The sequence below is a fragment of the Ruditapes philippinarum genome, unplaced genomic scaffold (assembly GCF_026571515.1).
Source record: "Ruditapes philippinarum isolate M1 unplaced genomic scaffold, ASM2657151v2 ctg464_1_1_1_1, whole genome shotgun sequence".
In the NCBI taxonomy this organism is placed as follows: Eukaryota; Metazoa; Mollusca; class Bivalvia; order Venerida; family Veneridae; genus Ruditapes; species Ruditapes philippinarum.
The window spans coordinates 838-59,615 of record NW_026867304.1 but is presented as its reverse complement, the minus strand read 5'-3'; the positions used below and the strand labels follow the sequence as shown (position 1 = coordinate 59,615).

Here is a 58,778-nt window from a genome sequence, read left to right as displayed (position 1 = left end):
TGCTGCGACCAAATTTAACAGAATAATGGACCTTTGTTGATTTTTTTTCACTATATGCTATGTAGAAATTTTGTGAATGCAACTCCTCTTAAACCGGATGGGAGATTTTGCTTAAACTTCCAGGGATGAACAACCTTAATGTGTAGATGGCAGTATAGGGGAGAATTTTTGCTGCGACCAAATTTAACAGAATTATGGCCCTTTGTTGATTTTTTTCAGTATATACTATGTAGAAATTTTGTGAACGCAGCTCCTCTTAAACCGGATGGCAGATTTTGCTTAAACTTCCAGGGATGAACAGCCTTAATGTGTAGATGGCAGTAAAGGAAGGAATTTTTGCTGTGACCAAATTTAACAGAATTATGGATTTTTGTTGATTTTTTTCACTATATACTATGTAGAAATTTTGTGAACGCAGCTCCTCTTAAACCGGATGGCAGATTTTGCTTAAACTTCCAGGAATGAACAACCTTAATGTGTAGATGGCAGTTAAGGAAGGAATTTTTGCTGCGACCAAATTTAACAGAATTATGGCCCTTTGTTGATTGTTTCACTATATACTATGTAGAAATTTTGTGAACGCAACTCCTCTTAAACCGGATGACAGATTTTGCTTAAACTTCCAGGGATGAACAACCTTAATGTGTAGATGGCAGTAAAGAAAGGAATTTTTGCTGCGACCAAATTTAATAGAATTATGGCCCTTTGTTGACTTTTCACTATATACTATGTAGAAATTTTGTGAACGCAACTCCTCTTAAACCGGATGGCAGATTTTGCTTAAACTTCCAGGGATGAACAACCTTAACGTGTAGATAGCAGTAAAGAAAGGAATTTTTGCTGCGACCAAATTTAACAGAATTATGGCCCTTTGTTGAAGTTTAGTTTTCAACTTGTTGCACATGTAGTCCAAAAACTATTTGATCTAGAGTCATAAAATTGACAGAACTGTTGCGTGTGGGGGCATCCGTGTCCTATGGACATATTTCTAGTTTTTTTTATAGAACAATACGAAATGGCACCACGCTTCCGTAAATGTGTATTTAAAGTCTGATTGTTTTTTTCGTTTCGTTTTTTCTTTCTTTCTTTTTATCGGTTATTGAGATCAGCTCAGTTTTCATATATACAAATACAAGAGCAAAACCTTATATAAATGGAACCTACAAAGTATTTGTATATATGCAAACTGAGGTGGTCTTAATAAACGAGAAAAAAAACGTGTTTGATAAAACGTCTCCCCGTGTAAGTGGTGAATCAAACCGACATAATATTATAATTACTTGATAAATAATTTATGGCTCATCGCATGCCTTGTTTTAACTAAATTTATTTAATACACCCTATTTAAATATGCTTTTTTATCTTATGCTCTAAATGCACACAGACTCGCAGACAGACAGACAGACAAACAGACAGTCAGACATACATTTGTTTCAATAAAAGATGGCTTATAAAGTCCTTGATGACACGGTGATAGCATATTAAATATATTCTTTATTTGAGTTTCATCCATACATAACAACATAAAACAATTCAATTAAATAATTTTACAAAACAAAAGTTATTTATGTACGGCCATTCTTATCAGAATAGAAAAGGAAGGGAGGCAACTATGCAAGAATTTCCAATATATCTTACAGAGTTACCTCTCTTCTTATTCCATATTCATACGCATATTACAACTTAATATTGCTTAAATTAGAAACTATTGCTTTTGCATATTACAAGGCAATGGACAGTGTACATGTCGACATACAAAACAATTAAACGGATTACCAAACATAACATGACAATATCGATGAAGGTCTTAGTGACTGTCTGAGCGGGCACTATTGCGTTTTTGTCAGACTGCTAAAATTGTGCATTACCCACAACGAATATTAAAGGCAAACAAGACAATGCTCAATCGGTTAGAGAGCGCGAGACTTGTAATCTCGACATTTTAGGTTCGATTCCCGGGCTGGCCAACTAAAATTACTAATCAGTCTTTCGGATGAGACTTTAAATCGTGTATGAGTGCTAAAAACACTTGGCACGTTAAAGAACCAGGGGAAGCTTCTGGAATTGGGGCATCTATCTGTATCTGACTCCAAAAATATAAAATGACTAATACTCTTCTGGAGGACTCGCCCATATGAGCAATCGTTGGCGAGTAAACTCAAATACACACACATTTGCGAGATGGTTCTGTACAGCGATAACTGTAAGTAATGTACGTACCAGAAGCTGAGTTCTTTTTACAATCCACGTCACCAAATTTACTTTATGTCTGAATTAGATATTTTTTATTCTTTTGGAAAACATGTTAACCTATTGGTGAAACTACACGCTTAAAGTGTAAATACTTGACATGTAGCATTGTCTTGTTTGCCGGCTCTATACAAAGCTGGTAACATCATGCCCTTTGTGCCATTTGGGTGATATAGTACTGTATGAGTAAACATATTTCAGTATTATTTTGTGAAAATTGAGTGCCTAGAGTTAAAACTCTCACTGCGTGTACCATTATTAACCTTTTTCATGTTGGCTATAAACATTGTACAATATTATTATATGTTTAATGCCTAATAAAATTCAGGTTACGACTCGTATATGTTATGTTATCATTACTAGCGTTCGATGTTATACTAGCTGACAGCCGTTTGTAGCTAGTAGGTCATAAAGTTTGTTAAACAACTTTTGCAATAAAAATTATAGAGAACTTTTTTTCATATCTTACACTAGGTTCAAAATTTGAATTATTGCTACTTGTTACAGGTTTTCTATGATGGAAATAGATTTTAATCAGAGTTTTTTGTTGTTATTGTTTTTTTTCTTCTTCATTCCTAAATTTGTTCCGTCTTCAAGGTATTTACTGACAAAAAAATCAATATGAGGGAAACAATTCCCGGAAGTTGAACTTTATAAACTTTGACAGTCAATAACGATTTCAAGTCATATTAATTATTAAAAATCGCCTCAAGATATCAGGTTGACAATTGAACATTTTATTTGTGTAAATGTTTAACTTGTGTCGAAACGTAATGGCTATTCAAAGTTAGAAAATCAGGATATTATTATTAATTATTATCGTATGGTAGGTTTTATCGATACTATTACTATATGTAATTTATGGCAGAAAACTTACTTACACTAGCTTAAAGCATATTCTATACATATTTGAAGTAATCAATTCTCTACAAGATAATTTTTGAGTCGATTTACAAATTATAAGAAATACCACGGAATGTAATATAAATCCGTGGAAATACTGACTAATTGATATGATACGCTAATTTACCGACAATAACAAAAATAATTAAATACCATTAAACATGTTAAATAACATATAACAAATCTAAAAAGTAAAATACATTTAGTACATGAATAAAAAACAATAAGATTTAAGAAAAACATGCAATAAGATGACAACTAAAACAAAATATAGTGACATGTGCAGTACCTATTGTAGGGGGGCTATAACAGCTTATGTAATAAAATACTATAGCATAAAATGAGCTGAAAATTTAATTATATATTATATACATGTTCTCTTAGGTTGTAAGACACTGCAGTAGGTTATATTTAAAGATATACTTTGCTCAAATTTTATAATAGAAAATATTGATAATAATTGCTACACAGTCTCTTTGTAAATATAAAATGAACATGTTTTGATTTCAGACAAAGTAGATATGCTATATGTTATATTTAAAGGCACACTATGCCTCAGAAATGAATAAATTTCAACTTCTTCATAAAAGGCAAATATTAATTTTATAACGATTAAATAATGGTTTAAGAGCATGTTAGATTCTTATAAATTGAAAGACATAGCGCTAAATGAGAAATTATATTTGTCATTAACCTACCAAAATGTAAACAAAGTAGTATTTTGACTTCCATATAAACTACTTAAATCACCGTAACTGCACTATCTGCCAAAACTTTCACATAGGCAACATATGGTTCAGGTAAATTGCCAATCAGTAACCTTTATAGAAACTAAAACAGTAGATCATGTATTAAAAGCCTTTGAGAAATAAAATAATAATGCATTTCTGGGGCATAATTGGCCTTTAAAATTTTGTACACTATTTACATGTAGGTAATCACGAGTTATTGAGCTTTTAGTGGCATGTGGAGAGCTCGTTCTTCTCTTCTTCAATTAAACAGCCAAAAGTGGGCACATCTGTAGATCCACCGACATTTCTGTAAGTTTGTCGAGTGTCGTTATTATAGGTGAAGTGAATGCTGATACGTTAGAGCAAATCATGTAAAATTGTTGTTTCCTTTGGCATACTAATCTAGCTTGAATTCGTCCTCAAACTTTGTATTCTTATATATACAGTACTACATGTATAGATACACTCTGGGTCATGCGTAATCTTGTGTAATTCATGATACACAATTATATTTATGTCTATATGTCTATAAAAGTTAAATAGGGCCTATACAGTACATGTATTATAAAAAAGCAAAGAATAGAACATCAATATGCTCTGAGAATATCAGCAAATGTCCTCATTAAAATCACAATATAACGTTATATAATTGATTAAACGAATAATTGTATACCCCATTCTCATGAGCAAATAGCAAACATTACGTCGCAGACAGATAGATCTTATACAACGGCAGTCGGCAGCAAAGACTGATTGGAATAGAGCAGTGGTTTATATACAAAATAGTATAGCTCTGTTATATATATAAAATAGAAAATGAAAGACCTTGCATGATAATAATTTTAAACTCTACTGTACTCAGTCTGTATAGCTAGATCTATAGCATAGCCACATGTAACCTACATTAAAATTGACATTTACAAAGTAAAATGTGGTAAAATATGATTATAGATATTGAACGCCAAAAACTCTTTTTATTCATTTTTTTTTTTTTAATTCGATACAGAACTTTTGCCAACACTATAAAGTGTTGAGAATTGAATACCGCTCAGGCCGGTGCTAGGGGGCGTGAGGGATGTTGCACTTAATCATTATCCCTCATGTACAGACTCAATCAAACCGAGTCTGCAATTCTTATGTTATTTTGTTGCGATTAATGCTTCCGAGGGATCACTTTGTTTCCAGAATTTTATTGATCTGTAGAATGACGATAACGATAACGATACACTACATTACATACATTAGTCATGACCTAGAAAGTTGCCAACACAGATAACGAATTGAGAATAACTATTTTATAAGGAAGGTAATGTAAATATTTAAATTATTTTGATAGATTGTTATTAATTCTAGATTTTATTTTCCGATGCAGTAGGAAGGTTTTTGTTGCGAAGCGTGTCAATAATGTACTAGCGATTATGATAACTACCCTGTGTTCGGATAAATAGATTTCGGATAGTATAAGTAATGCGAAGTATAATTAAAGTCCATGCTTTCAAATCTTTTAAATTTAAATAATTTTAGTGTTAACTTCAGCTATATCCGTGAATATACCCCAGAGCCTTAACAATGAGTATATATAAGGTTCATTCTGTTTTATTAAGTGTATTATCCTAGAGTCATTAGTTTTGACGCCCTTAAGCTGTTTAACTAGCGCATTTTTTTACATTGAACTTGATCATTAAATAATATACAATATAAAGTTACTATGGGATGTTGTTTATCACTGCAAACCATTTTTATGTTTGTTAAAAATCAAAATCAGTTAACTTTTATACATAAGTAAACAGATCGTGGAGGCATCCATTGTTGTTTACAGTCATATGAAATGACGCCTTTTCATTGGGTGGATATTTTAAAAGGATATTTCACTGTAATGTAATATGAACAGCAAAAGAAGTTTTTAAATGAGCAAACCTTCAATGTAACAACATCGTGAAAACTTAAAATTATAATTTATTTCATATAAAACTATCCATTATTTAGGAATGCCATATTCCCTGGCAGTGGTCTTAATAGGTGCACCTGTCTCTTTAACCTTGAATGTATTTACCATTAATCTTGATGAATAGCATCTGTATTTGGCATACAGGGCTGAAAAATATATCTAAAATGAATGATGTTGTAAAGATATGAAAATGTTGATTTGAAAAATGATATTTTTCTTTCTTTTTTAAACTTTATATACAATAATTAACCCATTATGAATTTTACTCAGTATCAATTAAAAACCAATTAACATTTTCAAACAATATAAGCTGTACACCCTATGCTACAGTGAATATTAAGGACACTTTGCAAAGTTTTGATCAAATGACACTCATTAGACATCTTAAAATGGAGGATAGAAACAGAAAAGGGCAGGTCAAGATTTTTCAAAGGCCATATTTGCAAAATTATGGCTTGCATAAACATCGATTGAATTTGCATTAGTAAAAAGATGAAAAAATACAGTACATATGATAAAGGTGAAGTATTTTCAGTGAAATGTCTCTGTCTTTCCACATATTTTAGTTATACGTTGAAAATACATGCTTGCAGTGCAGTCAGCAAATTATGACATCATACGAGGTCGTTTTCGTCATTTGTTAGGTCAGAACAAAAATGGCGTCAAAATAGATGAGCGTCAAAACACATGACCCGACGATATATACAAGTTTTACTTCTGAAATATGCATCGGTGTCGGGTATGACTAAATATGGAATATAAATCCATGTTCACAAATATGAAGAGAATACCGAATATGAATATTATTATTTTCGTAAAATGTTGGCATAGGGACAAATATTTACTACAATTAAGATTTACCTTAGTGAATATTTGTTACTTGAAAAAATAAAGTATGAATAGTTTTTTATAAGCAGACAAATGAAATGGGCCAAACCTGGATTTTCAGCTGGATTTTGAGGCTCAAAACTGGATTTTTTTATCGACTCAAATTTTTATGCTTGTTTGGCACATTTGGTTTAAAGAATCTATATTGTCCTAAAAATCATTAAATTATCATATTTTTTTTAATGATTTTTTTGTTGATCAATATTAATTTATTTCACCAAAAAATAAATAAATAGATGTAGTAATATAGGCTATTTCTAAAACAGTCACATTTTCACATTTCATTATTTTCAGTTTGAATAATTATATCTGTCTTTTCAGTCATACAATAATTGGCTAATAATTTAAAACACAGCTATTTGAAGAATCAGGGTCAGCTCGTCCCTAAAAGGTACTCGGCCCTCGAGTCAGCTCAGCCCTATTCCAACTCGGCATGAGTCAACTCGGCCCATAATTATATATTACTGGTAATGATTACTTTTATTACTTTTGATATGTTTTGATCATAACTTTCATGGTTTAACATTTTCACACTAACAGACCTCACAAGGATATTGAAAAGTTTTATTGATGAAAGTACAAATTTGTATGTGAATTTGTAGAGAAAGAAAGAATTTACAATTTATACGCATGTTTTGCTACTCCAGATTTAAAAAAAAAAATATCGTTAAAAAAGCATTGGTGGTGTTAAAGAACAAACAGTATTAAATACAATTACATTTATTGTCACAAAAAGATCAATCTAAAAACTCTATTTATTGATCAATAATTAACATATATTGTCTTGATATATCTTCTTATAACAAAGATAATTTCAAAAAACACATACAGGTACAATGCCAACTTTTTCAATTTCTGTTTGTAAGTGATCATATTTCTGAAAAACTTTATAGTAATTTTCTCCGTGCCGAGTTGGTATAGGGCAGAGTTGACCCTTTACCCTATTTCAAAACGTGCAACAACTATTCATGAACATAAGACTCTGACAGTTAAATAACGTAACTCAAGAAGAAGACTGAAAATAAACGCAAGAATCGTTTCGTTAATTAAATCCATTTTTTTGCCTCGATGATTGTGTAATTCCTTAACAAAACAAAAAAAATTACCCACTCACTTAAAATAGGTTAATTAGACATGGTTTTGCCGCATCTCAAACAGGTTTTTGAATGATTCATTTTAAATGATTCTGCCCACCTTTAATCTTTATCAGTGCGGCACTAATCAAAGAAAATCAAAGGTTGAGCCGAATTCATACATGTAAATTAACAGGGTTGTTTTAATGACATAGCATGTAATACCTACTGCCAAATTATAAAAGAGGTCTATTGACTGACACACGAATAACTGGGTGATGGAACTGTTTATTATGTCACCTTGCTATCAATTAGTGACTTAACATTTAATCCGCTATAATTTAGGATATGGACAGATAACAATTAATGCCCGGAGGCACGGTTTACATTTTAGAAACAGGTGCTGTGTTTGATTTTTTTATGATTATTTTTTTTATATATATATATCGGGAATTAAAGCTGTAATATCGGGATTCGGGATCAGTGTCAAATATCGGGATTTTTTTAAATCCCGCCAGGATATCACATGTATGTTATATACATGTACAGTACAGGTCACTGCGGACACTTTTAACGGCGAACAGAAAATTGCAGGGGACATACTATGGTCAGTCACAGTGGAAAATCACCGCAGACTGGTTAAAAAAATCCCTGCAATCCCTGGTGGAAAGTCACAGAGATTCGCCATTATAAATATCGCATATAAATGTTCATGTACAATGTAGTCTGCAGTAAATGTGTCATCATCAAACTTACAATTTCTAAATCATTTCTATATTGGTTGGAAAGCTTAAATTTTCATCACTGATATTTCCATCCATTGTCAGCCATATTGAAACTATACATGTTGGTGTAATACAATTTATGCATCAGCATTAGAAGAAATGTTTTTCCCCTATGTAATAAATATATATTTATACCTAATACAAATATGTTGATAAGATGCATTAGCAATTTAGATTAAAAGAATCATTTTTATTCAAGAAGAACAAAATATATGGGTATCATTAATCAAAATAAAACTTAAGTAAAAAATCTGTTTAAATTTGATTTTACTAATCTACTGTAACTGTATCGCAATTGGATATGCTTGGTGAATATTGCACGGCCAATGTCTCCTAGTTGGATTACATGGCAGTGGTGACATTTAAATGGACATATCTGATGTGTTAAAGATGTTTTTCTTTGTTCTAGGCAGTTACTATTAGCAACAATTAAAGATGAAGAAGTATATGGCAGCATGGGGTGCTATGTTCTTTTGTGTGATTTGTCTATCTTTATACTTGATGCTTGAGACATTAAATACATCTCCAAACAGATATAATGATGTTGACTCCGTAAGTTACTTCTTTATACTTCATTATTTTGAGAAGAACTTTTAAAGCACAATACTTGTAAACCTGAGATTGTTGTTTTTAATTCCATTAGTGCTGACTAATTGACGTATATAGAAAATTAAGTTAAAATTTAAACACTTTTAGTGGGGAAAAACTGATATACATGTTGATGTACAACAAGGATTGCTGATAAGCTGGTTCAAGCCTATGTTTCCTAGACCAAGAAACTTTAAAGCTGCACGCCTCCAGACGAGACAAAATATTTCAATAAAATCAAACTTGAGAAATATGTACTACAATTTTAGGAAAAATAAAATGATTCAAGATTCAAGTAATATTTTACATGTTATGTGCGGTTAATGACTGATTTTTCAGTATTTTTACAACTATATTTCTATTGTGTTACCAAATTACTGCGTTACTATTTATGCATATTTTGACCACTTTTTGGCAATTTTGGTGGATTTTAAGTGCCATTGATAATGTGTAAATTGCTTCCTTTTGGTTATTTCACAAAATTGTACATTCAAATATATTGAAAAATTTTCATGAAAATTAGCATGAATCTGGAGGCGTGCTGCTTTAAACTCATTGCTCAGTATTGGTTTGTTCCGTAAATTAATTTGAGAGTGTATTTGATAAACTTATAGTTTCCAACAAAATAAAAATTTATATATATGAAAACATGTAGTTTATTTATTATCTTTTTTTTGTTGTACAGGAATCGTTGTTAAACTTTGAGAAGAAGATAAATGGTATAGAACAAGACATCAAGAAGAATCAAGAAGTTATAGACCAGATAAAAGCTGCAGTAAAAGATGTATCCAATGGCAAACAGGAGAGCATTGATAAACTTCAGGTAATTTATATATCATAAACACCGATTTTTTGCATAGGATATAGACCTAATATATGCCTCTTTCCAATTCACAAAACTGTTGGAAGTATCGGTCAGTTAGCTCAAATGGTAGAGAGTGGGATTGTGACTTCGGTTACTCAAGTTCGATTTCCGCATGGTGCAGGTCACTTTCGTTGTGATTGATCATGAAGTCCATTGTTTCTGTTAGCAAGAAACTTTACACTCATTGCTTAGTACTGGATGGTGCCAGGAATGGATTCAGGGGTGTTTCAATAAGCTTATAGTTTCTAACACAATGAAACTAAAATAAATTTTAGTAACTAGACTTAATCCTTTTTATACAGTCATTTAATTTTGCTCTGGTATGTACAGTAATAATATCAGTTCCTAGGGAAGGCATCTAGTACTGGTACACTGCTTGAAGTCTGCCCAGGAATGAGATTACTGAACTTTACTCAGGTAAAATTAAAATGGCTTACCCAGTGTTGCATCTAGAATTTCAAAATTATGGGGGATTGTCCCCCACTCAATTGAAAAATGTGGGGGATTTGAAAAAGATGTGGGGGACATACATTGACCTTACAATATGACATACCGAATAGAGTTCATTTATTTTACATTCAGGCGTTTTTGACAGCTAACGTCCGCTCAAAAAGGGAAGTAGAAAAAATAAAATATTGACGAATACTACATTTCACACGTGAGATGACACGGCTGCTACACGTGATTTAGTACGTATTTTAGTCATAACCATGAGTGAAAACAAACATGGCTGAAGCGTTTAAGATACGATGAAGATAAACTGAATTAAGTTGAAAAGATTGTCAGATGCGCGACTTGGCGCGCACTGACTTCAATAAAATGCGCGATCTGCATAAAAAATGCGCAAATCGCGCAATCGCGCGGCCTACATGCAACACTTCTTACCGTAAACATTTTAAAAATGGTCCCTAAAAATGAATGGTCTTATCAAGATGAACATGTCCAGTTGATTAAGGTGAAATTTATTTACCAACTTGTCTTTGCAGAAAGTTTTGAATTCTCAAAATGTAAGACTGAAAGAAAACAAGGACAAACTACAACAATTACAACAAGTTGGTAAAGACAAAGAGAATGTAGTAGTGATGGAAAAACCAAAGATCCCCAAAGCTTCAAACACAGGAGAGAAGTTTGATAAGAGTTCATGGCAAGGTAGTTTTGCTCCGTTAAGGGCGGCGGTGTCGGTATCGGAGAATATGTGCTCATGGACGGATGCTCCCACGAAACTTCCAGACATCCAGGTACTCTTATAAATATATTATGTACAATGTTTCATATCAAATCCATATTGTACTCCATAAAGTCTCATTTTCATTTTCACAAAATCCATATCAAATCCTGATTGTAAATGAAGTAACAAAGTTCTGTAAAAATTAAAACAAAAATCTTGGTGTGAATAAAGAGGTCAATAAACGTGGGTTGAGATCAATACTGAGTCTATTGGACTCCTGCACAGCCTCAAAATCTATGACATTTAGTGCATACCGCCTCTGTAGTCAAGGGGTTAGAGTAGATGACTTCTAATCCAGTTACCTCTCTGGCGTGTGTCCCCGGGAGATGTTTTGGTAGTTTAGCGCGGAGGAAGGTAGTCTAGTACTGGTGTAACACTCCAGGAACGATGGTTAGGAAACTATCCACCTATATGACTGAAATACTGTTGGGGAAAAGGCGTAAAATGAAACAAACAAACAAAAAAAACTAGGGCCTTGTCCAATAGAGGTTTGACAGCTGTGTACTTGTCAAATAGAATTAAGTATTGTATTCAGCAATGTAATGGTATTATAATTAATGATGATCATAATCTTGTATTTGTTTTAAGATGGAGGAGATAATAAAACAGTTACCGTTTGACAATCCTGATGGAGGTGCCTGGAAACAAGGCTGGAAAGTGGAATATGCGGCTAACCATTGGAATGCTGGGAATAAACTCAATGTGTTTGTTGTACCCCATTCTCATAATGATCCAGGTTTGTGGAAAAAAATTTAAAAAATTCAAACTTTTATGGTCAAAATTGGGTGTTTTCAGTTTCAGTTTATTTCTAATGTGATGCTTATATGAAATCAGATAATTTCTCCAGTCCAAACTTTGGAGAAATCAAAAATTTTGAAGGAAACAAATTAGGACCCCCGTCTTATAGCTGAGTAAATATGGTGAATATTGGCAAATTCTTACTTTTAGTTCTGTAAAATCTATATGATACTTAGATTCTTAGATAGTTACATTTTATGTTTATTTTTAATTTGGAAAGTTAGTGAAATTTAGTCCTTTTAGGCAATTCTCAGATTTCACAGTATTATCATAGAAATAAATAAAATAAACTGTGAAAACAGGAAATAATGTACAGTCAGTAAACAAACATTCAACCGACTAAAGTGCCTCCAAGTTAAATATGACTTTATGCTTAAGGTTTTAAATGGGAAACTTGGGTTATTAAATTGGTGAATGTAAGCAAGAACTATTTTCTTTGTGATTTCTTATTGTATAATAAAGGCTGGGTAAAGTGTAATATTGTATAATAAAGGCTGGATAAAATGTAATATTGTATAATATAGGCTGGGTAAAGTGTAATATTATATAATACAGGCTGGGTTAAGTGTAATATTGTATAATAAAGGCTGGGTAAAGTGTAATATTATATAATAAAGGCTGGATAAAATGTAATATTGTATAATATAGGCTGGGTAAAGTGTAATATTGTGTAATACAGGCTGGGTAAAGTGTAATATTATATAATAAAGGCTGGGTAAAGTGTAATATTGTATAATATAGACTGGGTAAAGTGTAATATTCTATGATATAGACTGAGATAAGTGTAATATTGTATAATACAGGCTGGGTGAAGACATATGAGAGGTATTATCAGGACCAGACAAAACACATATTTGATAACATGCTGGCCAAACTGGAACAATACCCCAACATGAAGTTCATGTATGCTGAAATATCATTCTTTCATATGTGGTGGAATGAAATAAACCTAGATAAAAAGAAAAGAGTGAAAAAGTAAGTTGGAAATATTAATAAGTAAGTATTTCGGTTCCTGTCACTTTTGTTTGCTGACTCTATGACTTAACTTCTGTATGAAAAAGTTAGATGGATTTATATGAAAATCTTGGTATCTATAACTAAGTGGTTTAAGTGGCGCATTTAGTAGGTTTGAATCCCACCATGGACTTTGGATCAATTTGTGTGAGTATGCTATAACAATTAAGCTGGTATAAGGAAGGTTGGTGGTTTGTCCAAGTGCTTCTTGTACATTTTCAGTTTTCCAATATTAGAAAATCAAAATTTAGAACCAAAGTGTCAAAGTTCTCATTGACAGACTCTGTATCCATCATGTCTTTAAAAAAAACAAACTTGCTTTGTTTGGCAATAAAAATGTTTTAGAGGCATTGACTATTTGTAGGTAGGTGGGTAGGGGGACAGGAAACAAATGATGGCAATATTTTATTTTATACACTAAAGGATGTCTAAGGTTATCCTTTACTAGTAAAGCTGATAAATGGCAATATGAACATTACAGTGTTTAGTATGAGTTTAATGCACAATAAAAATACAATGTACAATGTACATACACTTAAGTGACAGCATGGCTTAGTGGTTAACACTTTAGACAAGTAATCTATGGATCGCAAGCCGTGATGGTTTAAAACCCTGTCAGAGACAAGCTGTTGTTTCCTTTTGCAAGAAACTTTACACATTGTTCAGTACTGGTTGGTTCCAGGAATGGACTTGAAAGTGTGTCTATAAGTTTATAGTTTCCTACACAATCAAACTAAAATAAATTCTGTACAAACCATAATAATAAACAAGATTACTGTTTACAATATGTTCTAAATATAGAATATTGAATGAGTGTAAGTTTAATACTGAATTTATTGAAAGAGTTGAATAAAATTTAGTGTGAGAGCTTCTGTCAAACATTATATTATATTATTCAAATAGAGTTCTATAAATTTATTTGTCACAGGGTCAAATATTTCTTGTAGAAAGAAACAAACTCTGGGCGTAGGTTCGATGTTTTAATGATTCCAAATAAAAATGGTCTAAAAATATAATAAAATAATTATACATCTTACAAATACAATACATAGAAAAACAAAATACAATGAAATAACAATATATACACAATCGACGCGGAATAAGAAAATACATAAGAAATACAATTAATATTCTAATATTAATACTATTCTTACCACAGCGTCTGTAATTAAACTATTTCAATATAAATTGAAATAGGTAAAGTAAATGTAGATCTATGTATAAATGTTAAGTTTTTACTATGTCTGACTCATAAGAGATGACTGTAAAGAGTGAGTGGGACAGGATAAGCAAACAGTGCGCAGAAGTAAAAACTATTTAAAAGAACCAATGGATATCTCTCTCACATAGAATCATACATAACAAACACAACAATTGGATAAGTTACAAGAAAGAAAGAGTGACCAGTGTTCACGATATTGCACGGGTGAGATCGACAATGTACATCATTGACGGAAATTGTCGATTTTCACCGATTCAATACCGGAAGTTAAACTTATACGATAAAAACTAAACGAAACCGAATAAAAACGCGCGTGCACGATGTTTCCGCTTAAATAAAACTATGGAAAGCCACGGCTGCCATTACCATATAATTTCAATCTGTGACATTCTCCCCTGGTAGGAGAAAATGGCTCCTGACATTTTCCTACATTAATTAATTTACAGAATCTATCAACAAGTTAAAATACATTTAAATTAATACTACCTAACCTATTTAAGTAAATTCAAGTAAATTTCAGCAATATTTATTTAATAATTAAACTGAAATTAATTTTAAATTTTAAGGCAAAATTTTCCAAAACAATTACTGAAGTTAAGATTCTGAACATCTGAAAAGTTTCTAATCAATAAACAATTGCGAAAATAATACATCTGCTGAAAATTAAAATATCAACAATCATTTGCTGAAAATGAAAATATCAACAATCATTTTCCATTTTGCATCAACCTATAATAAAACACATTTAGAAACATACTCTATCTCATTAATGTATACTGAAATAGATATATACATGACTCCAAGAGTAATGGTACATTAAAGGCACATATTGACATTTAGCATGTTAAAGGTACAACACTAAATTTGTCAACATTAAAGGTACTGCACCATATTTTCTGAAAAGATAAATATAACATTTTCAGACACAAAATTCAGATAAGATATCAAAAAGAAATGCATTCAATATGAATAATTAAAACAAAGGCATTTCCTTAAACATTTCGAAATACAATATACATATTTCATTTGTAAACTTGTACTCTCTCCAAAATCTGAAATGTAAATTGCACACACAGAAATAATAATTATTTCTGATATAGATTTCATGTTTAAACCTGAAACTTTATAACTATTCTGTAATGTAAAACACAGAAATTAAGTTCAGTAAACAAAACACATATAAATCAAAACTGAAATACAATATTTCAATTATTTATATGGAAAATCAAAAGTCATATCTATTATGTGACATTCTCCCCTGATCTGCAAAAGATTGAGGATACAAAATGTCATGATTTTGAAAATCAACATTTGCTGTGATGGGGTCTAACCCACTCACCATACCTATCTGGTGGTTTTCTAACCCTTGATGACCTTCTAACAATACTGGGGTCATCTGTAACAAGATAAAAATTGTTACCATTAGAAACATTAGTATTTTAAATTACTACATGTATTTGATGAAATATTATTATGGGAACTACTAGATTGGTTACCATCTGAAATAACAGAATTTAGATTATCAACAGAATAATTATCTCTAAAATGTGTAAATTGGAGAAACATGTTGAGACTCTAAATTCTGTGAAAATGATGACATCTCTCCACCAGTAGATGACAACTGATCCTCACAAACAACATGTGTATAATTGGTTGGCTGCATCGGTCTTAGTACACGGGGCTTGGATGCTGGTCTTCTATGTGGAGGAATGTATCTAGGAGTTTCACTTCCTGTGCTGCAGTCTGAGTCTGACTCTTGCTCTGGTACAACTCCTATAGTCTGTTCCCTTCTGTCCTTAAACTCCATCCTCTTCTTCAACTTGTCAACATAGGACTCTCTGGACTTCGACTTTCTGTTGATGCTCCGATGCCCAAGAATGCATCAATGGCTAGGCGTGGGTGCCATCCAAACATCAAATAATGCGGAGAGTAGCCAGTAGACTCATGTTTGGTTGCATTACAGGCATGAACAAAAGGCTTGACAAAGTCCTTCCAATTGCTCTTACCCTCCGAGTCCAGAGTACCAAGCATACCGAGTAACGTCGAGTTAAAACGCTCGGTTCGTCCATTACCCATAGCATGATAGGGTGTTGTTCGAGACTTCTCCACCCCTGCAATCCTACACAGCTCCTGTATAACCTTACTTTCAAAGTTACGGCCCTGATCACTGTGTAGTCTTGCCGGAAAAGAGTAGTGACAGAAGAAGTTCTCAAACAACACTCTTGCTGTTGTGTGGGCTGTTTGGTTTCTGGTCGGTATGGCCTGGGCGTACCTAGTAAAATGGTCAGTAGTAACTAGGATATTTTCATATCCACCACTAGATTTCTCTAATGATAGATAATCAATACAGACAATCTCCATAGGATATGAACTCTGTATAGGTACCATAATTATGGGCACACTGGCCACCAATAAAAACGACTGAAAACGAATAAAAACGCGCGTGCACGATGTTTGCGCTTAAATAAAACTATGGAAAGCCACGGCTGCCATTACCATATAATTTCAATCTGTGACATATTATTAAACTTACACATAGTTTATATTCTATTTATCACATACCAAAAATAAAGACAATTTGAAGTGGAATGGAACCATTTTTTTCATTGACACGCCTATAGTATAATCTTAACGCTCTGTTTGTATAACAAAAATGATGTCACATCAAAATTTATGCATGTCACATCAAAATATATGCACAACCATTTTAATACCATTTTTACGGAGTCGTAAAAGTGGCACGGGTGTGTGGTAAACAAATTAATTAGGTAACTGTTTACAATATGTGATAAACACACTAATGAGATAACTGTTTGTTATACAGGTTGATAGACGATGGTAGGCTAGAGATTATTACAGGAGGCTGGGTCATGAACGATGAGGCCAATACACATTACTTTGCGATGCTCGATCAACTCTTAGAAGGTCATCAGTGGCTTGACGGCACTTTGGGTATGTTCTTTTTAATAAGATTTACATTTAGATTTGATTCTGATTGACTGCTAGCTAGTAAAATACATGGCTGTACAGTTTAAAGGAACTCCACTGAGGTCAAAAAGCCTGAAAATATAAAATTTGAATTTCTCACATAGATAAACCAAAGCACTTTAAATAGAAAGATAATTATGCAACTAATAAATTGTAAACCATATTTTTGTGCTATTCTTAGCTTAATTTGAATGTTTCAATTTTGGGTTTTTTTCACAGTAAGAATATTTATTCTGGAAAAATGGAGTGAGCGATTAATTTAAAATTTTGCACACAAGTTATTGTTCTAGACCTACATCAAATGGAACATTAATCTCGAAAAAATTATTGCCAGTCTTGTCGTGTCAAAAGAACAATCAGTGGAGTCCCTTTAAGTAATGATGTAATCATTCAATGATATTGTACTGTATCAAATATCCTTGTTTAAAGTTATGATTGAAATAGCCTTTTGATTGATTTTATTTTAAAGAATGATAATATTTTAAAGATTTGCTATGTTTAATTTGACATTTGAAAATATTAATAATTCAAATTGGTACATTTGAATATATTAATAATTGGTACATTTGAATATAATAATAATTGGTACATTTGAATATATTAATAATTGGTACATTTGAAAATATTGATACTTGGTACACAATCTTTTTTTTTTTATAAATATAACATAAACATGATTTGACTTCACACAAAGTAGATATATAATGTTTTAAATACTACACTGTATGTGAACACACTAAGAATGTATAGTGCCATTAAAAAACTGGCAGTTTTTTAAAGAAAGGAACAGCTTCACTTGACCTGTAATATGGTAAATAGTTTGTACATTCTTTTAGTTAGATAAGACATGTTCAATTAGAATTTTATAGATTTCAATAAACTTCTGCAATAAAAATATTTAACTCAAAGATGAGCATAGTATATCTTTAGTTTAAATAAACTCTTAAATGAACATTGATTTTATTCATTAATTTTACAATATTTAAAACAAAATCGTTTTCAGTGTGTTGAACAATAGATATAATCAATTCAATAAAATAAACATTTTCCGTAGCTTTCAACATATTTTTTTTTTCAGAAAAAAATTTGAATTTTATAAATTTACAAATGACACAAAGTCTGATTATCTATATGGTGACGATAAAAATAAAAGGAAAATAAAAAGTTTGTGTGTTAGATACCTATACATTATTGCAATGTCAGGACACATGTGATCGTCCAATGAAAATTGACGTTACAAACATTCAGTATTGTATATATTTTAGGGGTGAAGCCGTCAGCGGGCTGGGCTATCGATCCGTTTGGACACACACCGACGATGGCGTACTTGTTACGGAGGTCCGGTCTAAATAATATGCTTATACAGAGGGTACACTATGCTGTCAAAAAATATCTCGCCAAAAATAAAAACCTTGAGTTCATGTGGAGACAAACATGGGGTAGGGATAACCTTTACTTATCTGTTGTTGTTTATTTAAAAACAAGAGAAACAGTCCCTTCTTTTCCTGATAGTCTGTGAATTTATAGCTTAAATGTAGGTTTCTGTAGAAAAATTCAACAATTTATTGGTCAGTTACAGATAAATTGGTTAGTAACATAGGTTTCTGTAGAGATGTTTCTACAATTTAGTCAGTCACTTGCAGAAATATTCGTTAGTTATCCAGGAAAATGACAGGGCCATTTGAGAGATGAAAATGGAGAAATTGTTAAAAGCAGTCCATTTTAATCATTAAACAACAGTAATACCCTGTTTGTCTCAGTCTGCATTTAAATGATTCCAAAAAAAAAAAAAATTAGATTCTATTTGTAATAGGGGATAAATATATGCTTTTTGGAAAGGAAAATTTCGGGAGTCAGTGGAGTTTTTATCCATTAAAACGTGTAAGCTACAGAAGGTCAAGTGTCATCTTGTGCTTGCAGTAATGAATGAAGAGGTAGGGGTCTGTGGCTGAGGTCGTCAAACCACTTGCATTTTACTGCTGTAAGTTAGAGTGGTGCAAGTGTCTTCAGATTCTACATGTGAGGAAGTTATCCAGCTAGTTCACAGAACATTTGTGGTTCTACTAAGGTGCTTGCTTGTGCCTGAAGTAAAGTACAGAGGGGCACCTGAGGTCTTCCTCCACATGCAAAGCTATAAAGTTGCCATATGAACTGAATTGTGTTGGGGCGACGTTCAACCCAACAAAAAAAGAAAAAGAACTCTAAAAAAGAATGTAGAGGGATAAAGTCTTCCTTCACCTGTGTAAAAGCTGGAGAGTTGCAATACCGGTATGACCTCAGCATTGTTGATATAACTTAAAATTTAAACATTAGATTATATAATTGATTGTAAAAATATTACAATATATATATCTTATACTGTTGTGTGACTTATGTTTTATTTGACCGTATGCTTTGTTAATTTCACAGATCACCATGGAAACACGGACATGTTGTGTCACATGATGCCATTCTACTCGTACGACGTTCCCCACACTTGCGGTCCCGAGCCTGCCATTTGCTGCCAGTTTGATTTCCGACGGCTACCTGGTAGTTCCTATTCCTGTCCCTGGAAAATTCCGCCACAAGAAATTAGCAATGTAAATGTTGCTGAAAGGTATGTTAGTTTATTCTGCAAAATAAAAGTTATATTATTCCTGACTTGAACTGTTCTATCTTTACTTAAAGGGATTCCACCGAGGTTTAAAAGCCTAAAAACATAACATTTGAATTTCTTACATAAATGAGCTGGGGCACTTTAAACAGAAATATATGCAAAGATTGTTAAGAAATATTTTTTGAAATGAATTAAAAATCATATTTTTATGCTTTTCTTAGCCCGATTTGAGTGAAAAACGTTGAAAAGCTTTTCATTTTAGGTTATTTTTTACAATTTGAATAATTATTCTGGAGAAAATGAAGTTTGCAAATGATCTGAAATTTCTCCCAAAGATTAGTAGTCTAAACCTACATCAAAATGTATATTTATTAGGATTTTTTTTATCCAGTCCCATCATGTCAAAATACTTCAGGTGAGTCCCTTTAATGTACCTTAGAAATCAGTATTTTAAGAATTTTTTCGAAATGTTAAACATGTGTTTAATAGTGTTTGAATCATGGATTAAGGGCATGTTAGATGTTAAAGAACTGAAAAAAGAAGCGCTGATTGTAGCAAAATGTACACAAAGTAGTATTTTGACTTCCATGCAAAATACTGATTCATTATAATCATACAGAGTGTCAACAGAGCTTTAGTTATAAAAGCTAGTCCATCTATATCTCAAATGAGTATTATTTTGAAAACTGTAACATAATATCAAAAATTAAAAGTTTTTGAAAAATAAAATTGGTAATATTTCTGAGGCATTTCAGCAGGTGTTACTGGGCATGAGATATGTTTCACATTTCTTTATCTCTCATTGACAGACTCATACAAACCGAGTCTGCAATTTCCATCTTGATGCCATGAACAGACTCAATCAAATCAAACCAAGTCTGCAATTTACATCTTGATGCCATGAATAGACTCAATCAAATCAAACCAAGTCTGCAATTTCCATCTTGATGCCATGAACAGACTCAATCAAATCAAACCAAGTCTGCAATTTACATCTTCATGCCATGAACAGACTCAATCAAATCAAACAGAGTCTGCAACTTCCATATTGATGCCATGAACAGACTTGATCAAATCAAACCGAGTCTGCAACTATTAATTCTATTCCTCCTAGAGATCTTCTTTTTTCGAGATTTTTATTTTAAATTTTCATCAATTATGACTTTAACTGTTTATTTTTACGTTATTTATGTATAATAGAGCCAAGACGATTATTGACCAATGGAAGAAGAAGGCAACATTGTACCGCAGTAACTCGGTGTTTGCACCATTAGGAGATGATTTCAGGTACGACAAACCGGATGAATGGGATCTCCAGTACAACAACTACGAGAAACTGTTTGAATATATCAATTCCCACCCTGAGCTTGGAGTACAGGTAAGGTTACATAAAGGTTATTCCCCCTCGTGGCTGAGGGATTGCCATAAAGGTTGAAGGCATCAGCATTGCAGTCCACTCCCCTTGAGGCTGAGGGTTTGTTTTAAAGGGTTGAGGCATTATCAAAATTTCAGCCACCATTTATACCTGCATGATCGTAAGAGGGGACTATGTAGGTTTGAATTTCTGGAGTCTCTGTGTTTCTTAGCTCCAGCAGGTGATATTGTTTTATCACAACTTAAATATGTTACTTTATATTTATCTTATTGGCTTCACACCTTCCTTCTCTTGTGGTTTTATTATTCTTGGAGAAAAAAATTTGGAAAAAAAAATATTGTATTGTATTACAGGCTCAGTTTGGTACCCTGTCCGATTACTTTAATTCAATATACAAGGAATTTGATGTGAAGCCGGGAGAAAAACCAGGTCCGATGAAAACTTTGTCGGGAGATTTTTATACGTATGCTGACAAGGATGATCACTATTGGAGCGGATATTTCACGTCACGACCATTCCAGAAAAACCTTGACAGAGTTATGGAAAGCAATATAAGGTATATATAGCTCATTGGATTTTCCCAATCTAAAAATAGATTTTCCAGAAAAACCTCAACAGAGTTATGGAAAGCAATATAAGGTATATATAGCTCATTGGATTTTCCCAATCTAAAAATAGATTTTCCAGAAAAACCTCGACAGAGTTATGGAAAGCAATATAAGGTATATAGAGCTCATTGGATTTTCCCAGTCTAAAAATAGATTTTCCAGAAAATCCTAGACAGAGTTATGGAAAGCAATATTAGCTGCAATCTCATAGGTCTAAACAGTAATCAAACAGAACTGTTTATAAAATCATGTTCACTGGGTGTAGTATCATATTCACTTGCTGAATAGGATTTTCCAAATTTAAAAATATTCAGTGACCATACATAATAGATTATTAAAGATTTTATAACACAATTTTTTATGGTTTATGAATTTGATGCTCAGATTAAGGTTTATCAATTTTGTAAGTTCCAAAAAGCATTATTTATAAATATGTTACCTAATTTTACTATAATAAATAGATTATTATGCCCCCACTTCGAAGAAGAGGGGGTATATTGCTTTGCACTTGTCGGTCCATCGGTCCGTAGACCAAATGGTTTCCTAGTGATGATTAAACAACCCTTAGGCCTAGGAACTTCAAACTTGGTATGGTGATTGGTCATGATCAGTAGATGACCCCTATTGATTTTGGGGTAAAGTGGTCAAAGGTGAAGGTCACATTGACCTTGTAAGCAAAAATGGTTTCCGATCAATAACTAAAGAACCCTTAAGCCTAGGAACTTCAAACTTGGTATGGTGATTGGTCATGATCAGTAGATGACCCCTATTGATTTTGGGGTCAATGGGTCAAAGGCCAAGGTCACATTGACCTTGTTGGAAAAAACGGTTTCCGATCAATTAACTAAAAACGCTTAGGCCTAGGAACTTGTAACTTTGTATGATGATTGGTCGTGACCAGCAGATGACCCCTATTGATTTTGGGGTCAAGGGGTCATAGGTCAAGGTCACATTGACCTTGAAGGTAAAAACGGTTTCTGATCAATAACTAAAGAACCCTTAGACCAAGGAACTTCAAACTTGGTATGGTGATTGGTCATGACCAGTAGATGACCCCTATTGATTTTGGGGTCAAGGGATCAGTGTCAAATTGACCTTGTACTTTAAGATGGTTTCTGGCCAATTACTCAACAAGTCAAGTTGCCTTGGTTGATATTTTTATATTAAACTAAAAATGCTTTTGGTAAACACATTTGAAGGTCTTATGTAATATAACAACTTGGCTGTCATTAATGAGGCCTACATGATTCATGAAATCTATGCATATTTTATTTGGTAAGATTTGTAATAACTTAAATTGCTGCACACAACCTATAGTGTCACAATAATTATTACCTTGTGACTAGTCATGACCAGTAGATAACCCTTATTAATTTTTTGTTCACTGGGTCGGAAGTCATGCATAACAACCTGATCACATGACTAATTGGCTGCCGATAGGGGGCATACATATTTTACAAACATACCTTGTTTACATATTCTTTGATGTTTGAAAACTGTTTATAAACATAATTATATACATTTACATAATTTCACTAAAGTGTGGTATACAACTTCATTTACAACATACAGGATCTTTATATGGATCTTAATAAAAAACTTGTGTTTTGTTCTTTATGTCATATTGCTCGATTAAAATATCATTACTTTACTATAATAGAATAGAAGTTTCACCGTAATGATGAGTATAAACTTTGTATAACTTCTGTTTGCTCAGCCATTGGCCATTGAATATCACATCATATGGGCAAGTCGTTCTTTCCTTGAGCAAGAAACTTTACACTCATTGCTCAGGACTGGTTGGTTCCAGGAACAGATTTGAAGGTGTGTCTATAAGCTTATAGCTTCCTACACAATTAAACTAAAATAAATTCTGTATAAACCAAATAAAAAGGTATTTTTAGCTCGACTATTCGCAGGATAATCAAGCTAATGCAGTCACCCATTTGTCGGTGTTGGCGTCCCTGTGGTTAAGTTTTTGCATGTAAGCTGGTATATCCATAACTACTGAAGGGAATGGATTGAAACTTCACACACTTGTTCTCTGTGATTATCTAAGATGATTGGCACAAGTCCCATAACTCTGATTTGCTTTTTTACATTATTATGCCCCTTTTTCGACTTAGAAATTCTTGGTTAAGTTTTTGCTTGTAAGCTGGTATCTCCATTACTACTGAAGGGAATGAATTTAAACTCCACACACTTGTTCTCTGTGATTATCTAAGATGATTGGCACAAGTCCCATTACTCTAATTTGCTTTATGCATAATTATGCCCCTTTTTCGTCTTAGAAATTCTAGGTAAATTTTTGCTTGTAAGCTGGCATCTCCATTACTACTGAAGGGTTTGTACCTTTTCGGACAATTTTATGTATTCATAAAGGTAAGGATTATTATATTTAATGAAACACCCTTGTGACAACTTTTCGAATAGTTGAGCGTTACTGTCCTCCGACAGTTCTTGTTTGTTTTTCGTTAAATAGGGTATATATTTTCACACAACATGATAAAATGCCACATACTTTCATGTTTCATGAAAATATATATACCATATTTCACTCAAATGAAAAAATATCCTCTTATTATTTTTGTATATATTCAGAGCTGCAGAGATTTTGTTTTCCATGGCAACAGCAACGGCTAGGCGTAAAAGTCACTCAAATTTTCCACAGACTGTGTTTATGGACAAGTTAATACAGGCACGTAGAAATCTTGGGTTGTTCCAGCATCATGATGGTATTACAGGCACTGCTAAAGATTTTGTTGTTGTTGATTATGGAAACAGGTATTGTATATTACAGTAATGTAATATGAGGTTTTTATGTACATGATATACGATAGGTGTATGAGATATGATATGTGAGATATGAAATGAGAAATGATATGTGAGATGATACGAGAGATGATATTACATATGATAAATTATGTGATAGATACTATGAGATATGATAAAGAATATGAAAGATGATGAAATATGATAAATGATATAAGAGAAAATATGAGCTATCATAAATGCTATGATAGATGATAAGAGATATGATAAATGATGTGAAATATGAAATGAGATATGATGAATGATATGAGATATGATAAAGGATATGTGATAATAATATGAGAAATGATATGATATGAGATATGATATGAGATATGATATATGATATACAAGTGAAATGATATGATTTGAGATATGATATGAGATGTTTTAAGAGAAATGATGAATTATATGAGATATGATAAATGAAATGATATGATAAAAAACATAACAACACATGTACAACAAAGACAACATTGTGTTATGTTATAAAACTGTTCTCTGTATTATAGATCTATGAATTATATATTTTAGATTGTTGAAGTCATTACGAGATTGTAAGCTGATAATAAAAGAATGTGCCACATACATCTCCATGGATACCAAAACTGAGTACAGTTATAACGAGAATGCTCCCTGGTTTAATGTTGTAAGTTTTACCTACTGTAACATGTAATAAAACCAGGGTGGTCTTAATTCCTGGGATGGTCTTGATTCCTGGAATGGTCTTAATTCCTGGGGTGGTCTTGATTCCCAATGTGGTCTTAATTCCCAGGATGTTCTTTCTTCTGGAGATGGCTTTTATTCCTGGAGTGGTCTTAATTACTGGGTTGGTCTTAATTCTCAGGTGGTCTTAATTCCTGGGGTGATCTTAATTCCTGGAGTGGTCTTAATTCCTGGAGTGGTCATTATTCTTGGGTTGGTCTTAATTCTTGCAGTGGTCTTAATTCCCAGTGTGATCTTAATTTCCGGGGAGGTCTTTATTCTGAGGTGGTCTTAAGACCAGTTATACTGAATTACTAATAAATTTTTAATATTTTTTTGTTATGGTTACACATTAAAGAAACTCTGTCTATAGTGAAAGGTCTGTAAGATTAAAAATAATTATGTTGATAGTATAAGGTGTTGTGCGTGACAACAAACCAAGAATTAAAGTACTGTATATAGAATCTGATGTTGTTGGTAACTGCGAGATACATAATCTATATATTTGTAGGATGAGAGCAGGGAAACACATGATGCATTACCTGTGAAATCTGTGATTGATCTAGGGGAGGAATCTGATACTTCACCAAGGTAAATATTGGAATTATTGTTGTCATTTGAAATGGTATTATAACTTCCATAGAAAATACATGTACTTTATGACTGTAACATTACTAATTGCCAAAAACACAAACGTAACAACAGTTCAAGCAGCTTTATCATTATTGTCAGTGAGTATTTTATAGACATTGTAAAAAGCTTTTCAAAAATAAAAAAATAGCATGTTTTATGGTAAATTGGCCTTTAAAAGTAACTGTTCAGTATATGATGAATCTTCAAAATATTTAATGATTTGATCATTTGTTGAATTTTAGACCCGTGATGTTCTACAATTCTTTGGCTCAGAGCCGGGAACAAGTAGTAAAGATTTACGTGAGTTGTGCCGACGTTGTTGTCATGGATACGGAGGGATCAGTTGTGCTGAGTCAGGTGGAACCATTCTGGGACGAAGCAGATAAAATATCGAAATCAAAATTCAAGGTAAATAAATCAATAATTTGAGAGATATTTAACACATTCTTTAAAATCAAAACAGGTTTTTTTTCTTCACAGGTTGGGGAAGCAGCCCCACCCCTGATTTTTGGGGAAAATTGTAAGGGAAAAAAAAAAACTAGTTGTAAATTCAATTTTTTGGGAAAACTGCATGATTTTAAAGAGTTTTTCTTTGGGGAAGCCGCCTTTAAACAGCATCTGCTATAGAAGGGAAAAAGGCCCTAAATGAAATAACAAAGTAATTAAATATTATTTGGTTTGCCTGCCACTTATATTGAAAACTACATTCTAGGAAACAGGCTGTACAAAATCAAGAGATACCAGTGTCACCATGAATAACGGGGGTCACGAGTCACGACTATAATGCCTTGTATGCCTCCAGTACTGATTAGTTCCAGGAACGTGACTTGAAACTAATTTTAAAAAGCTTCAAGCATTTTTTTTAAATTGAATCTAAATAAGTTATTTTGAACTGTAATAAAAATACTAAGAAAAAATGATACAAGTGGAACAAATAATCAACACTGGATACATTCTAAGGTTTATTTAATGATAGTAAAAATATCATAGAAATACTTAAGTAGTTTTTGTTATTTTACAAGTATTTTATTTTAACAAATTATTTAAATTTGATGTAGGTATCGTTCAGGCTCACAATACCAGCGCTTGGTATTGTAAAATATACAGTTCAGCGTGTTCCAGCCAACTCTAACCCGAAAAATGTTCCCGTTTCTGTACTTGTGTTTAACTCGGACAGTTCAACAATATTACAGTCGTACGTATATATATATTTATTTTATCATTTAAAAATGTTTTGATGCTTGAAGTTATTAGAGGTAATTACTTTAAGTCACAGGTAGTTGGTCAAACTGCTCATTCTAGCTCTTTAAATGGTTTAATATTTCCAAATTAGTATCATGACTTTGATCAAGGAAATCAGCTTTCATTACAGTATATGATTATACTTCCCTTGGCTCAAAAGGGAGAGAGGGGCGTCTGTGCCGAGTGGTTAAGGTCGTTGAGTTCAAACCACTTGCCCCTCACTGCTGTGGGTTCAAACCCCATCAGATACTTTGGATTCTTTCATGTGAGGAAACTATCCAGCTAGCTTACGGAACGTCGGTAGTTCTACTCAGGTGCCTGTTCGTGCCTGAAATAATGCACGGAAGGGCACCTGAGGTTTTCCTCCACCAGTAAAGCTGGAACGTCGCCAAATGACCTATACTGTGTCGGTGTGACGTAGAAACCTAAACAAACAAAAGGGAGAGCATCACATATTAAGTTATTCAGGGGTTGATTTTAGGGTGAGGCGGTATTTATCTATAACAGGGTATTATCTGAAGATGCAGGGGTTTAGATCTAAGGGAGTTAGTTGATACGCTGCATCAGATAAGGTGGGGGGGGGGGGGTAGTTATATTGTTAGTATAACAATAGATCAAGGACAAAGAGTCTTAATTGTCTTTTGGTGTGATTAGTAGTCGGTCACTTACAGAGAAATTGGTTATTACTGGTTAGTTATTCAGGAAGGCTGGATAGGTGGATCAGTCTCCGAGATATGACTGAAAGATATGTTAAAATCTGTGTTAAAAATAAACAAACAGAAAATTAAAGAAACTAACAGTATACATGTAAAGAGGATATTGAATGAGTGTAGGTTCAATACTGAATTTATTGAACAAGTTGAATAAAATTATATTATGCGGGCCTCTGGCTAGCATAATATTATATCATTCAAAGAGTTCAGTAAATTCAGTTATGAACCTACACAAATATAATTATTATTCTTTTTATCACATACCCAGAATAAAGACTGTTTAAAGTGAAAAAGAATCATTTTGCATTGCCCTGCTGTTAGTGTAACGCTAACATTCAGTGCGTCTTTACACTATGTTTGTATAACTCAAATGACATCACATCAAAATATATTATCAGTCATGCAATACCATTTTCAGGGAGTCACAAAAGCGATATGTGATGAAAAGTATTATTATACGAGATATTTTCCCATTGTTCTTTTCCCATTGTTTGCAGGCATCCATTTTCTATAGCTAAAGCTGTAGGTTCAGATATTACACTGGAGAATCCATACCTCAAGGCAACTTTCTCAGGATCTAACGGATTATTAAAGGTGAGTTATGATTTTTATATCAGCTTATATGAGCCGCGTCATGACAAAACCAACATAATGGGTTTGTGACCAGCATGGATCCAGACCAGCGCATTCGCGCAGTCTGATCAGGATCCATGCTGTTCGCTTACAAACCCTATAGCAAGTAGAGAAACTGATAGCGAACAGCGGATATGCAGGCTGGTCTGGATTCATGCTGGTCGCAAACCCATTATGTTGGTTTTGTCATGGCGCGGCTCATATATTGATTAAACTATGTGTTATACTATGCTCAAATTTGATCATTAGAAAATGTTTTTTTGCAACACAGTCTCTTTGTTAATATTTAATAAACATGTTTTTGACTTTATACATAGTAAATATGTTAAGTTATGTTTAAAATTCAAATCAGTATACATGTAGGTGGTCACATTCAGTAAAAAAAACCAACAAATTGGCAGGTTTTTACAAGAAAGGACCTTCTTTAATATGGAACACAGCTTCCCATACATAGTTTATTCATTCTTTTATTCAAATAAGACACTTTCAGAAAACTCTGATTTATAAAAATAAACAGAAACTCCTTGAAAAAAGAGGGGTTTAACCCGTCAAACATTAAAGATTGAAATGTTTGTGTAGCAGATAATTATTAACAATTTCCAGAATGATTTTAAAACAATTGTCTATTTTTATATTTTATCAGTCAGTTGTCACTAAGGAGAATGGTGTAGAACATAATACACGGCTAGAGTTTGTTACGTACGGAACGAAACCACACAGCGGCGATAGAAGTGGCGCCTACCTGTTCTTACCTGACGGACAGGCTAAGGTGGGTTGAAAATTTCTTTGGTTTTGTGTACAAGGCAACAGCACACCTCCAGATATTTAAAAAAAAAAGTTTTTTGGTGTTTTAAAGGTCCAATATGCCTCGGAAATGCTTTTAGTTTTATTTCTCAAAAGCTTTTAAATTTTGATGTACTTTTAAAGTATCCAAAAAGTTACGTAATCGACTATTACCTGAATAATGTTTTTCATCTGTTGCTTTTTGGCAATGATTACTGTTATAATTGATAAGTGTTTTGTATGGAAGTCCAAATACCACTTTGTTTACATTTTGCTACTTTCATGACAAATTATTTCACATTTATTGCTGCTTTCTTCCGGTAATAAGCACATACCATTCTGTAACACTATCATTTAAATATAATAAAATTCATGTTATCCCTTTCTTAAAAAGTAAAAATTTATTTGTCTCTTAGCAATAATGTGTCATTAATGTCATATAGTGAACTAGATTTTGGCTGGGCAACAACGGCTCTTATCAGGGCCTCCTAACCTTTTCATATTGTCTTTAGTAACTGTAAATTTAAGTTTTTATTGACCTTCAAAAAGTGACCTACTTCCAGCTCAAAATTCATATCCTTGGCTAAATTTGGAAAGTGCAGTGAGGTAAATTATCACCACTTTGTGTGATTCAAAATAACCCTGTTGTTGCTGAACAAATATTTATTTATTGACTTTCCTTTACGTGACATTAAAACCCCAAAAATGATTAAAAAAAAAAACCGAACATGTGTTGTAAGATATATCCTGTCTTATTCAATATATAGAGGATATTAAATGAGTGTAGTTTAATATTAAATTTATTGAACAAGTTGAATAAAATCATATTATGTGAGCCTCTGGCGAGCATAATATTGTTTTATTCAACGAGTTCAATAAATTTAGTATTGAATGTACACAAATATAATATTCTATTTATCACATATATAAAATAAGAATAGTTAACTGTTAAAATGAGTAATTTTTCAATGAAGCGCCTTTAGTGTAACGCTAACATAAGCGCACTTTAACGCTATGTTTCTATATAGCGCAAATGACGTCACATCAAAGTGTTACTACACTAGTGTAATATCGTTTTTAGCTCGACTTTTCTATGAAAAGGGGAGCTATCCTACTCGCCCCGGCGTCGGCGTCGGCGTCACACCTTGGTTAAGTTTTTCGTACCACCCCACTTTATTTCAGAAGTATTACAAGTATGGCTTTGAAACTTACCATACTTGTTCACCATCATAACCTCCATCTACAGACAAGAGTACATAACTCTGTCAAGGTTTTTGACAGAATTATGGCCCTTTTTTGACTTAGAAAGTGTATTGAGCTTGGTTAAGTTTTTTGTACCACCTCACTTTATTTCAAAACCATTGGAGGTATTGCTTTGAAACTGACCATACTTGTTTACCATCACGACCTTCATCAACAGACAAGAGGACATAACTCTGTCAAGGTTTTTGACAGAATTATGCCCCTTTTTGACTTAGAAAATACATTGAATATGGGTAAAATCCACTTATTGCCTTAACCCTTTGAGATATTGCTTTGAAACTTTTAATGCTATTTCACATCATTACCCCCATCTGTACGCAAGAGAAGGTAACTCTGTCAAGGATTTGTTTTAAAAATTAAGGCCTTTTATCGACTTAGAATCTTGGTTAAGTTTTTAGTACCAGTCCACTTTTTGACTGAACTGTTTGAGATATTAATTTGAAAGTTGGAATACTTGTTTACAATCATGATTCCCAAACATGTCCAGGAGAAGGTAATTCTGTCAAAGATTTTATTTGAATTATGGCCCTTAACTGTCAATGTTTTGTATTATAGGCAAGCACTAAAAAACTTAAAAAATCTAAAAAAATTCATTCCTATCCACTTGTTCACTTTACCATAAATTATGTCATATAAACATTGCTGTAATATTCAAGGGTATCAAACAACTAGTTCACTTTAAAAATACAGAGATTCTTGTATTGCCTTTTACTGCAAAAACTTTTTTTATTGGCAAGCAATAAAAAAGTCGAGCGCGCTGTCTTACGGACAGCTCTTGTTATTAAATGGCTTTATTATACTCTTGCGCCGCAGTTTATGTGATAAAAAGTTGTTGACTACAAACCACTTTCCTCTCACAACTGTATACTTGAGCTGCACAAGTGTTTTCAGATTCTTTCATGTGAATTAGCTGTCCAACTAGCATCAGGAACGCGGTGGTTTCCACACAGGTGCCCATTTGTGCCTGAAATATTGCACAGAGTGACACCTGAGGCTTCCCTCCATCAGTACAGAGTGGAACCTGAGGTCTCTTCCACCAGTACAGAGTGGAACCTGAGGTTTTCCTTTACCAGTACAGAGTGAAACCTGAGGTTTTCCTTAACCAGTATAGAGTGGAACCTGAGGTCTTCATCCACCAGTACAGAGTGGAACCTGAGGTCTTCCTCCACCAGTACAGAGTGGAACCTGAGGTTTTCCTTAACCAGTATAGAGTGGAACCTGAGGTCTTCCTCCACCAGTAGAGTGACACCTGAGGCTTCCCTCATCAGTACAGAGTGGAACCTGAGGTCTTCCTCCACCAGTACAGAGTGGTACCTGAAGTTTTCCTTAACCAGTACAGAGTGGAGCCTGAGGTCTTCCTCCACCAGTACAGAGTGGAACCTGAGGTCTTCCTCCACCAGTACAGAGTGGTACCTGAGGTCTTCCTCCACCAGTACAGAGTGGAGCCTGAGGTCTCCCTCACAGTACAGAGTGGAACCTGAGGTCTCCCTCACAGTACAGAGTGGAACCTGAGGTCTTCCTCCACCAGTACAGAGTGGAACCTGAGGTCTTCCTCCACCAGTAAAGCTAGAAAGTCACAAGAATTCATGGCATATACTCTACTGTGTCTGTATGTAAAACTCAAAAAAAAAAAAAAAAAAAAAATATAATTGCTACAACTTGATATTCATTAAATTGTTTTCTTTGCTTATTTTCTTACGAAAGTTGTTTTTCCTTTTCACATATTTTTTTTAATTACCAGTAAAAAGTAGTAAAATCAACATCTGTTATCTTTTTCAGACGTATTCTGGTAAAAGTCCTCCAGTTGTGAACATTATACAGGGTCCTATAGCATCAGAAGTTCGTGTTTACTTTGAGTTAGTCACTCACGTTGTACGACTTTATAACTCATCAGGTAAATGGATTTATGTTGTTGTTTTATACTCTCCACAGACAAAGTTAGGAGTCAGCTTGTCCATAGGTGTGTCCGTCCATCCTCATAGTGGTTTCCAGACAATAACTAAAGTTTGGAATGAGTGATTGTAATCAAACTTGGTATATAGTAACCTTTTTGAGGAAGCCCAGGTTGGGATTGGATAACATTTTTTAGAGCAGCATCTTTCAGCAACAAAATAAATCTTTGGCTCTCTTGATATGTTATTATCTAGGTATAGATGGAATATCATTTGATATGTTATTATCTAGGTATAGATGGAATATCATTTGATATGTTATTATCTAGGTATACATGGATAGAATATCACTTGATATGTTATTATCCATGTTTATATTACTTGATATGTTATTATCTAGGTAAATATCACTTGATATGTTATTGTCTATATATATATATGGAATATCACTTGATATGTTATTATCCAGGTAAAGATGGAGTATCACTTCACATGTTACTATCCAGGTATGGATAGAATATCACTTGATATGTTGTTATCCATGTTTATATCACTTGATATGTTATTATCCAGGCATACATAGAATATCACTTGATATGTTATTATCTAGGCATACATAGAATATCACTTGATATGTTATTATCTAGGCATAGGTGGAATATCACTTGGTATGTTATTTTGTAGGTAAATATCACTTGATAGGTTATTTTGTAGGTATAGATGTAATATCACTTGATATATTATTATGTAGGTATTGATGGAATATCACTTGATATGCAGAATATCGTGGATATAACATCAGAGCGGAATGTAGAGATAGCTGTCAGGATTCACACCGATGTACAAAACAATGATGGTGAATTCTACACTGACTTAAATGGGTTCATGGTAAGATTATCTCCTCTTTTTGTAAAAAAGATTCAAATTATTTTCCCTGTTTTTGGAAAAGAAAGAAATACAAATTATCTGCCCTATTTTTGGATAAGGAAATGCACTTTCATCCTGTTATAATGCTTGTGTTGGAATAATTAGTCAGTGTGGGTACAGTCAGATCTATATAAACATATAAATATATACCATTAGTCCACGTAAATTACCAAAAAGATGTCAATCTAAGCAAAGATAGCCCTTTTTTTGTTAGTACTGAAGTTGAAATATGGTGATAATGACTGTTAAATCACTCATTAATCGCACATACCATGTTAAGTATTAATTGAATCTTGAATCATTTTACTTTTCTTAAAATCTTTGCACATGTCTCAAGTTTGATTTTCTTGAAATATTTTGGCTTCTCTAGAGGCATGTTTGCTTTAACCACTTGGCCAAGCCACCACATTTTGATGTGACTTTAAACTAAAACAGATTGATGAAAAGGTAAAATACATGTATAGAGATTATGGAAACTCCACTGAGGTCAAAATGCCTAAAAGTCAAATTTGATTTTTGTGTCGCCTCTACGGAGTAGTGGCGACATATAGGGATCACTTCTCCGTCGTCTGTCTGTCCGTCTGTCTGTCTGTCCGTGCGTCCGTCACAAAACTTGTCCGGACTACTCCTCATAAACTACTGGTGCAATTTCATCCAAACTTTACAGGAATGATCAGTACCAAGTCTAGTTGTGCATATTGTCAGCATTTTCCGGTTCAATGATTTTTGTCAGAGTTATGGCCCTTTAATAATTTTTAATTTTAAAGTTTGTCCGGACTACTTCTCTTATACCACTTATGCAATTTCAATGAAACTTTACAGGATTGATCTGTAGCTCAAGTCCTTGCGCATATTGCACGGGTTTTCCGGTTGAATGATTTTTGGCCGAGTTATGGCCCTTTGATAAAAAGGTTTCTTTTTCTGTGTGTTGCCAGATACACAAAAGCTTGTCCGGACTACTCCTCATAAACTACTGGTGCAATTTCATCCAAACTTTACAGGAATGATCAGTACCAAGTCTAGTTGTGCATATTGTCAGCATTTTCCGGTTCAATGATTTTTGTCTGAGTTATGGCCCTTTAATAATTTTTATTTTTAAAGTTTGTCCGGACTACTTCTCTTATACCACTAATGCAATTTCAATGAAACTTTACAGAATTGATCTGTAGCTCAAGTCCTTGCGCATATTGCACGGGTTTTCCGGTTGAATGATTTTTGGCCAAGTTATGGCCCTTTGATAAAAAGGTGGTTTTTTTTGTGTGTTGCCAGATACGCAAAAGCTTGTCCGCACTACTCCTCATAAACTACTGGGGCAATTTTATCCAAACTTTACAGGAATAATCAGTACCAAGTCTAGTTGTGCACTGTCCGTCTGTCTGTCCATCTGTCACAAAATTTGTCCCAACATAAAATTGGCCATCATGAGGCGACACATGTGATTACTGATCGCTCTTGTTTACACAGATCAGCTGGGACTCTTAAAGCAGAAAAATAAACAAAAGATAATTAAGAAAGATTTTCAGAAATGAAGTGCAATTCAAATTTTTGTGCTATTCTTAGCACATTTTGAGGGAAAAGGATAACAACAATTAGAAAAATCATTCTTGAAAAACAAGCGAGCAAATGATCTGAAAATTTTGCACGCAAGTTATTGGTCTATAGACCTACATCAGATGTAATATTACTTTCGAAAAAATATTTCTAGTCCCGTAATGTCATCAAACCTCAGTGGAGTCCTTTTAATCATGTTAACATATATTAAAGGGACTCCACTGAGGTTTTTTGACATGACGGGACTGAAAATATTTTTTTTGAGATTATTACACTATTTGATGTAGATCTGTACTAATAACTTATGTGCAAAATTTCAGATCATTAGCTTGTTCCGTTTTTCCAAAATAATAATTATAATAGTGAAAAATGACACAAAATTGAAAAGCGTTTAAATGCTTTCACTCGAATCGGACAGAGAATATCACAAACATACAATTTTCAATGAATTTCCTGTATGTTTCTTAGTTATATTTTATTTATATTTCTGTTGTAATACATGTAGCTCGTGTTGATCTATGTGAAAAATTGAAATTTTATGTTTTTAGGCTTATTAACCTCAGTGGAGTCCCTTTAATCATGTTAACATATATATAATTTGTTATTTATAGATGCAGAAACATACAACATATGACAAGCTAACATTACAAGGCAATGTATATCCAATGCCAACGATGGCTTTTATTGAGGATGACAAACACAGATTTAGTATATTGTCTGCAAACTCTCTCGGTTTTTCAAATCTTAAACCAGGTATAATTTCCATACAGATTTTGTTATTCTTTTCCTTAATTACCTTGGTTTTTAAACACTAAAACTAAATTAAATATTGTCACAGATTTTGTAACTCCTTTTAGACAGGGTGAGCTTTTGTGATCGCTTTTAGTATGGCATCAGTCCGTCTGTCTGTCCGTCGTCCGTAAACTTTTACTTTAAATGACATCTCCTCATAAACCACTAAGCCAATTTCATTTCCAAACTTCACAGGAATGTTCCTTTGGTGGTCACCTTTGAAAATTGTTCAAAGAATTTAATTCCATGCAGAACTCTGGTTGCCATGGCAACCACAAGAAAAAACTTTTAAATATCTTCTTCTAAAAAACCAAAAGAGCTAGATCTTAGATATTTGGTGTGAAACATCTTCTAGTAAGTGTCTACCAAGTTTGTTCAAATAAAAGCCCTGGGGTCAAAATTTGCCCCGCCCCAGGGGGTCATTGATTTTCCCTATATGTATATAACAAAAATTTAAAAATCTTGTTTTAAAGAACCCAAAGAGCTAGAGCTAAGATATTAAGCATGAAACATCGTCTAATGTGTGTCTACCAAGTTTTTTCAAATAAAAACCCTGGGGTCAAAATTGGCCCCGCCCCAGGGGGTCATTGAAATTTTTCTATATGCATATAGTAAAAACTTAAAAATCTTCTTTTAAAGAACCCAAAGAGCTAGAGCTAAGATATTTAGCATGAAACATGTTCTAATGGATGTCTACCAAGTTTGTTCAAATAAGAGCCCTGGGGTCAAAATTGGCCCCGCCCCAGGGGGTCATTGATTTTCCCTATATGAATATAGTAAAAAACTTAAAAATCTTCCTTTAAAGAACCCAAAGAGCTAGAGCTAAGATATTTAGCATGAAACATGTTCTTATGGATGTCTACCAAGTTTGTTCAAATAAGAGCCCTGGGGTCAAAATTGGCCCCGCCCCTGGGGACATTGATTTTCATTATATGTGTATTTAAAAACTTAAAAATCTTCTTTGAAAAAACCCAAATAGCTAGAGTGTAGATATTAAGCATGAAATATCTTCTAGTTAGTGTCTACAAAGATTATTCAAATAAAAGCCCTGGGGTCAAAACTGGCCCTGCCCCAGGGGTGTCATTGTTTTTAAATATATGTGTAAAGAAAAAACTTAAAAAATCTTCTTTTAAAAAACCCAACGAGCTAGACTTTAGATGTTTAGCATGAATCATCTTCTAATGGGTGTCTACATTAAAGCCCTGGGGTTTAAACTGGCCTCGCTCCGGGTGGGGGGGGGGGGGGCTATATACAGGTGAGCGACTTCAGGGCCATCATGGCCCTCTTGTTCTCTAATTTTTGTGTTTTTATACCCCCAAAAACGAAGTTTGGGGGGGTATATAGGAGTCACCCGGTGGTCGGTCGGTCGGTCCAGCGGTCCGTTGCATTTTCCTTGTCCGGAGCATAACTTGAAGACTAATGGTTGGAATTCAATATAACTTCATACAATGGTCAAGCACATTGAGAGGAAGTGCAGTGCACAAGAACCATAACTCCATCTTGACTAATTACAGAGTTATTGCCCTTTGTTACTTTTCATTGTTCGGAGCATAACTTGAAAACTACTGGTTGAAACTCGAAACAACTTCATACAATTGTCAAGCACAATAAGGGGAAGTGTAGTGCACAAGAACCATAACTCTATCTAAGGTAATTACAAAGTTATTGCCCTTTGTTATTTTTCCATTGCTTTCTTTTGTCCGGACTATAACTTGAAGACTAATTGTTGGAATTCAATATAACTTTATACAATGGTCAAACACATTGAGAGGAAGTGCAGTGCATAAGAACCATAACTCTATTTTGACTAATTACAGAGTTACTGCCCTTTGTTACATTTCCTTGTCCAGAGCATAACTTGATAACTACTGGTTGGAATTCAAAACAACTTCATACAATGGCCAAGCACAATAAGGGGAAGTGCCATGCACAAGAACCATAACTCCATTTTGACTAATTACAGAGTTATTGCCCTTTGTTACTTTTCCTTGTCAGGAGCATAACTTGAAAACTACTGGTTGAAACTTGAAAACTACTGGTTGAAACTCGAAACAACTTCATACAATTGTCAAGCACAATAAGGGGAAGTGCAGTGCACAAGAACCATAACTCTATCTAAAGTAACTACAGAGTTATTGCCCTTTGTTATTTTTCCATTGCTTTCTTTTGTCCGAACTATAACTTGAAGACTTTAAAAGTTTGTATTCAATATAACTTTATACAATGGTCAAGCACATTGAGAGGAAGTGCAGTGCACAAGAACCATAACTCCATCTTGACTAATTACAGAGTTATTGCCCTTTGTTACATTTCCTTGTCCAGAGCATAACTTGAAAACTATTGTTTGTAATTCAATACAACTTCATACAGTTGTCAAGGACATTAAAAGGAAGTGCATTGCACAAGAACCATAACTCCATTTTGACAAAATACAGAGTTACTGCCCTTTGATACTTTTCCTTGTCCGGAGCATAACTTAAAATGTACTGGTTGGAATTCAAAACAACTTCATACAATGGTCAAGCACAATAAGAGGAAGTGCAGTGCATAAGAACTATAACTCCATCTTCAGTATTTATAGAGTTATTGCCCTTTGTTCCTTTTCCTTGTCTTTCTGGACTTATACAGAGTAATTCAATAAAACTTCATCAATGGCCAACCACATTGAAAGGAAATGCAACATACAAGAACCACAACTATCTTTAATTGCCCACAACCATAACTCTATATTTCAATTCTTTTACAAGGTATTCTGTTACTAGTAACATCCTCTTTTCCGAAGTAGTCTTGTGGGGGTATTAATCACATTTAGTGATAGTTCTAGTTTTATTTGTTTTTTTTTAACACAAAAACTAAGTACAATGTTCAGACTTTGTTATTCTTTTCTCTTATTTTTGTGGTTTATCAACACTAAAATTAAGTAAACTATTCTCATAGATTTTTTATAATCCCAAAAAAGTGAGCATATAATCGCCACTTTGTCCGTCTGTCTGTCTGTACAAACCCCAAGAGGTACTTATGTGACTCGGAGAACAAATGGTAACAGTAAATTATTTTTAATCCTATTCATTCTGATTTTAGTTATGTGTCTCACACTAAAACTTAAAAAGATATTCTCACAGATTTTGTATTTTATCTCTAATTTTCTTTTTATTTTTTTTCTAACTGTAAATTAAGTAAAAGATAATAACAGATTTTGTAATTAATTTTATGCTTTTTAAATTTTTTTTTATTTTTCAAATTTTTAACCATGTAAAATATCAACAAAGGTTTAACAAAATGTCTATGTGTACCTTTTTTTAGATTTTAATTAAAAAAAAAAAAACAACTATTTTATGTACTGAATTTTAAAGCTTCAGTGAGAATATGAGAATAATATCATAAATTCAATAGTGAAAGCGATGTATACATATTGAATCTATCATATATTTCACCCAACAGAAATTAAGAACAGTGTTCACTCAAAAGTAATATTTTTCATAGACATGCATATTCTGTAAAATTATGAGGAAAAGCTTAATGATGGATATTTACATCTCGTCCGAATTTATGCATTGTCATACCATTTTATAGACACAGTGTACAGTCTCGTTAAAATCGATCTTGTTACAAATGAACCGATCTTGTTATAAGTGAACCCATCTTGTTATAAGTGAACCCATCTTGTTATTAGTGAACAAATCTTGTTATTAGTGAACCAATCTTGTTATAAGTAAACTGATCTTGTTACAAGTGAACCAATCTTGTTATAAGTAAACAGATCTTGTTATAAATGAACAGATCTTTTACAAGTGAACAGATCTTGTTACAAGTGAACCAATTTTGTTAAAAGTGAACCGATCTTGTTATAAGTGAAGCGATCTTGTTACTAGGGAACAGATCTTGTTACAAGTGAACCAATCTTGTTACAAGTGAACAGATCTTGTTATAAGTGGAGTAGACTGTCTATATGTGTGTATATGATGGACTTATTTATATCTTTCAGGTATAATGGATGTATTTTTGGATCGTATGTTAAACCAAGATGATAGTCGAGGTCTTGGTCAGGGAGTTACAGATAGTAAACAAACTCCAAGTAGATTTAAACTTTTACTTGAGAACAGACATAAAGGCACTTATGTAAGTCTAGATTATTATACCCCCACCACAAAATGTGGGGGGGGCTATAATGGATTCGCTTTGTCGCGTCGGTCGGTCGGTCGGTCCGTCCGTCTCCATTTTCGTGTCCGCTCTATAACTCCTATTCCACTTGAAGGATTTTCTTCAAACTTGGCTCAAATGTTCACCTCAGCAAGGGGATGTGCAGAACCCATGTTGCCCATGTGTCAGCTCAAGGTCAAGGTCACAATTGAAGGTCAAATATCAAACACAATCATATATTAGACAGTATGTCGTGTCCGCTCTGTAGGTCCTACAATAATTGAAAGATTTTCTTCAAACTTGGCTAAAATGTTCACCTCAACAAGGGGATGTGCAGAACTCATGTTGCCCATGTGTCATTTTAAGGTCAAGGTCACAATTGAAGGTCAAATATCAAACAATCAAATATTAGACAATATGTCGTGTCCGCTCTGTAAGTCCTACACTAATTGAAAGATTTTCTTCAAACTTGGCTCAAATGTTCATTTCAACAATGGGATGTGCAGAACCCATGTTGCCCATGTGTCAGCTCAAAGTCAAGGTCACAATTAAAGGTCAAATATCAAACAATCAAATATTACACAGTATGTTGTGTCCGCTCTGTAAGTCCTACACTTATTGAAAGATTTTCTTCAAACTTGGCTCAAATGTTCACCTCAACAAGGCTATGTGCAAAACCCATGTCACTCTTTTGCAGGCTTAAGGTCAAGGTCACAATTGAAGGTCAAAAATTGACTTAGAAAATGTTCTTTAATTTTAACATATATCTGAATATTTCTGAATCTAGGAAAGGTATTTGCTTGAAACTTAAAATATAAATGAAGTGTCACAATTAAGATATGCTGGTCAAGTTTCATAACTCTGTATTGCATTTTAACAAAGTTATGCCCCTTTTTAATCTTCAAATTTACATACAATCGCATATTAGACAATATGTTTTGTACCGCTCTATAAATCCTATACTAATGGAAGAATTTTCTTCAAACTTTTCTCAAATGTTTCACCTAAACAAGGTTATGTGCAGAATCCATGTCACCTTTGTGCAGGCTAAAGGTCAAGGTCAGACTTGAAGGTCAAAAATTGACTTAGAAAATGTTCTTAGATTAAAACAGTTCTTGAATATTTCGGAAACTAGCATAGGTATTTGCTTGAAACTTAAAAGATATATGAGGTGTCACAATTACGATATGCAGGTCAAGTTTCATAACTCTGTATTGGATTTTTTGACAAAGTTATGCCCCTTTTTAAGTCTTTAAAATTTACATACAATCAATACTAGACAATATGTTGTGTCAGCTTATAAATTCTATACTAATGGAAGAATTTTCTTCAAACTTTACTCAAATGTTCACTCCAATTGGGCGATGTGCAGAACCCATCTTACCCTTGTGCCAGCTGAAGGTCAAGGCCACACTTGAAGGTCAAAAATTGACTTATAAAAAGTTAGTATATTGGGAAAATGAAAGGTTATTTGTAACTGTTTCGAACATGATTTGATAATAGATATTTTTACTATTACCTGTACAATTAGTCTTTTTTTCACCAGAGATAATTTCTTTTTATGTATTTGTGTCACTTAAGTTATTCCCTTAACCACCTTTCCAAGTTGTCTTCTGTCAAGGACATTGGTGGGGGTATGAATCGCATTCAGCGATTGTTCTAGTTACTTTATGTGGGTATTTTAGAAATTTGATTTTGTTCCTTTTGTATAGGGTTAATAATATCTGCCATATGTTGTGGTTCAAAGTGGCGCAACCATGAGATAAATATTAATTTTTGGTGTTCACAAGATGAAATATTTTTGATCACCCCCTAATTAATATCATAATAATTTAAACATTACAAAAGAAGGAAATACAAAAGTAAAAAAAAAAATATAATTTTTTTTTTATTTTTTATTTAATTTCAGAATAAAGAGCGAGCAACCACGTTTCCGTCGTTACTCGGTCACCAGACATCGTTACAGTTGATCCACCCGGTATTAGTGATACCAGCTCATCAGAAACGTTCCTCGTCATTCCCTAAACTCTCAAATTTCTCACCTATGCACAGCGAGCTGCCGTGTGATGTACATTTATTAAATTTACGAACTATGCAAAATCCGGACGACGGACCAGATAGGCTGGTTCCTAAGAGTACGGCAGCCATGTTTTTTCACAGACTGGGTATAGATTGTGGCTTCCCTAATAAAGGATTGATGTGTAAAGGAGCGTCAGGGGAGGTAAGTCTCGATAGTTTCATTTTGAGATTTTTTCGAGCTCTGAGCCAAGACTGAATTAATAATGATAATAATAATAAAGGCTTTATTAAACTAGGTTACATATTCCCCAAAATGATCTTCCATAAGTACTTCAAGGAATTAAACTAGAAGATAAAAGATAAGTTAAAGGTATATTTTGTTTAGTAAGTATAAAAATATTGATATCAGATCCCTCTGATGGATAGAGGTCATTCTGCCATGGCTTTAGGTGGTGCTACATATGCAAATAAGGTAATTCTGCCATGGTTTAAGGTGGTGCTAATATGCAAATAAGGTCATTTTACAATGACTGTAGGTGGTGCTACATTTGTACATATGCAAATTAGGTAATTCTGCCATGAATGAAGGTTGTGCTACATAATTATGCAAATTACGTCATTCTGAAATATATGAAGGTTGTGCTATATATGCAAATTAGATTATTTTACCAATGCCATAGGTGATACTACGGTGCTATATATGCAAATTTGTTCATTCTGGCATGGCTCTAGCTGGTGCTATATATGCAAAGTTTAGATATTCATGTTTTTATGGAAGCTGAGAGGATGTGAATACTTTATGATTATTGACATGTAAGATACATAAGATAAAGTTTTATGGTACTAAATATGTATTAAAAAAATGAAATAATATAAAGATTTTGTTTCATCTTGAACAGGTTGTACTGGCAGGGATGTTTAACGACATATTGACAAATGTCGCTCAACAGGTGTCCTTGACCTTAATGTACGAGGAACATGAGTTAGACACAACAGAGTTACTGGACTTGGAACCCATGGAAATAGCATCATATGTGGTGACTTTACAATAGTGCTCAGTTTACTTTACATGTACCATTCCAAAACAGTCACTGTGAGAAACTTGTGATGATTTAATACTGTGTTATCATGTTCTCTTCATGTAAACATGAGAGTATATGCTATTATTCTATTACAAAGGGAAAATCACTTGTGTGTAATATTATAAGGGAAATCACTATTGCATGATATCATAAGGGGAACTCACACAAGAATGATATAAGGGGAAATCAGACTTGTGTGCTTTTATAAGGGGAAATCACTCTTGTGTGGTATTATAAAGGACAGTTCTTTAAACATTCGCATGCGTCTGTATCAGACCAAGAAGGATAGTTCTAAAATTCAATTATTTAATGTGTACTACAAACTTGTTCTGAGTTTGACCAGTTTGACAACAGCGCAAATTTGATAATATTTTGACCATGAATAAATAATGTAACAATGTGGAAAACTTTAAAGAATAGTTGTTGACATAAGATATTCAATTGTTGGGAAGAGAAGCGATGCTTACTAGACCATGAAGAACGGTGTCTTAACATTTCTGATTTCATTATTCATTATACATTAAGGATAGTCTTGAACATTTTATGATTATTGATAGTTGTTTATAAAACATGAATTGATTGCTACATGTAAGCATGAGAGTATATGCTATTATTCTATTACAAGGGGAAATCACTCTTGTGTAATAATATAAGGGGAAATCACTCTTGTATCACTCTTGTGATATTATAAGGGGAAATCACTCTTGATTGTTGATTGTTGCAAACATGTGATTTTAGGGATGGCTAGTTATTTCATAGACCATGAAGGATAGTTGTGAACATTTTGATCTTGAAGGATAGTTATAAACATGTGATAATTTGGCTAGGGTGGTTGATATTGCAGCATTTTAGGAATGTTTTATGATAATCAGAGTTTATAATTTATTTATACTAATTGATAATACATGTAGTTATCTAATAGACCATGAAGGATAGTTGCAAACATTTTGATCTTGAAGGATAGTTATAAAACATGTGATAATTTGGCTTAGTTGGTTGAGTGAGGCGTAATTAATTAACAAACTGTTTGTAATTCCTGTGAGTAAACAGCGATATATAATTTATATTCCATGTACCATAGTTATACACTGGACACAGTATTGTGACATTACAGGTACTTAAATATTTTGAGGGAATTTTTCTTATTTTTCTTTTTAAAAAAAATTCTATGATTGTTTATTAATTCATTATTTAATTATTATGTTACTAATTCAGTGTTAACACTGTTACTTTGATTCCAGATTTGATAATATGTGTGTATATTATTTTTTTTGTTAAATTGTTTTATTTTGATATGATAATTAATTAATAATTAATTGATAATTTGTATAATAAATGTAGTTTTACCAGTTGTCATTGGAATTTTAAATAGAGGTGTCACGTATAAACTTGTATGGTTGGTTTTTAACAGAAAACCAGTTAGAAAAGTCAGTAACCCGTAACTGAGGTTAGTATTTGACTAAGGGGCGGAAAAGTTTGAAATTGATTCTAAATATAACTTAAGTTCTTTAATGACACGATATGACGATTGTTTGTATTTTCGTTGTACTCTTCAAAGTATTTTTTTCTAGCTGATTGACTAGAGGACAACCCTTGCGGAAAACAGCTACTCCATATTCGGATATGTATGGTTATCATTTTTGAGTACAACATAATATGAACAAAGTTAATGTTGAAAATCTACGGATTATTAGTACGGTCGGTTAAGCATTTAACAGTTATTACTTCACCGTTTGAACACTTTAAACAGTTTGCATTTTTTTCTAACCGTGACATCCCTAATTTTAAAAAAAGTTACATGATTTCTAGAATATGTTTGTATATTAACACAAGGCCAAAACTTTAAGGTTCTTTATTTTTTTTAGCTCACCTGTCACAAGGTGACAGGGTGAGCTTTTGTGATCGCTTTTCATCCGGCTTCCATCCGACATCCATCTGTCCGGCGTCCGTAAACTGTTACTTTGAATGACATCTCCTCATAAACCACTCTGTCAATTTCATCCAAACTTTACAGGAATGTTCCTTTGGTGGTCACCTTTAAAATTTGTTCAAAGAATGTAATTCCATGCAGAACTCTGGTTGCCATGGCAACTGAAAGAAAAAACTTTAGATATCTTCTTTTAAAAAACCAAAAGAGCTAGAGCTTAGATATTTGACATGAAACATCTTTTAGTAAGTGTCTACCAAGTTTGTTCAAATAAAAGAACTTGGGTCAAAATTGGCCCTGCCCCAGGGGGTCATTGATTTTCCTTATATGCATATAGTAAAAACTTAAAAAATCTTCTTTTAAGTTCTAATGGTTGTCTACCAAGTTTGTTCAAATTAGAGCCCTGGGGTCAAAATTGGTCCCGCCCCAGGGGGCATTGATTTTCCTTATATGTGTATAGCAAAAACTTAAAAAGTCTTTTTTGAAAAAACCCATTAGCTAGAGTTTAGATACTAAGCATGAAACATCTTCTAGTGAGTGTCTACAAAGTTTGTTAAAATAAAAGCCCTTGGGTCAAAATTGGCCCATCCCGGGGGACATTGATTTTCCTCATATGTGTATAGCAAATACTTAAAAATCTTCTTTGAATAAACCCAAATAGCTAGAGTTTAGATCTTAAGCATGAAACATCTTCTAGTAAGTGTCTACAAAGTTTGTTCAAATAAAAGCCCTGGGGTCAAAACTGGACCCGCCCTAGGGGTGTCATTGTTTTTAACTATATGAGTATAGTTAAAACTTAAAAAATCTTCTTTTAAAAAACCCAACGAGCTAGAGCTTAGATGTTTAGCATGAAACATCTTCTAATAGTTGTCTACCAAGATTGTTCAATTAAGAGCCCTGGGGTCAAAATTGGCCACGTGCAGGGGGACATTGATTTTCCATATATGTGTATAGCCAAAACTTAAAAATCTTCTTTTAAGAAACCTAAAGAGCTAGAGTTTAGATACTTATCATGAAACACCATTGAGCCATTGAGTGTCTACCAAGTATGTTCAATAAAAACCCTGGGGTAAAAATTGGACCTGCCGGGGGGGGGGGGGGGGGGGGTCATTGTTTTTCATTATATGTGTGTAGTTAAAACTTAACATCTTCTTTTAAAAATCTCAAAGATCTAGAGCTTAGATATGTAGCATGAAACATCTTCTAATGGGTGTCTACTAAGTTTGTACAAATAAAAGCCCTGGAATTAAAACTGGCCCTGCTCCGGGTGCCTATGTACAGGTGAGCGACTTCAGGGCCATCATGGCCCTCTTGTTTTAAATTTATGTCTCTTATTACATATTTATTTATTTATATATAAATCATTTTGAACATAATAATGTTTAATATATATCTTTTTTTATTTTTAAAGTTTAATGTTATTGTAACTGTTGAAGAATTTATTACTTTACACCATCAAGGAGTTGGCGGAAATCTGTTTCCTAAGCTACAGTTTATAATTCCTGTCACAATAATAATTGAGCACTTTTGTATGTCAATGTTATATTATATATAACATGGCTTCCATTTTATGATGAGATGACTTAAAAAGTATAATGTATGAGTAAATAAAGACCTTGTTTTGAAAATCTTTGCAAAAGGTAAGTTTATGTTTTAAGATATTGCCAAGATCATCATTTATTATATTGACAAGGTAAAGTTTAAGATTAAATATATTGCCAATGTCAAGGTTTATTTTATTGTCAAAGTCAAGTGTAAGGTTAAATAAATTCAAAGGTCAAGCATACATGTATGGTTATTCATATTTCTATAGTCAAAGCTTTATATATTGCAATGGTCAATTTAAAGGTTTTATTTATTACTAAGCTCACGTTTTATGTTTAATACATTGCAAAGATTAAATTTGAGGTTTAGTATATTGTTAAGGTCATGTTAAATGTTAAAATTTATTTTCATGGTCAAGTTCAAGGTTTACTTAGCAAATTTTTATGTTAAATATTTTCCCAAAGTCCAGCGTAAGGTTAAATACATTTCCGAGGTCATGCTTAAGGTTTAATATATTGCTAAGGTCATGTTTAAGGTTTAATTGATTGCAAAGGTCACGTTAAATGTTAAATATATTGCCAAGGTCATGCTTATGGTTAAATATATTTCCAAGGTCATGTTTAAAGTTAAATAGATCACCAAGGTAAAGTTTGACGTTTGATATATTGCAGTGGTCACATTTAATGTTAAATAGATTGCCAAGGTCATGTTTAATGTAAAATATATTGCCAAGGTCATGTTGAAGGTTAAATAGATTTCCAAGATCTTGCTTAAGGATTTATAGATTGCCAAGGTCACGTTGAAGGTTTAATAGATTTTTAAGGTCATGTTTTAGGTTAAATAGTATGCCAGAGTCATGTTTAGGTGTAATAGATTGCCAAGGTCATGTTTAAGGTTTAATAGATTACCAAGGTCATGTTAAATATATTGCCAAGGTCATGTTGAAGGTTAAATAGATTTCCAAGATCATGCTCAAGGTTTTATAGATTGCCAAGGTCACGTTTAAGGTTTAATAGCTTAGCAAGTTCATTTTTAAGGTTTAATAGATTGCCAAGGTCACGTTCAAGGTTTCATAGATTGCCAAGGTCACGCCTAAGATTTAATATATTACCAAGGTCATGTTTAAGGTTTAATAGATCGCCAAGATAACGTTTGAAGTTAAATATATTGCAATGGTCATGTTTAGGGTTTAATATATTGCCAAGGTCCTGATTAAGGTTAAATAGATTGCAAAGGTCACTTTTAAGGTTAAATAGATCACCAAGATCATGTTAAAGGTTTAAAAGATTGCCAAGGTTATGATATTGCTAAGGTCATGTTTAAGGTTAAATAGATTTTGTAGGTCAGGTTTGAGGTTAAATAAATTGCCAAGGTCATGTTTAAGGTTAAAAATATTGCAAAGGTCATGTTAAATGTTTACTAGATTGCCAAGATCACATGTCAAATTTAATAAATCAAGTTTTAAGTTAACTGTGCATGTGCAAGACTTGTTTTTTAAATAGACCATTTTAATGATAAACATTTTTTCATGCAGTCTTCCATGATAAAGTATTTTATTTTATTTACAGTAATTACTTATATAAGTTTGTATAAAATCTTGCATAAGTGAAATACTAAGTGATGCCTTGCTTTGTGTCATCAGTCTTCGAATAATTAATCAGGTTTTTCAATGTTGGGTTTTTGTCTTCAATATTTTTTTGGCAGAAATTTATACCGGCACTGATCCTTTCTTTAAGTTTGTTCACATATGGAGTATTGATTGAAAATTTTGGATTTGTTACAATTGTCTGATATTTATTTATTATTTGATATAAAAGATATTCATTTGTGTAATAAATGATTTATGGCATACCCATGCTGCTTTTTTGTGACTCTGTAAAAATTGTATTGCACGGCCATGCTTATATTTTGACATGAAGTCATTTGCCTTATACAAACATAGTGTTAAGACACGCTGAATGTAAGCGTAACATTATTGGCATGTCAATGAAAATTAAAAAGGATACAAACATAGCGTTAAGTCATGCAAAATGTAAGCGTTACATTATTGGCACGTCAATGAAAACATACTGCCTCCGTGGTCGAGGGGATAGAGTCGATGACTTCTAATCCAGTTACCTCTCTGGTGTGGGTTCCATCACCGGGAGATGCATTGGTAGTTTAGCACGGAGGAAGGTAGTCTAGTACTGGTGTCACTCTCCAGGAACGATGGTTAGGAAACTACCCGCCTATATGACTGAAATACTGTTGGAAAAAGGCGTAAAATGAAACAAACAAACAAACAAACAATGAAAACATTATTTTTTTACACTTTAAACAGTCTTTATTTTGGGTATGTGATAAATAGAATATCATATTCGTGTGGGTTCATTACTGAATTTATTAAACTTGTTGAATAAAATAATATGCTCGCCAGAGGCTGGCTTGCATAACATAATTTTTAATAAACTCATTCAATAAATTCAGTATTGAACCTACACTCATTCAGTATATCCTCTGTGTGTTGTTATATCTAACCATTATTCAAGGGCTAAATGTAAAATGGCTATATTTGATTTATAACCAGCCCTAAAAAAAAATGTTGCATTTCTTTTGTTTGATGTGTTAATTAATTTATTCTTCCCATTATTCTTGTATGACATAGTTCACCATTTTAATTCATTATATAAGCAGAGAACTTATCATAATTAATCACCTGGCCATCATTGTTTATGTAGTAACATCAGCCAAATGTGATCTTATTTTAAGTCAAATTTTTGTAAGGGGCTCCTGATTTATATTTTCTCTCCAGGTGTATAGATGCACATAAGTTACAAAGATGATACTGCCTTTTTGGATTGCAGTCACATATTTAAGCATGTTATATAAATCATTAAAGCGGTCTTCAGCTTTTTTTTTATGGAAAAAAAACAATAATGTATTGTTTCAAACTAATTATTTCAGTAATTCTATTTTTTAAAAAGTGCATTATATCACTCTAAAGACCCCTTCAAAGCTGTGTCCCGAGAGCTATTTTAGCGTGCCAATGACGTTCATTTCTATTAAAAGAAGATTGGGAAACGAATCGTCCGCTTTACTTATTTTATATATAGAGCGTGGACTGGTAGATAAGAATGGGGTCTTAAAAGAAAAGAAAACACCAAGATTTGAGTTATCGAGGGGTTTCCTTATTGTTTAATATGTATTTCATTGACGGCAATTTTCATTTCCATCTTATTTCTTATAATTTGACAATTATATCAAACCTTTAGAAAATCCGAAGGCCGCTTTAACGCACTAGTCATTACAAATGCAATATACATATGTAGACGTAATATTGTAATATTTATCATGTTATTTTACATTAAGATAGTTGTAAATATTGGGTAATATTATATAATGTTTTCATTATTATGTTATTTTGATGCATGTATAACATGCACATATACATCACGATTTGACTCTGTATTGTATAAAAATATGATCCCGAGTATGTTTCATAAATAGCATATTACAGTTAATACATATACTTAAATATACAGCGATATATTGGCATCTTTATAAAATTTGATAAGAATTAATCCATTACTACACTAAGGCGATGATATTATAATAAAGGGTTCATTGAAGAAGTATCTTGATCTATATTAATTGATATTTGGCTCTTGTGGATTTTACTAGAACTGACCAAGAACTTGTCATCCTGACGAGGCTTTCACGCCTTACAAACTCTCGGCCTGACAAGACTTGAATTTGGCTCTTGTGGATTTTACTAGAACTGACCAAGAACTTGTCATCCTGACGAAGCTTCCACGCCTTACAAACTCTCGGCCTGACAATACTTGAGGCTTCCACGTCTCACAAAATCTCGGCCTGGTAAGACTTGAGGCTTCCACCCTTTACAGAATCTCGGCCTGACAAGACTTGAGGCTTCCACGCCTTACAGAATCTAGGCCTGACAAGACTTGAGGCTTCCACGCCTTACAGAATATCGGCCTGACAAGACTTGAGGCTTCCACGCCTTACATAATCTCGGCCTGACAAGACTTGAGGCTTCCACGCCTTACAGAATCTCGGCCTGACAAGACTTGAGGCTTCCACGCCGTACAAAATCTCGGCCTGACAAGACTTGAGGCTTCCAACGCCTTACAAAATCTCGGCCTGACAAGACTTGAGGCTTCCACGCCTTACAGAATCTCGGCCTGACAAGACTTGAGGCTTCCACGCCTTACAAAATCTCGGCCTGACAAGACTTGAGGCTTCCACGCCTTACAAAATCTCGGCCTGACAAGTCTTGAGGCTTCCACGCCCCTATGAAATCTTGGCCTGACAAGACTTGAGGCTTCCACGCCCCTATGAAATCTTGGCCTGACAAGACTTGAGGCTTCCACGCCCCTATGAAATCTTGGCCTAGTAAAATACAGCCGAGTTCAATACAAGTGACAGATGGGATATTCTTAGTAAAAACTTCTCTAACTTGTGATATGATAAACAGCTATCTTACATTGAGTAAAACTTTTGAATGCATTTATTTAACAGCTATGTATATTGAACACCTTGTTCACTTTGTGTAAAAAAGAGAATCAGTTCCATCACAATTGCTATGTTATAACATTAAATGATAATAAATATTGCTAGCTTACTGAACGTTGGTGGTTCTACTCAGGTACCCATTCGTGTCTGAAATAATGCACAGAAGGGCACCTGAGGTATTTCTCCTCCAGTAAAGCTGGAACGTCGCCGAATGAACTGTACTGTGTCGGTGTGACGTAAACCCCCCCCCAACTTCCCCCAAAAAAAAATTTAAAAAAATGTTGGAGTTTCCTTTAGCAAAATATCTAAATGCATCGTCACTTATTTTTTAAAATCAGGTTTTTAACCAGGTTTTCCGAAGGAAAAAACTGGTTATTAGATTTAGGTATGTCGGCGGGCGGACGGGCGGGCGTAAACAATTTCTTCTGTGCGCAACTCCTCCTACATTTTTCAACGGATTTTGACCAAACTTTCACAGAAGCTTTGTCATCAAATGACCTGGCGCATATTGTCGGTGTTTTGTGATTGGATAATATTTGACCTAATTATGGCCCTTTGTTTTTTTCCTTATATAGAATATATAGTGAATAATTTCTTCTGTGCCCAACTGTTCCTACATTTCTCAATGGATTTTGACCAAACTTTCACAGAGGCTTTGTACTCAAGTGCCCTGGAGTATATTGTCAGGGTTTTGTGATTGGATAATATTTGACCTAATTATGGCCCTTTGTTTTTTTTCCCAATATAGGATATAGAGTGAAAAAAATTTCTGTGCACAACTCCTCCTTCATTTCTCAACGGAATTTGACCAAACTTTCACAGAGGCTTTGTCATCAAGTGCTTTGGGGCATATTGTCAGGGTTTTGTGATTGTATAATATTTGACCTAATTATGGCCCTTTGTTTTTTTCCTTATACAGATTATATAGTGAACAATTTTTACCATGCGCAACTTCTCCTACATTTCTCAACAGATTTTGACCAAACTTTCACAGCAGCTTTGTTATTAAGTGCCCAGTGGCGCACATTATTGGTGTTTTGTGATTGGATAATATTTGACCTAATTATGGCCCTTTGTTTTTTTTCCTTATACAGAATTTATAGTGAAAAAATTCTTCTGTGTTGAACACCTACATTTCTCAACGGATTTTGTTCAAACTTTAACAGTAGCTTTGTCATCCAGTGCCCTGGCGCATATTGTTGGGGTTTTGTGATTGAATAATTTTTTATTTTATTATGGCCCTTTGTTTTTTTTCCTTATACAGAATATAATTATAGTGAACACTTCCTCTGTGGCAATTCCTCTTACATTATTCATGTTTAACATTGCACATAGTTACATTGTTTGTTGCTTGTATTTGTATTTCAAATACAACATATTTATCAACAATGGTGATAATTGAAAACCTGGTTTCATGGCATTGCCATGTTTCTTGTCTAAATTATAGGATTTGTGAATGTTTGCTGAGAGAACCATAAATTAGCCGCGTCATGACAAAACCAACATAATGGGATTGCGACCAGCATGCATCCAGACCAGCCTGCGCATCCGCGCATTCTGATCAGGATCCATGCTGTTCGCTATCAGTTTCTCTATTTGTAATAGGGTTTGTAAGCAAACAGCATGGATCCTGATCAGACTGCGCGGATGTGCAGACTGGTCTTGATCCATGCTGGTCGCAAACCCACCATATTGGTTTTGTTGTGACGTGGCTAAAATGTTAGCAATCTCCTTCAAGCACAGAAACACTTCACGAGGGATATCAATCAAATTTTAATAGATTATCAAGTGCACTATATGTGGTTATGATTTAACAGAAAGTTTTCCTTCTTGTTGTAAATTATTGGCAGAAAACCTGTTTTTTCACTATTTCCTGTTTAGTTTTAGTTCATGATCATACTATTTATGATACTATGATTTTACGTGTGTGTGTAAAAACAAAATGCAATTCTTTTGAAAGGAATAAAAAACTATTATACTAGTATCTTATGAAATGTTTGCAATAAATTTACAAACAGCAGAACTGTTTTGCTTCCATAATTTTATTGTGGATTCTCGACAGAGTAGTAATGTAGAATGTCTCTGTTATTACCACACTTGAACATATTGTATGTAAACAGAATTATATGTTCTGGAACAAAAAAGTATTATGCCATTGAAAGTAGGGTTTTATCTATTCAGCAAAGATTTGGTGTAAAACTATGCACCATTGACTTTTAAGGCAATTTACTTCCTTATTTATTTCATTAAATTAGAACTTTTTTTGCAGCAGATTTTATAGCTTTATACAGTTTTAAATTATCCAAATTTTTAGTTATTTATTCTTTGTTATTTTTCAGTTTGCACCAGTTTGACCTTGTGGATTTTATACATTATAGTTATTTATTTGATTAACATATATATTATGAACTCAAGAGTAATTTGAATATTTATTTTAGTACATTTTTAAGTTATTAAATGAGAAGACAATAATATCCGTATTCCAGGTTATATATACCTCTGACACGTTATATGACCCAGAATGGCTATTATATAAATTTGTTTGAATGCGTCCTTGTATAGCGCCTGGGACCTTAAGTAATGGGCTTTTAGGTCCCAGTTAGTAAGAATGTATATTCAGATAAAAAGTAACTAACATTTAATTTCAAAACGAAGGCTTACCATCACGATTTGTAAATAAAAGATATTTTCAATTTTGAATTTCTTTATTATACTCCCACCAAAAAAGATGTGGGGGCGGGCTATAATGGATTCGCTGTGTCGCTTCAGTCGGTCTGACCGTCTCCATTGTGGTGTCCGCTCTCTTTATCCTATTCCAATTGAAGGATTTTCGTCAAACTTGGGTCAAATGTTCACCTCAACAAGGGGATGTGTATAACCCATGTTGCTCATGTGTGAGCTCAAGGTCAAAGTCACAGTTGAAGGTCAAATATCAAACAATCAAATAATTATATGACAGTATGTCATGTCTGCTCTGTAAGTCCTACCCTAATTGAAAGATTTTTTTCAATCTTGGCTCAAATGTTCACATCAACAAGGTCATGTGCAGAGCCTATGTTACCCTTTTCCCGGCTTAAAGTCAAGGTCACACTAGAAGGTCAAAAATTGACTTAGAAAAATATTCTTAAATTTTAACATGTACTTGAATATTTCTGAAACTATCACAGGTATTTACTTGAAACTTGAAAGATATTTGAGATGTCACAAGTTAAATATGCAGGTCAAGTTTCATAACTCTGTATTGCATTTTGACAAAGTTTTGCCCCTTTTTAAGTCTTTGAATTTACATACAATCAATACTAGACAGGATGCCGTGTCTGCTCTATAAATTCTATACTAATGGAAGGATTTTCTTTAAACTTGACTCAAATGTTCAATTCAACTGGGTCAAAAATTGACTTAGAAAATGTTCTTTAATTTTAACATGTTCTTGAATATTTCTTAAACTAGAACAGGTAATCATTTGAATATTCAAATATAAAGTGTTGCAAGAAAGACATGCAGGTCAAGTTTCATAACTAAAAAAGTTGGGGGGGGGGGGGGGTTACTTTGTATTGTATCTTAACAAAGTTTAGTCCATTTTTGTGTCTTTAAATTTATTTAATATAATAATTCTTACAACAGAACAGATATTTACTTGAAACTTAAAATTTATATGTATGGTCACAAGCAAGCTCAGATGACGAAAATTCTACAATTCCATTGAATAATGACACAAGTTATGCTCCATTTAGGCTTAGACACTGTTTTGATATAACCATTGATACTTAAATTTTTCTGAAACTAGAACAGATTTTCAATTGAAACTATGTAATATATGAAGGGTCAGAAGAAAGCTCAGTTTGCAAAGTTTTTCCACTCTTTATTACATTTTTTTCATAATGATGCTATTTTCTTCACTGATTTGTTTGTTTTAGTTCATTGGGAAAATGAAAGGTTATTTATAACTGTTTCGAACATGATTTGACAATATATATTTATACTATTACCTGTACAATTTGTCTTTTTTTTTGCACCAGGGATAATTTTTTTTCTATGTATATGTATTTCTACCACTAAAGTTATTCCCTTAACCATCTTTCCAAGTCGTCTTCTGTCAAGGACATTGGTGGGGGTATGATTCGCATTCAGCGATATTTCTTTTTTTATTAATTTAAGGCTAAAATGTACGGATGTCTTAATGATGTCAAATACGGTTATATAATTGTAATGAGGATTTTAACCCTTTACCTCATATATACGCGAAACAACGCACTTTCGATCCCCCTTTTAGGCCGCAAATAGTGAAAAAATGTCCTATTTTGGCCCAAAACACATGTTTTTCGTTTGAGAAATTTTTCTAAAAAATATGAGTACTTTTTCGGCGCCGCTCCCCAACCAAAAGATACATCAGGGGGTTGCCAGAAGGGGGATGTGCCCCCTTCTGTTTTGGGGGTTTGAAGGGGGCGGCAGTCCCCCTCATCGCCAAGAACATTTTGGACTTGTGAGAGGCTAAAAATGACAACAGGTCGATCATAAGGTAACGTGTAACCAACGCTGAAAAGCCTTTGACTCTATCTCAATCCTTTGAGAAGTTTCAGCACATTGAAATAAATTTTGTTGGTAAAAATCAAGGCAAAATAGTGACTTTTGGCAATTTTGAGATGTCCCCTCGTTGCCATGGTAACAGGTTAAGACTGAGCATGATAAGACAAAGGCAATGGTCCAGTCATTATTTGTGCCAAGTTTGATTAGTATTGAAGCAATTTTCATAGTTTCGTAGCATTTTGAACTTGTAACAGGAGGCTTTTCAATGAAAACGGCCATTTTTCACAATATGCTGATGGGGGAAAGGGTTAAATTAATATAGCTGCAATTAACAGTAACCCTGCCATAGTATAATGACGGGGACATAAGATTTAAGATTGTTCCTTTAAAGCAGCATACCTCTGGATTAATGCTAATTGTTGAGGAAAAATTCGAAAATGTATTTAAAAGTCAAATATTGTCAAGTCAACAAAGAAAGTACATTGTAATTGTGGCACTTACACAGGGGCAGGGGGTCATGTGACTTTGTACTGTAATACAAGCGAGTAATGGTGACTTTTGAACCTCGGTAAGTTCATTATTGTTTTATAAATTTAGCTGTGAGACGTTTCCTTAATCCAATCTAGACCTAGCCTTTCATTTGCACGATAACTTTTTTAAAATATTAATACCAAATGCAATGTCCTACGTTTTTGTGGTTTTCGAGAACATTGTTTAAATACTGTGACAATTGCACATGCAGCTTTAGTTATTCACACAAGACGGCATTATTTTGTACCAAAATTAATGAAAATTGTATTTCTTCCTTCATTGGAAACACAAAAACAAGCATATTAATATAAAATCGCCAAGATACACTTTCTCGCTCACCGGATAGACATTGATTCCGACATCAGCCAAGTATTCTCTATTTTTCCATAGGCACCTGTTTTTTTGGATTGAGGGTTGTAGAACTCGAATTTGATTGAATGTTACGATTTTTAAACGTAGATGTCTCGATTCTAAAATCTTTTTGCAGCTTTGTTGTGATTAATGCTTCCGAGGGATCACTTTGTTTCCAGATTAACAGCAGGTGTCAAGTGCTTTGTGGCAGCTGTAAAAAGTTGCTTCGTACTTAACTTCAGTGTTGTTATATTTTTCTGGTCCTTCGGGTTCATTGATGCGAGCACTTAAAGTGTTGAGAACTGAGTACCGCTCACGCCGGTGCTAGGGATGTGGCACTTATTATTATACCTCATGTACAGACTAAATCAAACCGAGTCTGCATTTTCATACAATTTTTTTGCTATTAATGCTTCCGATGGACCACTTTGTTTTTCAAATATTTTAGTTACATCGGGATAATGAAAATTTTAGAATCGAAACATCTACGCTAAAAAAATCTGCGAAGTATGATCAAAAATTTTTCGGCCCGATATACTTCTATTCATTACACTGGCATTTACACACGATACGTCGATACCGATATCTTATTGAAGATAACTGACCGAGACCGAGTTACACGCGTTTTTACACAGATTAACATAAAACACACTTTGATTAGTAGAGGCGTGTGTCATTTAGACCAAATGGAGAAAGTTGAAATCATAGCCGTCATTAGATACCTCTGTAAGGAAGGGATGTCCTCCATGGAAATCCATGAAGAATTCATGGATACATTTGGGATAAAAATTTGCTGTTGAATTTAGGAGGGACAGGAAAGCATTGGTGATGATGAGCGGCCAATAGGAGCCACACATTCAAATTTAGAAAAAGTGTTGTCCTTTGTGTCTGCAGTACAGCGGTCTGAACGTTTACAGTTGTGAAATCTAAAATAGGTTCTTTAGACATATCTTGTATAAGTAATAAGCCGGTATCGATTATTCATGTCTCGAAAATAAGCAAAAATGTTCTATCAGTCAAATCAAATGTCATATTATAGTGTTTTTAACTGGCATTTAACTATCCGAGATATGTTTGCAAAGGAAGCCCCATCATCGCTTTGTCTTTTTTTCTGTAAAAATATGATCTATTAACAAGATAATGTATTAGATTCTTTATAATGAGTACACGTTACAAGTCAAATTGCGTGTGCAGAACGTGAATATCTCCAGTAATAAAGGGGAATAAATGGTGGGGGCATATAAGAGATTCAAGCTTTTCCTCAATTAACCCTTATTAACCTTGGGGTATAACATATTGTGAAAAAGGGCCGTTTTCATTGAAAAGCCTCTTGTTACAAACAAGTTCAAACTGCTATGAAACTATGAAAAATGCTTCAATACTTTGGACCATACCCAATATAACAGCATGCTCAGTCCGGAGGAACGTCTCAATATTGCCAAAAACATGTCCATTGTTTTTTTTCCCAACAAAACTGATTTCTAAGTGCTGCAATTTCACAATGGATTGAGATGGAGTAAAAAGCTTTTCAGTGTTGGTTACACGTTACCTTACGATCGACCTGAGGCCATTTGTTAGCCTGTCACATGTTCAATATTTTCTTGGCGATAAGTGGGACTGCCGCCCCCTTCAAACCCCCAAACAGAAGGGGGCAGATCCCCGTTCTGGCAACCCTTTGATGTATCTTTTTGATGGGGGGGGGGGGGCGGCGCCGAAAAGGTTATCACTTTTTTAACAACATTTCGCAACGACAAATAGTGTTTGGGGCCTAAATAGGGTAGTTTTTCATTGTTTGAGGCCTAAAAATGGGGGGTCGAAAAGCCGTCAAGTAATTTCCATAACACGATCAGCTCGTTCTCCTTATTATAACTAGGTTCTTTTATAATAGGGCAAACTTGTTTGTCCTCATTGTAATATTTAGTTACATGTAGTTCATAATGTGACAGGCTAATTGTGGTTGTTATATCTAGATCCTTTCATTAACCTGCCGGTTTTGTGTTTTGGTTGTTTAATTAAGGGGCTTTCATAATGCAGCCACTTGTAATGATTCTTATTTCCGGGGTCTATCATAATGCAACGCACGTTTGTGTTCTAGTTGTTACATTGTTCTCACCGCCGATCAGATCAACTCGATCGTCCCGATCACATTATTTCCCCGATGAAGCCCGACCAAACTGGATTAAATGCACATTCACGACTCCTACACGACATCGAGTCGACCCTACACGATGTTTTACGACTTCTTCTCGACGACAACCCGATCAACATACCGACTTCTTCTCGATCACACAGACCTATTCGCGAGTCATACACGATCTCAACTAGACTAACTGGGCTTC

At 33.6% G+C, this 58,778-nt stretch overlaps 1 protein-coding gene and 1 long non-coding RNA gene across 2 annotated transcripts; both read left to right on the top strand.

The window, feature by feature from the left end:
- The first annotated feature begins 5,100 nt into the window (after positions 1-5,100).
- Positions 5,101-44,234, top strand: LOC132735624 (alpha-mannosidase 2x-like). Its single transcript, XM_060722599.1, has 24 exons — positions 5,101-5,190; positions 8,988-9,130; positions 9,852-9,989; positions 11,018-11,269; positions 11,848-11,995; positions 12,861-13,032; positions 17,118-17,245; positions 18,547-18,720; positions 19,691-19,877; positions 21,078-21,255; positions 21,606-21,808; positions 24,462-24,644; positions 25,206-25,320; positions 25,888-25,967; positions 26,252-26,417; positions 27,068-27,204; positions 28,462-28,558; positions 29,241-29,366; positions 32,423-32,537; positions 33,287-33,423; positions 35,625-35,766; positions 39,791-39,924; positions 41,855-42,166; positions 42,864-44,234. The coding sequence occupies exons 2-24, from the start codon at positions 9,014-9,016 to the stop codon at positions 43,014-43,016; spliced, it is 3,594 nt and encodes a 1,197-aa protein (XP_060578582.1). The 5' UTR covers positions 5,101-5,190; positions 8,988-9,013; the 3' UTR covers positions 43,017-44,234.
- A 45-nt stretch (positions 44,235-44,279) lies between these two features.
- Positions 44,280-50,132, top strand: LOC132735623 (uncharacterized). The gene is made up of 2 exons (XR_009626479.1): positions 44,280-47,400; positions 47,454-50,132. It is a non-coding gene; the product is annotated as an uncharacterized LOC132735623 (long non-coding RNA).
- The last annotated feature ends 8,646 nt before the right edge of the window (positions 50,133-58,778 follow it).

Bases quoted from the DNA above. Each gene is read 5' to 3' on its own strand.
- LOC132735624 (XM_060722599.1), top strand. From the start codon at position 9,014: ATGAAGAAGTATATGGCAGCATGGGGTGCTATGTTCTTTTGTGTGATT. The intron at 33,424-35,624 runs GTAAGATTATCT...TGTTATTTATAG, and splicing joins CTGACTTAAATGGGTTCATG to ATGCAGAAACATACAACATA. The intron at 35,767-39,790 runs GTATAATTTCCA...TATATCTTTCAG, and splicing joins TTTTTCAAATCTTAAACCAG to GTATAATGGATGTATTTTTG.